At 46.0% G+C, this 72089-nt stretch overlaps 1 protein-coding gene across 1 annotated transcript; it reads right to left on the reverse strand.

The window, feature by feature from the left end:
- Positions 1 to 17083: 17083 nt before the first annotated feature.
- Positions 17084 to 47871, reverse strand: LOC146811410 (cytochrome c oxidase subunit 6A, mitochondrial-like). The gene is made up of 3 exons (XM_085614509.1): positions 47564 to 47871; positions 25163 to 25305; positions 17084 to 17426 (listed from the first exon to the last, which is right to left on the reverse strand). The coding sequence occupies exons 1-3, from the start codon at positions 47646 to 47648 to the stop codon at positions 17331 to 17333; spliced, it is 324 nt and encodes a 107-aa protein (XP_085470635.1). The 5' UTR covers positions 47649 to 47871; the 3' UTR covers positions 17084 to 17330.
- Positions 47872 to 72089: the final 24218 nt, after the last annotated feature.

Genomic DNA, 72089 nt, shown 5'->3' on the forward strand with positions numbered 1-72089 from the left:
GGCTAGATGTGTTAAAATTAAAGGCCAACGCTTCGCAGCCTGCGTTGGATATTGGATGAAATTCCGCTTTAAATGAGCTAGGGTATATTATTGCCAGCCCTGCCCCTTTTTTGCCACCACTCCTATTCAGTGAATGGCAAACAAAGCCTGGCGGGGTTGTTTTTAGCAGATCCGGCCCCGAGGAGTCATCCGTCCAGGACTCTGTTATGAAAGTCAACTGAATGTTGTTATCCTCGATAAGTTGTGTACAGTCAGTGCTGTGTTTGATCAAAGATCTAGCATTTAACAACACACATTTACAGGCCGGGGCATTTTGGCGCCCAGGCCCAGACTCCCTCACCTTGTAAGGAGCTAAATACAAAAGGTCTGGTAAAACAGCATTACAAAAAGCACATTTCCCGATTGGAGAGGTTGTCCTATATTAAAAGACCACAAGTCACAATTAGCGTCTCTTCCTCTCCCCTTTAAACTCAGTAGAACTGATCTTGAGTAAACGATCCGGGAGGGGATACCTGTGATTGGTGGTCCAGGGGCCGTGGCACTCGGCACGGGCCAGGCGCGGACGGGCGCAGACGGGCTTGTCTTTGGCGCACCGCCGGCGCGCTCGTGCCATTTACCCTAGATATAGCGTGGGGAAGCCAGTCACTACACCGCTCCCCTCGCTACTCCCAAGATGGCGGTCGCGCCGGATTTAGCGTCCCAAGCAGGTAAGGCGCCGCTTCCAAGGGTTTGGGTATTAAAAAGGATTAAAAACGTCCTTCTGTGTAATGACTTTGTTAAAAATCCCTAAAACTGCCACCAGAATAAAATTGTACAAAACGAGGCCAAATCACTGTAAATACATTAAAAAGGTTTAAGAAGATAAAATATACCGTTTAAGGTTTAAGAAGATAAAATATACCGTCACACAAGCTCACAAGCAGTAACACTCCGTCTCCCGGCTCAAGCCTCAGGAGAGATTGTACTTCGCATTGGTGTGTGTTAATGCAACTGACTCTGTCTGTATAGGCAGGAGATGTGTGGAATCCTAGGCATGTGCACAAGAACACACATAGATTGTTATGATGTGAATGATGGTTCTGAGATTCTTGTCACGCGTAGCCAAATACCTCTGATTGTAGAGGGCTTGTAAGTGGATGAGGCGTTTGATAAAAATAAACTTGCACTGGACCTATACAATTTTGTGGAGGACCTTCTTATGTGGATAGACATGAGTGTATGAATTTTACACTCTTTGCCTTTGTAAAAAATGTTACTTCAGACTATGTTTCGCTTGCTTCCCATGAATTATGTGTAGGTCAATAAGAGAATGAGCTGCCGTCTGCCTGGCTTTAGACAAATTGGTTGTTCCTAACTAGTCTAATTATGAATATATTTTGAATTCATTCAATAGTCAAAACAAATGCCTCAAGGTTTACAAAGATGGTTTACACCAAGCAGCATTTTGCTTTTCACAGTAAACTTCCAGCTCGCTGCACAGCACGTGTTTGGTAAAGTCTAATCTGTGTGACTTGACAAGCCAGGAGCCCAGAAAGGTACCCTTCCTCTGTAATGTTTAATTTAAAACCTTCCCGGCTTGCTGGCCCTGCTAATTACTGACGGTCTGCCAGGGCCAGACTAGGAACCAAAACCGGCCGTGGCAAAGTAGTCGGCCGGCCCACTCCCCGGGGTGCTGCAAAAACGGCCCTGTAACAAAAACGGCCCCCAGGGGCCCAAAACCGTCTCCCACCCGTGTGGCCCACCAGGGGATTGCCCGGTGCCCGCTATGGCCAGTCCGGCCCTGCGGTCTGCTCACAAAGACCACAATAGATAGAATAACAACAACATTTAACACATAAAAGTGTTTGAGACCAATAGTTTGCTGGCAGCTTTAATGGAAGAAGGACGTTTTAAATCAATTAAATTACTTGATATTCACTGATTGTACATTAAAAACATATGTTGCAAGGATATAGCAGAAGCTGAACAGTCAGAATGGTGTGCGGATTAACTAATGTGGGCTGCTAAAAAGCATACTGTCCATCACAAAGAGATCTCCCATGGATTGTACTTGCTATCACAAGTAGTGCCTATGTTCCAAAGCAAAGCTTTGGTGGGTGCGCTTTCAAGTTCCTTACTTCAGCACTCATGTGACGTGATAATACAAATGAAGCTGGTGCTGATTGCCCTCCTAAAAACAGCAAAAATTGTTATGGTGTCTGAGCCCCCGTACCCCACAGAACTAGGTGTCCATCCTTGGAACAACTGCTATGTTTTTAAAGATTTCAATATGCTCTTTCAGATGAAGTCGAAATGCAAAGTCCTTTTTATTGTGTTATAGAATAGACATTTTGTGAACAGAACACAATGCAGTAAGCCATGTGTCCCCCTAGCGACATTTCTAACCAGAATACACAATTGTTTTTATTTTTGAGCACAGAGCTCACAAATAAAAATAGATAAATGATTAATGCTTTGGGTATCCTTTCTGTATCCACAGCAACAATTATGGGACCCCCTTGAACTCTACTTAAGGTCAGGGAAAAAGGGGAAAAGAAACAATTATATCAAGAAATTTCCCTCACGACCTCTATTAATGAAAATACAATTTAATTGTAATAGGGAAACAGAAGGGCCTAAAAGACAGTGATACACCACACAAAAATTTACAATTTTTTACTTTTTTATTTTTTATCATTTAGCCATTTTATATTTTTCTTAGGAGAATTCAATATATTTCTTTTTCTTATCACAAAAAAAAAAGAAAAAAAAATAAATAAAAAAAAATAACTTAAACTTTTAATTATCACTGACTAAATGCATTACAGTGAATCTGCATCATATTAATTGACAACAAACAGTAGTCCCTGGGACAACCTAATGTAGATCACAAAGGATCTGTATCGTCACACAATCACATCTACACACATACCAAATCGTTCCACATTCATACACATTTCATAAAAACATAGAAAAAGAGGCAACATTTTTATCGTCTATTGAACATTGGAGGTACAAGATACATAATAACCTCCTATGACTAACAAAACAACTGCAAAGGCAGGATAGTAATGTCAGGTCAATGTTTTTATGAAATGTGTATGAATGTGGAACGATTTGGTATGTGTGTAGATGTGATTGTGTGACGATACAGATCCTTTGTGATCTACATTAGGTTGTCCCAGGGACTACTGTTTGTTGTCAATTAATATGATGCAGATTCACTGTAATGCATTTAGTCAGTGATAATTAAAAGTTTAAGTTATTATTTTTTTTTTTTTTGTGATAAGAAAAAGAAATATATTGAATTCTCCTAAGAAAAATATAAAATGGCTAAATGATAAAAAATAAAAAAGTAAAAAATTGTAAATTTTTGTGTGGTGTATCACTGTCTTTTAGGCCCTTCTGTTTCCCTATTACAATTAAATTGTATTTTCATTAATAGAGGTCGTGAGGGAAATTTCTTGATATAATTATCCTTTCTGTATCCTCCGCACCACCACCTCAGCATGACTCAGCAACACCACTACATCACTCAGCACCACCACTGCATCACTCTTTTTTTTAAAATCTTTTTTTTTAATTTGTAAACAGGCTGGCAAGAAAAGCATACATTAATACATGCATTTGTGGGCATATAAAAAAGAAAAAAAATATTTCATGAATTATGGCCTTCTTTCAACACAGGACTGAGATACAGAGCTATGAGGACGGGGAAGGAATGAAAAGAAAAAAAAAAAGGGGGGGGAAGGAAAATGATTAGCAGTGCTAAACAGATGGCAGGAGCCACGTCATTCCATAAAAGTTCCCCAATTCTTTTCATGTTTGCTCAACGAACGTATCCCTCTTAAATTTGCTAATGCTAGCTCCATCGAGTGAATCTCTATTACCAATGCCCACCAATCCCATACCGTAGGTGGATCAGAACAGGTCCAGGCTCTGGCCAAGGTTAATTTAGCACAGGACATAAGGATTGAGGCCAGGGCAGCCTGTGAGAAGGAAATGGGATAGATATCTAACAAAACAGAGGCAGCAGTGAATGATGGTAGCTGAATAAGCTTGACTTTTATGACCTTCTGGATGTCCTCCCAGGCGTATAGTATAGCATACAACTCGTTCTGAACTGTTGGAGCCTTAAACTAGATGATCGGACCTGCTTATTAATATTTGACAGGGAACACTCTATCTCTATCGAAGTGATATTTGAGCCTAATAACCTACCCCACTTATCAGCCAATTTAGAACAACCGTTTGATTTAAAACTAGTTAGGAGGCTGTAGGTGTCACTTATTACTGATTTATTTTTTACAGAGTATAAGCAGGTCCATATATCGTTATCTGAGACCTCCAGGAGTTGTTTTTTGTTGATCAAATAATCGTGCATCTGTAAATGTTTGTACCTCATAGTTTCGGGAAGATCATATAACAATTTAAGAGTGTTAAAGTCTAAGAACCCATGTGTGCCATATAGATCCCCTAAGACACTAATACCCATCCTAGACCAGCTGTGAGCGATGTTGTCATTAAAAATTCCCGGGAGACCCGGGTTGCCCCACAGCGGCAACTTTGAATGGAAAAAAGTAGTTTTGCAGTGGATTAATATGTTGCCCCAGATCTTTATTAAGTCTCTAGCAGTCTTAAATTTGACTCTTTTAAAGTAGTTAGGATCGTTAGCTCGTAGCAAAAACATGTTTGAGTCGTGTTTTAACACAAAGGTGTGAAAGAAAAGTGCTCCTCCTCTGTTTAGTAAAGAACGAATACGCAAAACAAAAGCATGCCAAAAATACAACTTAAAATCAGGAAAGTTAAGCCCTCCCGTGTTCGTATTATTTTTCAGAAGATTCAGCGACCTTCTCGCTTTTTTATAGCCCCAAATAAATCTGCTGAATGCACCATCTAGTTGTTTAAAAAACATAATATTTAAAGCCAATGGAATGGAACGAAATAGATACACAAATTTAGGCAATGTCATCATCTTTATCAGATTAATTCTTCCAATTAAGTTCAGGGGTAATCTATGCCATTTTTTTAGTAGTAAAATAGTGGATTCAGTTAAGTCGTTGTAATTTATGTTATTAATTTCCTGAATTTTGGCCGTTAATTTAACGCCTAAATATGTAGCACTTTTGCAGATCTCGGGGACCACCAAGGCTGGGGTATAGTTAGCAATAACCTGAGTCTTTTGTAAGTTGAGTTTATACCCAGAAACGTTCCCAAATTTACCGGCTTCGGAGACAATGCCTTGTAGTGCCTCCACAATATCTTGTGAGTAGACCGCGATGTCATCGGCATATGCTGTTATTTATAGCTCTTGCGAGCCGGACCTAAAGGGTACGATTTGGGTTTGGGACTGAAGAGCGGACAAGAAAGTTTCCAATGAAAGGGCAAATAAAAGGGGTGATAAAGGGCATCCCTGACGTGTGCCACGAAGTATTGAGAAATCTGGAGAGGTCAGGCCCCCATAACAGGTACAGGCCGTTGGATTATCATACAGAGCCTGTATCCCCCGCAAAAATTGCCCCCCAAACCCCATTTTAGACAGGACACACCAGAGATAGTCCCACCCCACTCGGTCAAAAGCCTTCTCAGCATCTAATAAGATCATGCCGAGTGGGGTGGACTCCATCTCTGCTACGTCAAATGCCGTAATAGCCATATTTACATGCCTTGTAGTGTCTTTTCCTATTATGAACCCGTGTTGCTGTGGGTTAATGATTTTAGGCAAAATAGGAGACAATCTTAATGCCAGAATTTTGGCATATATTTTTGCGTCAGTGTTTATCAGGGATATGGGTCGGTATGACCCTCTCTCCTCATTTGGTTTGTCTTTCTTTAAAAAAAAGATTATTTTCGCCCTGTTCCATGATTTGGGTGCTTTTCCATTGAGCCCAACAGATTGCAGTACCTTCAGGAACAGAGATTCCAATTCAGCCAAACACACTTTATATATCTCCAAGGGTATTGAGTCCTCCCCCGCCGCTTTCCCTGCGGGTAGTAGGGATATAGCCTGATGTAATTCTGCCAGTGTTATATTGTCAGACAATGAGTCCGTTCCTGATATGACCTGCTGGTTGATTATGTATTTATCCACTGCCTCACTCAGCACAACCTCAGCATCAGCACAGCACCACCACAGCCCCACCTCAGCATCAGCACAGCACCATCTCAGCATCAGCACAGCACCACCTCCTCATCAGTGCACCACCACCAGTACAGCACCAACTCTGCTTCAGCATAGCATTAACTCAGCACCAGCACAGCACCAACTCAGCATCACTCACCGCCACCTGAGCACCAGCACAGCACCACCTGAGCACCATCAAAGCATCGCTCAGCACCACCTCAGTATGACTGAGAACAACCTGAGCACCCCCTCTATGTAGAGTTCATTCACCACTTTGAGCACAAACTACCTATCCCTCTGTATCTTCCTTTCTATCTATTGTATGCAGCTCTCGCCACTATCTATTCACCATGTCACCTAATTCCACTACACAAATACACTTCACAATCACACAATTCCAACCCACACACTTCCACAAATAACAATTCCAATTCAACCCACATAACTCCACTCCACACCAAAACACATGGGTAAAAGACAGTCATTACCAACTCCAATAGCTCTAACTCTTGTAAATGCGACACTGTTATAATCTTTCTTCTTTCACCTTGGTATGTTCCGTTCCCCCCTCCCTCTACCCGCCTCTTGGTTTCCTCCACCTGGAGCTCACCTTAGAATGTTGGCACTATTGTCAGTTGCGGAGAATGGATGGCCAATAAAGAAATGCTGCAAACTTATCCTGTGCCTGTCATTCCTTACTTTTAACACTGGCGACGAGTTACTGCGAAGGGGGCAGTGTTGGCCATCTCCCCTCTGTGTACTCTCTCCTAATGCGGACAATTCCAGGAATATACAAGATGAATTGTGTGGGAAGTTCAGAAAACGAGTTGAAGATAAGAACAATGGAGGAATATGCTATGTCCCAAAGGAAGGATTTCGCAGCATAGTGGTAAAACCTTTCAAATGTACATGGTGAATCTAGTCAAAACTGCGTTTTGTGCTAGACTAGTGTGTTTCACCGGGGCAGAGCTGCTGAAGCACTAGTAGAGACTTTATAAAAATATAATAATATAAGAGCAAAGGAATTGTGTCTTCATCATAACTTCCGTCAAGTACACCTGTTTGGCAAGTCGGCAGGTACGTAGTGTACTTGCTACATTCTACATTTATTCCTCAAGTGTATAGTAAAATAAGGAACTTTTGGCTGTTTACTTACCACGTCGAATCCTGTGGATTTAAGCTGTGCGAGTGTTTCGGCTGGTGGTTGGACTGCAGCGTGAACCCTCCAGCCGCCGCTACTTTTCCTGAGGTGATCTCTTGGGCCAATGCAGCAGGGCTGGAGCTGGGTCCGTGTTCATTGGGGTTCCCACAGTGAGGTACACGCCTGCGGGACATCACAGCAGTCGCCGACTGGCAGTTAATGAAGCGACAGCGCAAACCCTCCAACCGCCGCTGCTTTTCCTGAGGAAAAGTTCCGTACCTCAGCGACAAGGCTGGAGCAAATTCTGAAATTTCTTCGGGATCCCTCGGTGAGAGACACCGGTGGAACATCACAGCACATGCCGACGGATCAAGACGAGGCAGCGTGTTCTCCGTCACATCCAAGGAGGAGGAGCCAGCAGATTTAGTCGATTCTGGGCATCTTCACGCTGGGAGTGGCGTCTTCTGTTGCCCCCATTAACGTGACCTTGTCAATATGGAGCAGGCGCCGTGTGGTAGGACAGCGCTATTTGCACCTGCGCACTTCAATTCAGCAAATTAAGCGGAAAGAAACGGGTTTCCTCTGCAGAGGGAGGACTCTAAATTGCCACTTCAAGGGAACAAGTCTGTTAGACAAATATTGTGAGGAGAAATTTTTGTTTTTTCATTGCTTGTTGTCTGCTTCTGTGATGAACTGTAAGTACCATTAAACTCCTATACAAAAAGACTCTGTCTACATTTTGAATCATACTGCAGCTTCATGGTTTTCATCTGATATTCTTATACTGAAGTTATTGTAGGAGCACTGTATTGTAAAGTTGATATCAGGCTCCCTTGGCATTCCCTTCCTTCCACCCCTCACTACTATTTTCTTGCTGACTCTCTTGTCACTCTCTCCACTCTCCACTTTTTCCTTTTCCCACCCTCATGGCGGCAGCAAGCATTTCTTAAATGAAGTGCGAGAACCAGAAATAAGCTGGAAGGAGTGGTTTAAATTGTTTGAATCGTATTTGATAGCAATTGGTGGGGAGCGTTTCAGTTCTGTACGTAAACAACATATCCTCCTCCACAATTTGGGGGTACATGGACGTAAGATTTACGAAACTTTACCAGAACCCGAACATGAAGGGGAAGGAGAATGTGAGGGTTTGGACATATTTGTGAGCACAATGAACAAGTTAGAATTGCACTTTGGTGATAAAATAAATGTAGTCTTAGAGCGGCACAGGTTTTTTAGCAGGTCCCAAGGTAAACAAGAGTCAGTTAAAAATTATGTGGCCGCATTGAGGGGTCTCACCCAATTGTGTGAATTTGGCAATCTCACTGAGTCCTTGATAAGAGATCAACTGGTTCGTTGTACCAACAATGTACGTATCCAGGAGAAGCTTTTAGCCAAGATCCCCAGCCTAAGAGAGGCGGTGGCTATAGCTAAATCAGTAGAACACACGGCTATGTGCATGAGAGAAATGAAGTCAAATGCAGAAGTAGTAGCTAACATTCAGGAGGAGGAGGAAAGGAGTGAGGTATGTAAGCTTAAGAATAGGGAAGGTGTGAACAGCAAGATCACTAATAGTGAAAGGAGTCTAAAATGTTACAGGTGTGGCAGCAGCAATCACCTAGCTAACAACGTGCATTACCCAGCAAGAGGTGTAACTTGCAAAAAGTGCAACAGAAGGGGGCACTTTGCAAGAGTATGTAGAAAAGGTGACTCCCATGCCAAGGAGGGGGGAAGCATAGAAGGGTCGATGGTTAAAGAGGTAAAATGTGTACAGCCTTTTGATACGAAATATGTATTACAGCTTAAAGATTGTTCTAACACTGTCAATGTCATTTACCCAAAGTGTGATGTAATGCTGAACAACAAATGTATAGCAATGTTCGCTGATTCCTGTTCCCCTTTTCCACTTTTGAACAAAAATGATTTTGAATGCTTTAAGGGACAGGTAGAGAACACATTGCAGGTGGCTGACATATTACCCACAGGATACAACAAGGAGCCCATTCCCCTTCTAGGAATGAAGGAGATGCACATTCAGTTCAAGGGTAGGGATACCTATGGTAAAGTATACGTTGTAGAGTCGGTGTCCAACACCAAAAGTAATTAGGTATCATTTTAGATCCCAACAATAAAGAACAGGTCCTTCTTACCACTGAGAACCCAGATGGGGGTGACATTTGTGATGAATTTCCAGCATTGTTTAGGAAAAAGCTGGGCCTTTTGAAAGAGTTCCAACACAAAATCAAACTCAAGGACAATGCCAAACCCGTGGTTCACAAATTAAACCCAGTTCCGCAAATGATTAGAGAGCCTCTAGAAAAAGAACGTAATAAATTGTGCAAAATGGGAATTATTCAACCTGTGGAGTGTTCAGAACGGTTGGCACCAGTTGTGATCGCAGCCAAGGCCAATGGGGAGGGCTTCCATCTATGTGTAGATTTAAGGAGCCTCAACGAGAGCATCTGGGTAGAAAGACACCCACTCCCGAACATCAATGAGATGCTAAGTACCATGGGCCAGGCTAGGTACTTCAGCGTCATCGACCTATCCATGGCTTATCACCAGGTGGATCTACACCCAGAATCGAGACCTCTTACCGCCTTTATAACCCCTCATGGTGCGTACATGTTCACAAGAATGCCGTTTGGGTTAGCGTCCGCTGCTGCGGTTTCCCAGAAGTTCATACAGCAAATCTTGAAGGACGTGGACCGCTCCATGTGCTTCCAGGATGACATCTTGGTGTATGGACGTACTGTGGAGGACCACGACCGCACTCTTCGGACCGTCTTCCAGAAACTCATGGATGCAGGTTTGACAGTTCATAAGTCTAAGTGCAGACTAAGAGTCACATCTGTCGAATTCTTGGGGCATTCTATTTCTCATGAAGGCTTCAAACCTAAAGGAAACCTCCTTAGTGCTGTCAGAGATGCTCCATATCCAAAAAACAAAGACAAACTCAAGTCATTCCTAGGGCTGATGGAATACATGGCCAAGTACATAAAGAACTTTGCACCCAAATGTGAACTAATACGAGAATTACTAAAAATAAATAAGGATTTTGAATGGTGTGAGCTGCTTAAATTGGTGGTGGATGCGCTCAAGGAAGAGATCCTAAGTTCGCCTGCTTTGGGAGTTTTTGATCCTAGGAGGAAAACCATTCTTACCACGGATGCGTCCAATAGAGGATTGGGGGCCACACTATCGCAGAGAGATGGAAAGGAAGAAAGGATCATTGCCTTTGCTTCCCGGTGCCTTACTAATGCAGAGAAGAATTACTCTGTAATCGAAAAGGAGGCCCTTGCGTGTTTCTGGGCTGTGAAGCATTTCAAATTCTTTTTGTGGGGATTGAACTTCACCATCCGCGCGGATCACAAGCCCCTCACCTTCATCTTCACCATGAAAGGTATGGAGAACTGCACTCCGCGCATTGGGAAATGGATTCTGGGCCTGGACAGTTTTTATTTCAGAGTGGAATATGTCTTTGGTGAAGATAACAAAATTGCCGACTTCTTGTCCAGAAGACCCCTAGAAGTGGAACAACCTGAGGAGATGCTAGACAGTTCCATTTTGATAATGGGTGATCCAGCAATTACCAAAGAAGAATGGAAGAAAGGCATGGAAGAAGATCAAGTTCTGGACATGATCAAGAACAAATTGAGAGACGGGTGGCCCAGCAAGTGCAGTGATCTGGAAGATGAAGTCAAGGACTTCTGGGAAGTCGGGAATTAATTAAGTATCATCGATGACAAACTCTACCGACAAAATAGAGTGGTACCGCCTGCAGGTCTCAGGAGGAGGATAATTGAATTTGCGCACGAAGGACATTTGGGACATAGCATTACCAAAAGTAGAGTATGTGCTAACTTCTGGTTCCCCAGGATGGACACCATGGAAGAGCAGATTGTGAAGGACTGCGTCACTTGTGCCAGAAGTGATAATCTAAGTCCCACGCAAGGCACCTTTGTCCCCTGTTACCGTACCCCTTAAGCCATGGAGCAAATTAGCCATGGACATTATTGGACCTATGGATAACCTGAGTATCCAGAAGAGGTTCATGTTGGTGTTGGTTTACTACATGTCCCATTGGGTGATGCAGAAATGTGTAAGTCGCGTACACACCAATGCTGTTCTGGATTTCCTCAAGGACATTTTTTCCAAGGAGGACATACCTTCAACAATAGTCACCGACAATGGTGTACAATTTACATCTCAAACCATGAAGGAATTCTTAAATAAAATGAACATCAAACACGAATTGGCTGCTCTGTATTGCCCTAAAGCTAATGGCCTGGTTGAGAGGACAAATAGAATGATCAAGGAGCACATCCAACTGGCCATAACCAACTCCCATGATCTAGAGTTATCCCTACGTGACTGCTTATGGGCATACCACACCACGCCTAACCTGATAACAGGGGTCTCCCCTTTTGTTGCCATTAGAAGGAGAGAGCTCTGAACGAAACTTAACCCTAGCTGGTTGGGAGGGGGAGGAGCAGTAAACCCTAGCCCAGAGGAAGTTAGCAGGAAGATCGATCTGCACCAGTCTAAGTATAAAGAATGGTATGATGAAAGGACTGGGGTCAAGGTCCCCAGCTGGAGAGTAGGTGATGTGGTGCAGGTCAAGAGAAGCGTGAAAGACCCACACAGTTTTAGGAAATTCTACCCTCCTTGTCACATAGTAAAAGCATTCAACAACGTAGTTCTCCTGGATAATGGACAATGGTGGAGTTGTGACAAAGTTGTAAAATCTAAAGTGTTTACATGAAATGTACCATTTGTTTTCGCTGTTATTTTCGCTTTAAGGGAGGAAGGTTTGTTATAATCTTTCTTCTTTCACCTTGGTATGTTCCGTTCCCCCCTTCCTCTACCCACCTCCTGGTTTCCTCCACCTGGAGCTCACCTGAGAATGTTGGCACTATTGTCAGTTGAGGAGAGTGGATGGCCAATAAAGCAATGCTCGAAACTTATCCTGTGCCTGTCATTCCTTACTTTTAACAGAGACCAATTGCATTGCAAATGCTTGTTTTTTATCAATGGATTGAGCTAAGGTTGAACTAAGGAGAACTGTCAAATTTGTTCCACGCTGCTGTCCTAGATTTAACAAAGGAAGTGGGGTAAGTCTCCTTCCACTACATTGTCTCTTTTTTACCCTGTAATGCCATTGACTACTAAAACTGAAAGTGAAACTTGTCTGGGAGGATGTTCTGAAAAGACAAAAGGATGCCTTATTTAAATGAGAAGGATCAAGTGCCTCTGGGATCTATGAAAAAGCATCAGGCTTGCATGGAGGAGTGAGGACAGCAGTGTAACAAGTAGCAAGACGATTCTCTCTTGTGCTGTGAAGGTAACAACCTACCAAGTGATTCATCTCTCACCCTATTGTGTGCTGGGTGCCAGTCTGGCTAGGGTGTGTGGTATTAACCCGCCTAGGGCTCACTTGACTTGCCCTCCTTTGTCTTTGGGAACCTTCGGGAGCATGAAGGAGACCTTACTCAAAATGCTGTTTTTTTCCGGTCTGGCAGGAGGAGGTGGAATTTGGACCTTTTAAGGATTGTGTAGTTTTGCCTCAGATTTTCCAACCTTGGGCCTCATTTACAAACTTTTGACACACTGCAACAGGCCTTCCTGCTGTGTTGCTGTGCGTCAAAAGAAAAGTGCAGGAATGCACCTTATCTATCCTGTCCTTCTCCCTTGCACCAGCGCACTAACAGCAGCCATGGGCCAATGCAGACACCCTTGCGCGATGTTGCAAGGGTGTCTGAGTTGCGGGGATGATTGTTTTAGTGCAGAAAGGGACACCTTCCTGCACAAAAAACAATAATTGATGGCATTTTCCTCTTTCTATGAGTGCTGCAGAATGCTTCATGTACAAAAAGAGGAACAAATGAGGAGAAATAAAAGTATTTCTCCTCCTTGCACCACTCCTATGCCTTCCCTGGGGAGGCGCAGGAATCTGACGCATTCCCAGGTTTACAATTCCTCATAAATCTGGGTATGAGAATGCTTCAGATTCCATGGGTGTTGCGTGGGAACACTCACAGCAACACCCAGTGTTCTGCATATTTAAAATGCCATGAAAAGCCACTCAAAGTGGCTTTGCGTGGCCTTGTAAATATGCTGTAGCACAGCGGAAGTGCCGCTCAGGCTTCGTAAAAGTGCTGCTAGGGCCTCTTAAATGAGGTCCCTTGATTGCTTTTCCATGTTTTCCTCATTCATGACAGTAGGCAGTATCCCTGCCTTCAAAAGCAGGGCCGGACTGGTAGTAGCGGGCACCGGGCGTTTCCCAGGTGTGGCGCAAGGGTGAGGCTGGTTTTTGGTCCTTGGGGGACGTTCTTGTTACAGGGCCGTTTTTGCAGCACAGCCGCAATATCGGCCTCTGTAACAAAATTGGCCGAAACCGGCCCCGGCAAACAGCTCGGCTATACCGACAGCACCCTGGGGGGCCAGCCGAGCACTTTGCTAGGGCCGGTTTTGGTCCCCAGTCCGGCCCTGTTCAAAAGGGATGCATGGATAATGCTCCCTGCCTATTTGGCCCCAACTTCTTGCCTATTTGGCACCATTTTACTTGTTTGACAGCATCTCTGCACTGTGCATGTTGTTACATGGATTACCAGGCCTTCTCTGATTGCTCTACTTTTTAGTGTACATGCACATACCATTCTGCTGCTGTTCTGGCTATGCTGGTGCTGTGTAGCTGCCTGGATCTATCGATCCTAATTATAATGAAGGCTTCCATTTTTCAGTTTTTACTAATTCTTACAGATAAATACAGACATAAAACAATGTATTTCCTGTCTGTATTTATTGTTTAACGCGGAAAAATACAGAAAATTGAGCTTCTTGTAAGTGACTTTCCTTGCTGCCCTTCATGGATTCCAGACCAACTGCTAAGCAGATAGACACCATGGGGAATTAAAAACAGGATTGGAGTCCCTTAAATACAGGCATATGTTAACATATATGTTTGTATCTAATGGTAATTTTCACCTGTTGGTGTAGTGTTTTTTATATTCAGCTGCTTAATTTGCTAAAACGCATCAGGCATCAAAGTATGGGTGCATATTTATCAGTTAAATGAAATGTGGAAATATACCATTTTACGGCTACATTTATTCTCAAAACATAAAATAATTATGGATAAATGCCAATAAAGTGGCCATAAAATAAATATGGCTAAATACAGACGGAAATGTAAAACAAGCATTGGCATAGCCAATAGGTCTCGCCTTTGGGGCCTTATAAGTGTTTAGCCATGCAGCAGTTGATGTTGTTGCACCAAGGATATTGTGCTGCATAACTAAATACTTATAAGGTCCCAGAAGCGAGACCTATTGGCTATGCCAATGCTTGTTTTATATAGCGCCTCATATCACACTTCTAACATTGCTAAGCGCAGTAAATAACAGGCTTTACTCCCTAGTCAATTAATTGATTTAATTGGATTGAGCATATCAACCTGTGAATGATGCAAGGCCGAGTTGGTCTTACACTTGTGAAAACGCATTATGAAGCACTATGTGAAGAAAAGGTTATTATGATGTGGCCTCCAGCCCTCTTGTGCTTCGCCCTCTGTGACCTCGCTCTGACCATCACTCTCCTCCACCCCACTCGAGTGCAGGGCAGACGGGCACACCAAGGGTGTAGCACTAGGTCAAGTGAATGACAAGTGGGGACAATACTCCATTCAAGTGCAAGAACCAAGCGTAGTATAGCATGGGGTCAAGTGGATGTGTAGTGAGTGCAGTCCGGCGTTCATTCAAACATGACAATCTACAAGGGATGCGGCCACAGCGCTCTAGTCTAGTACCAGGCCTGTGACATCTTTTCTTCTATCGAATAAAAATATACTCCAGCGTGACACTGAGGTCAGTGTCTAGGGCCTACTCAGACTCTAGATAATTCAGTACAAACTGAAGCTAGTGGTCTGTCTTCTCATGCCCACACCTCACTTCTCCATTCTAGCCTCCCTCGTGCCACAGTTTGCGGTCATTTCTATTTCTAGAGCAGCGAGGCTGATTCCATGCGATGCAGCACTACACAGGGAAGAAATTCAACACTAGAGGCCTTTACGCTCACTCCGCCTGACCGATACCCCCGCATCCACGGTGCGGAGTGAGAGGGACTGGGGAGCAGTCATCTGGGCATTAAGGGGAGCACCCTCTGCCTGTCAGCTCGAGGGCAGGGGTACTGCGAGGTGCCCCCTCAGCATTCCTTGCAGGGGGGGCTCCCTAAGGTTGCCTTACGCCACACGATCAGGCAGTCGCTGCATTTGTGCATCTACAGAGCTGCCTTTCCTCAAAGAGCGAGCAGCCGCTGCAAGGGTCCGTGAGTCGTATAGGGCCGGACTCGCCATTCGGGGCCATTCACCAGTTGGCTTCAGGCTAGGAATGCTCATAGAGCAGGGTGGGCTGCCATGACCCGGCCACACCCCAGTGCTCCGATTCTAGTCCCTTCTTCCTGCGGCTGCTTTGAACATTTGTGCTCGGGCTTGTTTTGGTTTTCACTCCCTCCAACCCGGATCACTCCCTCACCCTGCGCCGGTTCATCAGTTTGTCAGAAAGTCCACTGCGGTCACGGCCTTCAAATAATTAAAGTGGAACATAAGTGCAACACATGAGCTCGCTCTGGCGTCGGATGTGAGAAGTGCAAAGCATGCAAGCTGCCCCGCGCGCTCACTCACGGAGGAGAACGGGCATTATGGTGAGTAAGCCCCTGCAGTGCGCGTGCGCCACACTGAGTTAAAGGAGCCATAAGCAGCCACATTTGGAAACCTTTGATGCTAAGTGCGCTAAGCAGCACAGGCTCACACACCCACTGATTCCACCCCGCCCCTGCCTTGATAGCTTTCCCTCATCAGGACTTCAGTTTCCCTACCCATCTAGATGGTTTCGTCCCTAATGCGTGTTTGCCTGGTGCTGTGAATGTGCACTTTCGGTGCCTTTGAAAGCTTGGGCGCACTTGGCTGCCTTTGTGCAGTGCAGCGCACAGCTAACGACAGTCCAAGTTTTAGGAATAAAGCCCCACTCTAAACCTACTGAAATGCGTATGATACTAGATATAGCAAGCGCTCGCCATGACGTTTTTTTTCCCCTTTTTCTGCCGTCCCAGGCCTCGCCTGCTAAAAGGTTTCTTATCTTTATGAAGCCATGTGTTTGGCCCCATAAAGATAAGAAACCATTTACGCCAGCAGTAAGTCAGGGCAGTCAGTCCAAGTGGGACGGCAGAAAGAGAGAAAAGAGTACGTCACACAGAGCTCTTTCCCAATGGCTGGCCACCGTTTAGCATAAACGGTGACGCCAGTCAATGGAAAAGAGGGGCGGGGCTTAATGCCCTTTACTAAAAAATCCCCATATCATTAAATCTCGCCAGCGAGACTGCGCCTGCGCGCATCCTACACCAGGCGAGACCTAAAAAAAATACCATAAAACTGGGAGCCCTAATTATAATTTGCACAGGGATCCCTCACACCTCCTCTTCCAGCACACTGCTAGGGGCTGTGTCTCAAGATAAGGTAAGAGCACCACCTCTGCTCGATCTGGCACGATACCAAAGCACTTTTCAGATAAGAAGACAACAAATACAACACTTGCCCCACACAGTATAGTGGGCTACCAGTGCGAGAATGTGCTTCAGCACCCCACCTAGGGGTATAAAGCGCTGTATGATTAGTACTTTACAGTTGCAAAATTCCTTTCTAAAATATAACATTGTCAAAGCCTGGTAAATAGGACGTAATTAGTAAGAAACTGCCCATTGTTAGGTAAACTCCTAAAGCAGAATTAGTCACCTAGAAGCTCAGGTAGCCCAATATGCTGAGGGACAAAAGATATGACTTTCCCGTCTAAGTCAATATAAAGTTTTATTAATAATAACCACCACACTGAATGTACAATAACACAATTGGATAACACAGTATACATTAGTAGTTTTCATTTAACTGCTCTTTCTTTTGCAGCAAAAGGTCACTAGGTCATTTTGAGGGTTTCTGTGACAGGGTTCTAGGTGCTTCGACATCTTCTGGAGTCTTCAAGGGATCCGCCATGGGCGAGCGTTTTTGGAATCCCGCTGAACCCTGGATGTGGGCCTCACTCACGGGCCGTGGTGCTTCTTTTCGTAGCCCGTCGGGAGAGGGTTAGCATGAGCGTTGTGAAAGTGGCTGTGGTTCCCATCTCCCCAAGGAAACGGCTGAAAAACAGAAGGACGGACCTGAGTAATTGGGGTCCAAGAGTCCACCACTTCAATCCCCCTCATCACAGGCCTGAGCTACTTCCATCAAATGTATACAACCTCCTTTGGTCCCCCATTACAGCCCCATGCTCCTTCCATCCCCCACATTCAAATGCACCTCATTACAGACCATGGCTCCCTCTGTTCAGTCTAAACCTCCTCATATCCACAGACCACAGTCCCTCATTGCAGACTTGCGCCCCTCCAGCTCATACATACCACAGTCCACGATTTCTCATTTGAGACACGTGTTTCCTCCATTCCACGTAGATGATTATCCTGGGGCATAGTTATTATGATATCACGCAGTGCAGCAAGCCACCTTGCTGCACTGCTCTGCGTGATAGGGAAAGGGCAGGAATGCGCCGTACTTAACAATATACAGTGCATTCATGTCATTTCCCAGTCCTGGCACACAATGTGCTGCCTAGCGCCAATGCAGGCACCCTTGCACCATGGCGCACAGGTGCCTGCGTTGTAAGTGTGACATCATACTGGGTTCCATTTGGAACCTTGCTATTGGAATCAGTGACTCAGCAGCAGTTGATGGATGAGGTGAATAAATCAGACTTGAACCTTACCTGATGTATGTCTACTTATTCTTAATGTGGAGAACACCACATTAATCTGGCGACGAGGATGGGATTGGAGCACCCCTTCACCTCAACATCAAGTAAGAGTAGTTTACTTCCTTCTGTAGAGAAGTTTTGTGACCACTCTTGTCCAGCGGCAGATTCAACAAGTGCACGAGAAGTTGTGCGCACACTCTTCTCCAGCGGCTGTTTCGGAGTGGAGGAGTTGTGTGTGCTGCGCAAAAAACTCAGCGGTGAGGAGATCCGCGAGAGGGACGAGAGGTGAAACGCATTTGCATTTCACTGCTACAGCGCGTCTCTTCAGCCTTAGCTCTGAGGTCTCAGAGTCACCAGTGAGAGGAGCAAGAAGAGCTACCCTGTCTCTAAAATGAACATCAAATATGTCTTTGCTAATCATAGTGAGATGTGAACATGAATCAAACTTCATCTCAAGCTCAATCCCTTCAACCATGACTACATGAGAAGGATGCTTTTCCGTCATCTACTTAAAACATGATTTCTTTAACTTGTGGTTGTTCCCTCCTTTTCATTCTGCTCTTACAACATTTTGCAAAGTGGCCTTTCCTCCCACAGGCATTGCAAATGACCTGCAAAGCCAGACAGTATGGAGCATTCGCTCTATGACCTGACCTAGCACTTCTAAAGCAGATAGCCCTGTTGTCTTGCAAACTGGTACCTTCAGCGAGACGGGAAGGCTTTCCACTTTCTACATCAACAGATGTCTGATTTTTAACTTGACAAACAACTTCCACAACTAGTATATGAAAGACTATGGGCCTCATGTAGGTGGCATACACTTTACCGATTCTAAAATACCGAATCATACCGATTCGGTATATTAGAATCGGTAAAGTGTATGTAGGTAAAAATTCGGTAAATGTTACCGAATCGGAGTGAGTCGGTAATTACCGAATCGGTATTTACCGATTCGGTATTGAGGCATACCTTCCCATTGATGGGAAGGTATGCCTCATTACTGAATCGGTAAATACCGATTCGGTAATGGGGGAGCACAAGCAAGGGTGGCAGGGTGTCACATTGACACCCTGTTGCACCCCTGATTCGGACATGTGTGCACATGTGGCACACATACATGCCCTAAGGGCATGTATGTCTGCCACATTGCACACTTCTAAGCGCTATAACATGCGTTTACACATCCATACATTATTTACCACCAACTATTAGTTGGTGGTAAATACCGACTCCAAACAACACCCACACACTCCCCCTACATCTCATTTCTGTATTCGGAATTTACCGAATCGGTAAAATTACCGATTCGGTAATTTTACCGATTCGGTAAATTACCGAATACAGAAATGAGCCCCCTACATGTCACAAGCCTAAATACCGGTCGGTAACGGTAAAATTACCGAAAATCGGCCGTTACCGACCGGTATTCGGCTACGTACATGAGGCCCTATGTTTGTTAATTTTCTTTAAAGCATTGCCATTTTCTTTTCACCACATGGGGCCATATGTATCATTCAAAATTGCGATCGCAAACGCCGAAATTCTGCGAATTTCGACGTTTGCGATCACAATTTAGCTAAGTGGGACGTATTAAGGTAAAACTACCTCGCAAAATAAGGATTCTCAAAATTTGCTATTCCTTATTTTGCGAGTGCATTTAAGGAATCACAAATTTTGCGATTCCTTAAATGCAAGGTAAGAGGCACAGAAAAAGTGCAATTTGGGCTTAAGGAATTGCAAATTACCACCTACTTCAAGTTGGTGGTAATTTGTGATTTCTCTGAAAAATTAACTTTTTTGCATTTTTCAAAGTGCCATGTGACACACATACATGCCCTCAGGGCATGTATGTGTGCCACATGTGCACACATGCACATTTCAGGGATGCAACAGGGTGTCCTTTTGACACCCTGGCACCCTTGAAATTGCATTCTCAATTTGTGATTCTTTGATTGAGAATTGAGGCCCATAGGAATGAATGGGAAGGTATTCCTTAATTGCGAATCGCAATTTGCAATTTGCAATTAAGGAATATGTAGGATTCGCAAAATTAATTGCAAATCCTACATACATAGCGTTTTGCGATTCTCAAATAGCGATTCGCAAAAAAATCGCTATTTGAGAATCGCAAAACCAAACTTTCATACATATGGCCCATGGTTCTTTATTCGCCATGCTTGTAACCCCCACCCTTAGCTTTGACGTTTATATTTTGTTATGTTTCTTTTGTTGTAAAGAAGGAAGATGTGTGACTTCATACTGGGTTCCATGTGGAACCTCTCTATGTAAAGGGGTTCTATTGGAATCAGTGACTCAGCAGCAGTTGATGGATGAGGTGAATAAATCGTACTTGACCCTTACCTGATGTATGTCTACTTATTCTTAATGTGGAGAACACCACAGTAAGCAGGATTGTTTTTGTGTAGGAAGAGACACCAAAGAGGAAGTAACAAAGAGAAATAAAGATATTTCTCCTAGTTTTGCCTCACCTGGGGACTCGCAGCCTTTTGACGCATTCCCAGGTCCACCACCTAAATCTGGTAATGTGCTCAAATCCATGGGTTGATGCATGGGAACACCCACGCTCTACCCATGGAACGCCTCCCTGGTGCAGAGTAATACAATGCAGTGATTTGTGCTGAGTTGAGTTGTTTTGGATTTATCAAGGCCACACAAGCTGGCCTTTTGTGGCTTGATCAATCCGACTTTTGCATCGATCTGGCGCCCCCAAAATCTATAAACCATCAATGCCAACCTGGCCTCACACAGGCTCGCTGGTTTGTGCAGTCCATGGTTCCTTGTTACAAATGTCTGCTACGCCATCACGCACAGACCCACTATTATCCACATTCCCTCATTACAAACCATCGCTAATTCCATCCAGCAGCGATCTGCTTGTATTCATACTATTTGGTCTCATCCCACACAGACCCACAGTTATCCACTGTCAGGGTTGCCAACCTTATTGGAAAAATACAAGCCTTGTTATCACCATAACTGTCAAAAGGTCCCATTTTCCACTCCTCTAACAGTCACCTATGTGCTTCCTGTGAAAAAAAGTAAAAGCAGATTATACGAAGGTGTTATTTTTAAATATCACTCATGTTGGGGACACAAAGTAAGCCAGACTCCATCTCTTCTTTTAAATACAAAATTCTAAAGCGAGTCAGATAAAAATCAGAAAATCAGGAGATCTTATGTAATCTGAGGTAAATCCCACTGGAAAACAAATATGCTTTTCTTTGTTTATGTTGGTGACTGTAAGTTTGAAAATTAGTCTAGCTGAAATCCAGAACGAATGGATGAGTGAAAGTCAAAGGCAGCATATTTTAGCCACGCTCAATTTCGTAAATTAGAAGCGAGGAAGTCTTCAGGTAGGTTTCTTTTCAGGCTTCTATTTTGGTTAACTGCAGTTGCGACCGCCTCCCATGCTGGCCTTGGAAACTGCTGCGCATGGAACGGTCCCCTCAAACAATGGGTGGAATTCCACACGCGCATGAAGTTCCACCATCCTCAATTGAAGCCACATTTCAATATATAACACTAAGGGGCATATTATCAAGTCCATTATCGTCGCTTTAGCGGCCGTTTTCGGCCGAAAAGTGGCAATAATTTCATGGCAGTATTATCAAGGACACGCTAACAGGGTTTAGCGCGTGTTTCCTTGTGCTAGCACCCGTTTTACTAACGCCTTGCATCGCATCGCTAATGAGATGCAAAGTAGGCGTTCCTCACATAACTTCCATGGGAATACATCGGTAACGCAGCATCGCGATATTTACAACGATGCCCCGGACCCGCATAGCGACTATTAAAATCGTGCTAAGCCCCCCTTAACGCTGGAATCTAACGTCTGCAAAATTTGTGACTTAGCTATATTATCAAGAAAAAACAATTGGTTATAGGGTCTCAGGGAATTTTAAAGACCTGCGCAGACAAATCCCCAAATCACTCATTCACATTGTTGCAGTAGTGTTACCTTATGGTCCTGACGAAAGCCACTGTCATTTGGTAGACACAGGTTGGCTGAAACTTGTTGACCCACGAGGACGTGTCTCTATAACGTTTGTGGACGCGTTCCCGTGACGATTTCTGCTGTTTTTAGCTTGATGCCATTGGATACTGAATAAAATAATTTTACAATGCTAATCAATTTTAAATCACTTTCCCGTTTTCACACACTGCATTTAGACTCACCACACTCATGGCAGTCTTTCTTATCCTGAGATAATTTATCCTCCCGACCATAGGAATCAAAACATCCCTGAGCACCTCCTTGTTACAGTAATCTAAGGAGTTGTAGCTCTATAACTACAACAGGTGTGGTTATGGGAGGTCCCAGATGATGAAGCATGCCACTTCGGTGGGTGATGGGACTTGGCCCTCTTTATGAGGACTTTTTCATGTTTGAACGTGCTGTTGTGTCACTTCTGTTCTTTTGATAGACTGGTTAGACCCGTAGACTTTACTTGTTGTGTTACTTAGCTATATTATCCTGTGGGAGGTGGATTAACAGGCTAAGTGCACCATGTCGTATTAGCAAGGATTTACGTATCGCTGACTTTTTATCGCTGGATTACATGCGATATTCCCGCATTTCCCCGCTATCGCTGGATTCATTATCGCGTTGGGGATAAGCGTTGATAAAAACGGCGATTAAATCCAGTGATGGCCGGCGATAAGGAAAAGCGAGCTAAACGCGCTTAGCGATAATCATCGCTGTTTGTCGATAATATGCCCCTAAGCCTTCCAGTAGTTTGACTTTGAGTAGGTAACATGCTGCATAGTGCCTGTCAGCATTCAGGTTGCTCATCCTCGCGGCACTGGAGTGCAGCAGTCGATGCTCATGCTTCCAGACAGCCCACCTAGGCTGCTTCTATGCTGACTGGTGCCTTCTAGTTGCGCATGTGTCATGTCTTTCCGAATCACCAATTTGTGTGCGAGGTAGCAGAGCTGGAGCAGTGCCCGTTGAGCATTCCTAACCCAAAAAACTACAAATTGATGTTGTGCTGTCTGTCGCAGTAAGGGATGCTGGAGGGCAGGTGGATGGTTCCTGGTCACTCCATTTGGGAAGGGCTGGAGCTCGGCGATACCTGGCCATAGAGGTCCAGGTGACACATAAAAATACAGGAAGAGCCAGTTTTTGAAATGGGGGAGCTGAGACCAGGCCCTGGTCGCCAATCTTCAGGGGGCGTAAGGAATGTCTGCATCAAAGTCATGACAACAACAGAGTCCCTGTCACCTGGTTCGAGTCATTTACAATAAGTGCTTTCAGTCATTTTTTAGGTCTCGCCTGACCCAGCGCATGCACTGGTCTGGCGAGACTTATTGAGAGGGCTCCAAAAAGTGCTACCAGGCCAGCCCAGAGCCATAGTGCATGTGCGCGGGCGCGCGCGCCGCGATTTACTTTCACTTTCGCGGCCGCTTGGCATAGCCGATAGGTCTCGCTTTTGGGACCTTATAAGTATTTAGTTATGCAACTGTTGCATGGCTAAACACTTATAAGGTCCCAAAGGCGAGACCTATTGGCTATGCCAATGCTTGTTTAACATGCTGCTATTTTTAACACCCCGTCAGCCTGCTTTTTTCACTGCTCACTCCTGACGCTATTCTCTATTAACCCCCCACCCGCCTGACGAACAATTTGGCACCAGTGCGAGGAGCTAATCAGTAAGCGATTCAGGTGTGCTGGGGGAGGTGCAGAGATGTGTGTATTCAGAGGCCAGTCAAAATGGAGGTGTAATCAGCCAGTGATTGGCTTCTGAACACAAAATTCACCAGCAGCCGGGGCACGCAACATGTATGTCCACCCAGGGCATTATCCTGGCACAGACCGACTTTGCATATAGGCCCTCTGTGCTTAATTTGTGCGGTGTTTGACTGTGCTCAGCACCATCACTTATTTCACAACACAGGCACACGTCTGACAGTCTACTACACGGTGGCAATGCCAGTCTATTTTTTTTAAAGAGCATATGGACAAAGTGTTTGAAAAGTCAATAAATGAGTAGAAAACATAAAATGGGTGTGCTCAGGCCATTATTACAATTTTGGGTCACACAGAATAGTCCACATGGTCACATTTGTAGGACTGCAATGGTAATTAGGTGTTGTTGGTGTTGGTATTTGGCAGCACTGGCAGGAAGTTTAGGTGACAGAAGCTGCATTGGCCTCCTGAGAAATATTTTGTGCCAAACACTTATTATTTTACTAACTAAGCACTGCCAGCCCTCATCATGGTGGCCATGCCATCAACACCAGCCCCAGCCCCAGCAGTTCATTTATCGGTAATGCTGGCTGTGTGGCAACCCTATCAACAGTCCCTTATTACAGATCTGAATTACTGCTATCCCACACAGACCATCTGTTATTCCCAGTCCATGGTCTCACATTACAGACCTGCACTATTTCCATCCTACAGAGACCACTTATCCTCCTCAGAGCATAGTCTCACATTAGACACCTTTGCTTCTATTACCTCACACAGACCATAGCTCATGGTCCCTCCTTACAGACCTGTGCACTCTCCATTATGCAGACATCCACTGTTATCCACAGTCCATATCCAATCGTCACAGACCTGTCCCACACCCATTCAACCCAGACCTGTCTTATCTACAGTCTGTGATCCCTCATTTCAGACCTCTGATTCCCCCATTACAGATAAACCACAATCTATGGTCCCTCACTACAGAGCTGCACATTCAACCACTTCCCACACAGACCATATTTTATCCCAAGGTTCCTGGTCCCAAGATGCAGACACAGGTTACTTCCAACCCACACAGATCTGCTATTACCCACATTCCATGGCCCCCATAACCTAGACTCGAGATGTGTGTCCCTGCCATACCACAGAAACGGCAGCTGTGTAGGGACATGACATTACCTAAAGAAATATTAACCTTGGCAACATTTCAGGAAAACAGGAAAAACCTGTTTCATCTAAGTCCTGTCTGCACTTCCCAGGCCACACATAAACCTGTTTTTCCCACTAACAGTGGTCCCTCATAAGACCACTGTACTGTTCTACCTCTGGCACAGATCTGCCATCATCTGCTGTCTATGGGCTTCCACTTCAGATTGCCCACCTTCAGTTCTTTAACTTGCACTGGCTCCTCATACCTTGGTGCGGATCCGAAGGTGGGTGTACGGCTTGAACTCGGGAGACTCGTGCGGGTGATTCTCCTTCTTGAGCCACGCATTCAGCATGCAGATCGCCACGCCGGGCAGTGCTATCACGAAGGACAGGATCTTCCATGTGCGAGCTGCTCCACAAACACAGAGAATCAAAGGATGATTACATTAGACGTAACAGGTATGTTCTTTACTCTTATATTTCATTCATTCATAGTGGCGACAACTTCTAAATATCTCTCTCTCTATTGTTTACAATGCTGAATAAATTATGCAAAACAGGAAGCATGGAACTCTGGGTAGTTCTCAAGTTTAGGCGGCGAGCAGCTTCATTATATGGAGCACCCTACAACACTAGTGGCACTCTGAATCTGCTTACCCCAACTGTCTGTTTTCCACCATTTTTTGAGCATAGGATTAGCACAGTTGAAAGGGGCCAAAGACGTGTGCCATTTTTCCAGCAAAGTTGTTAGACATAGGATTAGCACAGTGCCATTAATGCCAAGCTGAATAATGACAAAAACCTAGTACCACTCCAGGCACAGTATGACATGGGTCTTGGACCTTTGTAATTTGCACCCATTTGTTTCAAAGCGATGTTCATCTGCAGGAATAAATTATTGAAAATCACCCCACGGGTGCCGTGACTGCCATAGAGGACAAGTTGAATAATATATATATATATATATATATATATATATATATATATATATATATATATATATATATATATTACCTACTGGCGGTTGCCAGTAGGTAGTTATAGTTAGGACCCCTTTTCCATAGGAAATCCGCAACATTCTATTTGGAATAACTTTGGCGCCGGTCGACGAATCCTCGCGAATTTCTCAAAATAGGTGGGGCGCTACGCTCCGCTCCTACCCTGAAAGTCTCGCGGGGATTCGTCAAGCGGGGGCTGAGATAAAAGGGGGGTCCCAAAACGCGTTTTTCCCATGCATTTTTCCATAGGACCTTTAGACAGGGCTACAGCCCGAACGGCTGAACAGAATTACTAGAAATTTGGCAGAGAGGTAGTCCCCAGGTCAAGGAAGTGCCTTTTGTAGGTTTGGTGTAAATCTGTTCAGTAGATTATGAGAAAATAGCCTTTAAATCAATATATATATATCTAAGCGCGCTCCGTGCGCGCTCGGTGCGCGCACCTCGCCGTGCGCGAGCGCAATTCTGATTGGTTGTTAGATCTTAGTAAACATTCGAATCGGTGGAAATCAGGAAGCGGCGGCCGCCATTTTGGGGGGTGTGAGAAGTTGGCCTGGTATATGATGTTCACTAGTTAAAGTGACCACCTTGTACCATGCCAAGAAACCCTTATGGTGTGGTTGTAAGTCAACCTTTTCGGACTAGCTGCCCTAGTGGTAGCGTAGGCTAAGCAGTCTTTGAGGCTAAACTCGTGATGCGTGTTAAGCCAGCTGTTTTACCAAATGCAACCCCCTTTTATACCAATGAAAGGACACCACACAGATATATATTCAAAATATATATGTATTTATTTCTCAAAGTAACCCCTAGTCTCTTTATGAGCACAGGAGCACAAATCGTCAAACAAGATTAGCACAGAATACACAGAAGTTGCACTTTATATGGATAGGCCCTGGTGGCCACTCGAACCATATACTAAAATAGTGGTATAAGTACCACGAACAGAAAGGGGAAAAGGCCTAGGGCCTCTAGAATCGCTGGGCCTACAAGGAGCTAACTTCAGTTAGTGACCAGGAGGTCCACGAGTTGCGTGTGCAGAGCAAATAGTCACACGCGTGCTCCCATAGGTTTCAATGGCTGCGTAAAAAGTACAAAGTTACTGCAAAGAGGATCTTCCGGGTGGGCTAGGAACTCAAGATTTGGAACACAGGCACTAGAGATGTAATACTACACTTGGGCATAGGAGTGCCAGCTTTACCTCACCCACAGGAAGCGGGTGCATAGGCCTCGAAGTGCGTCGGGTTTCTTCTATCTGTTCCGTGGAGCCTGAAGACAAAGATGCTGCAGGCGACCGGCCCGGAGGAGATGCAGTGGATCCAAGGGTGGATCGGAGATGTTGAAGACCTGTAAGCAGAGGGGACAGTGTTCACAGTCACTAGCCAGTGACCAGCGTGGCACCAGGTGGGTACCAGGCGATGTCGGGTGCAAACAGGAAGAAAGGTGTAGCTTGTCTCTGCAGCCACGTGGTCCCTGAAGGTTGACGACGTCCAGGAGTCGAGTCACGAGCTGTCCCACGCAGGCTCTCGCTGTCGGCGGTGTCGGCGACTTGATCGAAGCAAACAAGCCTTGGCAAAAGCAATTGTTGTAGGAAAGGAAATAAGCTGATGGTTCTGACCAGCAAGGTCAGAGGGACTGCTCCTTTGGAGGGGAGCAAGGGCCAGTCTGGAGCAACCAGACCAGCGGTGTTTTTCGTAGAGTTCGTCGCCAAGATGGCCACTAGCCAGCGGGCCAGCAACCGGTTAGGCGCGTCGAGTGGCAAAATGCAGAAGGGCCCCACGCAGATCGTGGAGATGCTGGAGGGCTCACCTTTGGTGCAGATGCTGCTCGAGGGTTGGGCTTCTCAGATCCCAAAGCACAACTTGGAGGGAGCCTCGGTTGTTGCACTTGTCAGCTTGTCGTAGTCGTTCCAAGATGACTGGCTCCACGTGTCTCGGTGCCTCCACGGGTCTCCTCTTTTCAGGAACTGTGGATCGGGCGGTGAGAGGTCTGGAGGTCCAGGTCTTGTCAGTCTCTGGGCTCGGGCTCCGGCGGGAGGCGGCGGCAAAGCAGACGTTGATTCGCTGGATGGTGCTTGCGTTAGCAAGGTGGTCACTCCCTGACCACAGGGGAGATTGGCTTCAGTCCTCTGTGCGGCAGAGCGTCGAAGTTCCCGTCTTCTTCTTAGTTTCAAGTTGATTCCAGGATGTCTGAAGTCTTAGGACACAGCTCCTACCTTTAAGCGGATTCTAGGGGCCGGACTACCTGCTAGGTCCCTCCCTAAGGGTGGGACCAGGAAGGGGGGTGGTTACACCCCCAATCCTTTGTCCAGCTCGCCCCAGGCCCAGGACTGGTGTGCCCCAGGACCGGTTTGAACTGGCATATGCCCCGAGGCTCCTTGTGAGCCACAGGCATGTCTGGTTTCTTTCAAGCCCTACCTGACCAATACACAAAACCCTGTCTGGGGTGGTGCACGCACCTCCCCTGGCAGGAAACCCTTTGTCCACACCTCCCAAGCTGGAAGGACTCCCAGCAGCAGGAGGGCAGACTTGTGTCTGTGGTGGCAGCATCCATTTTGTGGAGCTGAGGCTATGTCTGATTTTACCCGGGTTTCAGGTACTGTACATGTCGTGTCCCTCTAGAAGGGTGGAATGCTAACCCCGTCGCCAGAATTGGCGAGGGGTTAGTATTCCAATTCGTATGACACCTTACTCGACATGTTTTGATAAAGCCAAACCAAAGTTAGCATTTATCCGCGAGGTTCATAATGCACTTAAGAGTATATGGTATGACGATACCTGGAAACAGTAGAAGGAAGTTGTTCCGACCACTGCAGACAGGCTCAGCTCATGCCAGAGCACCATCTCACATGGAACCAAGCACTCTGCCTTCAGGATTGTTAAGGCCTGCCATAGGAGTGACTTATAGGTTACCAGGTGTCCCATGTAAGGTTAGGTATAGGTATACTACACCTAAGTAAGAGGTGGTTACACCAACTTACCCCAGCTGAGTGATCAGCCAGTTGTGTCAGATTTGTTAGGCCAAGCCTGGGGTGGCATAATACATGCTTCAGCCCCGGGCAGGCCTTGGGTACACCAATGCCCTGGGTACCTAGTGTACACTGGTACAGGGGCTGACAGGGTGATCCACTTCCAATTGGTTATGCACCTAGGGTGCATAGTTTTAATTTAGTAGAGAGAACAGCAGGCTGGGGGTCTGATTGGCAGGCCCACAGCCTCAATATGTCAAAAACCAGTGAAGCAAAAAGCAAAAATTTGGGGTGACCATAGGATACCAGACCCTACTCTCCTACAGGGGGTGATAAACAAAGGGGGAGAACTTGAAAAGGGGGCAGAGTTTGTAGACATAGACCCAGTAGGCATTGTAAGGGGGTCAAAGTAGGACCTTGTAGGGCAAAAAAAAAGATTAATATTTTGTTAAAAAATATCGCCGAGTGCGCGCACCCAGCGCGCACCCGAAAAAAAACTTAATAAAACAAATTTTAAAAAAACCGCATATAAGTGTTTAGATATAAGGTGGCTCTAAAAAGAGCCCTTGTGTTTATTGTTTGTTTTTTGGTACCTACTAGTAAGTACCGATGCAGAGTCTGAGGTTCAAGAGGAAGACTCTGTTGCCTTCATCAGTGAAGTGCACACCATCTCTTCTATAAATGTCTTGCATGTCGTAACGCAAGTTGTTGTGGTAAATGGAACCCATACCATAGTCTCTGAGGAAAGCAGAAATAGATTTGTTGACGTGCTTCCTTGCTTTGTCAATCTGCGGACAAAATTGGTTGGACCAGTTCCACTTTTGCCTTTGGCATATGTTAGAATATACAAAGGCAGTTTGTGGAAAAAGCGACATCAATTGCACAAAGGTGTCCTTAATAAGCATTTCCAGACCTACCCCAGTTAAAGTGCCTAGATCATTACCACCACAGTGCACAATAATAAGGTTAGGCTGTGGGAGATGTTGAAAGGTTTTCACCAAAGGCATTAATTGGTGCCACTTTAACCCTCTCTGACCAATCCATTTGATGTCTACATTTGGCAAAGCAAGGTCTCTCACCATACCTCTTTTCTCTGCAAATTTTTCACTCCAGAAGACATAGCTGTGACCTACAATCCACACTGTGAACATCTTCAAAGGAGATCTGGATGCACTCATGTTATCGCATCGAGAAATTGGATCCTACGAATGTTCAGATAGGTTATCTTCTGCAAGTCTCTACTCGAAATCAAGAAGAATAATTTGGGCAAGTTTAGGCCTTGCAGCAATGAGAAATCGGGTACTGAAATCTGTTGGAGAAATTGAATATTTGGCCGAGAATGACCCACAAAGTACAGATATTTTGAAATCAAACATGTTGGACACATATTATCCAAAAAGAAGTCAACATCTGGAGAACATGTGTCTCTATGAAGTGCTGCAGAACTACATTTATTCACGGAAAGCCGCAGAAGACATCAACAATGGAAAATATAAAGTGATTGGTGAGGAAGGATGTTTGGTGAAGCAAACAAAAGGAAGTTTGATAAATCACAGGAAGCTGAGTTGCGACACTACTGACAAAAAGGAATTTTACTACTTGGCTCTTTTACAGCTGTTTAAACCATGGCGTACAGAGGACGAACTACTGGGAGAATTCCAGAGTTATGAAGATTCCTTCAATGCTAGCAAAGACAGCATACAATGCAGTACATTCTCAACTTATCTGCAAATGTTAAATGAAGAAATTGAACAGGAAACTACAATTGCAGCAGAAATAGCTAAAGACAGTTCTCAGGACAGCCAAAGTTCAGGAACACTCAGTCAAGATCCTCTAGGACAACCAATCGTTGAAAATGAAGCATCAATAGCCATGAATGAAGTGGAAACGGCTATGAATCAAGCTCAAGAAGAATTTATAGACTTACAAAATTTGGAAAGACAACTGAACGAAGAGCAGCAACAAATTTATGAAGAGATCAGAAGCAAAATTGATCACGGATTTCAACATGAAAAAAAAGAGTGCTCATGCACATCATTTCAACCAATCAGGATGTATGTAAGCGGACAAGCTGGAACTGGGAAAAGTTTCCTTATAAAAGTCATCAGAAGCTACCTACAGCAAAAAACGGATTCTACTTTGTCTTGTGTGGTTACTGCTCCAACTGGGTTAGCAGCATATAACATAAAAGGAATCACTTTACATCGTTTGCTAATGTTACCAGTGGAGCATGAGAACAAAATACAATACAACAAGCTAACTGGAGAAGCATCCTTGGAAGTTTCAAGAGTATTGAAGAAGATGCAAGTTCTCATTATTGATGAGGTGAGCATGGTATCAAACTTAATGCTTGCCTTTGTGCATTTAAGAATGCAGCAAATTTTGAAGACAGACTATGACATGTTATTTGGTGGAAAACACGTCATAGTTTTTGGAGATCTTTTGCAACTTACTCCAGTTAAAGGACAACCAGTGTTTAATACTGTCACACATGAAGACACGAAGAAGTCATTGGGAAGCATCGGTAATACAAATATTTGGTCCTTCTTTGAGTACAAGGAACTTACTACTAATATGAGGCAAGCAAACGATGAAGAATATGGAAGTATTCTGAAAGATATCAGAATTGGACTACTCACTGAAGCTGGCACAAAAGCATTACAGAGTCGGCTGCTACATAATTTATTTCCAAAGGAAGAAATAGTTGCAGAGAAGATATACAAGAACATTGCAGAAAACAAAAGTGTCATCTGCTTAATGCCAACTCTACGTGAATGCTCAATATTCAATGAGGAGCTTTTGAAATTGGAAAAGGAAGATATCAGGAAATTGGAAGCAGTGGACAAAATTGAGGATGGAAGAATTACTGTCACAGTAACAGGCACACTGAAAAATAAATTGAATTCACTAGAGAAGAACATTTCCAAAACAGCTGGATTAGAAAAAAATCTATATGTTTGCATGAACTGTATTGTTTTATTATGTATAAACCCGAGGTGCGCGCACTGCGCAAGCTCCGAGCGCGCACCCCGTGATGACGTATGCACGAACGCGTAAACGCGCAGGTGCATACGTCATATACGCGTACCTAGCGCGCATACGTTGAACACGCGTATACGCGACCGTTATTGCGCATAATTTTAGCGTATGCGGAAGTAAACAACGTCGAGGGCGTAGGACGCATGCGTACGTACGTATGCATACGTACTGGGTGCGCGCTCCCAGCGCGCACCATTAAGTATATTTGCGTACGTAAATAACGTACGCCGGAATTCATAAAAAACTTACGAAATAGTACTAGGTGCGCGCTCAGAGCGCGCACCCCAAGAATTTATTTAAAAAAAAAAAAAAAGTGGACATAAAATAATTTTAAAAATTAAATAAAAAAAAAATATCCAAATTGAATTTTAAAAAAAAATAATTTATAAAAAAATACAGATAATATATAAATGAATATATAGTAATTTTATTTAAATAAAAAAAAATATCTTTAATTAAAAATACATAACTTAGCATATAAAAAACCATACAAATTCTCTGAAAAAACCAAAGGTTTCAAAAACGTTATAGTTAGGGATTAGCATTTAAAAAACCTTGCAAATTCACTGAAAAAACCATAGGTTTCACACACGTTATAGTTAGGAATTAGCATTTAAAAAACCTTGCAAATTCACTGAAAAAACCATAGGTTTCACACACGTTATAGTTAGGAATTAGCATTTAAAAAACCTTAGAAATTCAGTGAAAAAACCATAGGTTTCACACATGTTATAGTGAGCTGGACATTTTACTCGTAAAAAACCAATGAAATTCCCCCGTTATAGTTAGTTCAGCTAACTATAACTCGCGCGCCCGCAATGCACTGCTGATGACGTCACATATTACATCACTCATGACATGGTCAGTGACATCACTCATGACATCACTGATGACATCTCAAATGACATCACTGATGACATCACTGATGACATCATCCTTGTGATAGAGTGGCAGACCTCCTCTTCCCCTAATATAACCTTTGATACACACATTAAAAAATAGAGACTGAAATTTTCAAAAAAATGGACATACCAATACCAATTACAACAACCTCTTCAGTAATTCTAAGATTCACATACACATCCACTCATTCACCAACAGTCCTATACAGTCACTCATACATGTACTCACTCATCATATGTACTCATACACCTATACACCCTGTTACACAATGCCACTCATCCATAGAGTTACTCACACACATAGTCACTCATGCTAATAAAGAATCAAACATCCATTTACTTGCATATACAGTTATACACACACCACCACACTTACTTTTACGGAAACTTACACATACCTAGGGCCTCATGTAGGTAGCCAAATACCGGTCGGTAACGGCCGATTTTCGGTAAATATGCCGTTACCGACCGGTATTTAGACAAGTGAGATGTAGGAGTGCAAAAACCACTTTTCGGTAAATATGAGGCGGTAAATACCGAATCATATTTACCGAATCCTAAAATACCGATTCATATTTACCGAATACATACTTAACGAATCGGTAAATATGAAGTGGTAAATATGAAGTGGTAACAATGAAAATGACATGTAGGAACACTCGGTAATTAAGAAATCCATGAAAATCGGTAAATAAGAGTCGGTAATTAACACGGATTGAAAGCAGGTGGTAACCATCAACAATGCATATAAGCAATCCCAAAATGCAACAGCGTGGACAACATGGCCGCTCTGTATGTCATTGCAAGGCGCCTACGTCTACAGGCAGCAGGTCTGAGGATTTGGCGACGGGAGGAACGCATCTACAGACAGCGCATCACACTCTTCCAGCTGACTGATGCAGAGATACATGAGAGGTACAGGCTACACCCCGAAACCATCATGGACCTGATAAGGGACCTGCACCCACTCCTGGACCAGCCAATAAGAAGGGCGCACGCCATACCCCCACATGTGCAGGTGCTCTGCAGCCTACATCTACTGGCATCCGGCAGTTATCAGGTGGTGATAGCTGCGGTGGGTGGTGTATCCCAGAGTTGCCTGTCCCGTTTCTTCAGGAAGTTCCTGGATGCCATGATGCAGAGAATGCACCACTACATCAGCTTCCCAAACACACAGGCTGCACTGCAGAAAACCAAAACAGACTTTTATCACATGGCACAGTTCCCCCATGTCATTGGCTGCATTGATGGCACACACATCCCAATCTGCCCACCAGCTGACACAGAGCACATCTACAGGAACAGAAAGTCCACCCACTCCATCAATGTGCAGGTGATCTGTGATGCAGGGAACATCATCACTGATATTGTTGCAAAGTTTCCTGGGAGCACCCACGACTCTTACATCTTCCAGAATAGTGGGATCTACACACGACTGAGTGCCGGAGAATTTGGAGAAGGATACCTGCTAGGTAAGTAACAGTGACGCCCCTTGCAACCTGCAAATCATAGTGTATAGGGGCATGTGACTGATGTTTCCCTTTTACTCATCTAGGCGACAGTGCATATGCATGCCGGTCATTCATCCTCACTCCCTACCTACACCCAACAACCCAGAGTGAGAGACGATACAACGTGGCACACAAAACAACACGCAATGTGGTGGAGCGCACGTTTGGACTACTGAAGAGCAGGTTCCGCTGCCTCCACAAGAGCGGAGGCGCACGCCAGTACACACCCATCAACTGCTGCAAGATCATTGCCACTTGTGCAATGCTGCACAACCTTGCCACGAAAAAAGGTACAGATGTGGAACTAACATATTTTGAGGACAACGAGGATGAGTCAGGCCAGCCAGAGGGCAACGCAGCTAGAGTGCCAACTGCAATCGATGGGAGAGAGAGACGGGCAGAGATCACATGCAACTATTTCTGAGTAAGTAAGGGGACACAGACAGTTGTGATAAGTCATGACGTAGTTTTAATGTGGCACCGCGCCATGAACACATGAACAAGCCAATCTGGCAATATACCATCTATACAAGGAGTAAGTCCAGGGTTACGTCACCCATTGGGAAGTGGCTAAGCAGGGCTACATCAATGTTTGCGCATACGCGCTGCAGTGGTGGATGGCACGGCCTGTGCATCCTCACTAGAGCCAACCCCAAGCCGCCTGCTGCTCCTGCGTCCTTCTGGGACGGGGGGTGTGATGCTGCTCCTGCTGCTGCTGTCGATGCTCTCTGCAGCATCCCCTGCAGCAGTTGTCGACGGCTGACTAGTTAATAGCACCCCTAGTGCACTTGTCACCTGCACCATCCCCCGAGACAGGTCGCTGCAGCAGTGTGTCAGGCCCTCCTGCATCGACACAGAGCGCCGGCAGAGTAGAGAAGTGGCAGTTGCCAGACGGTTGAGTGCCCTGTTGGTAGTGTCCCTCCTCTGCCGTTCCCGGCGCCGTGCTTCGATGTCAGCATCTAATTTGCTGCACAACTGCTGGATTGACTGGGACATGTCCCGAATGCCCGCTGCCATGGCGCTGATGTTATTGTCCATGTTGACTAATGTAGTTTTCATTACCCGCATGTGCCTCTGGACTGACATGACTGCCTTTGTTTGCAGGCGCTGTTATTTCAACATTTGGCCCTCGAGCCCCGAGAAGACACCATGGCTGTCAATGGGTGCTGGTGGACTCTGGACACGCGACCTGCGGCGCCCTCTTGCTCCCGTCTGTGCTGCCTGTGAGGTGTGGGGCACAGTGGCATGGCTCCCTTCCTGGGGCCTGGTGAGTTCTTCAGGGCCCATGCTGTCGTCAGACGAGGTGTCTAAGGCTCGTAGCCTGGCTGCTGGACGCCTCCTCATTCTCACACCTGCAAGCGGAGATGTGGCCGGTGACTCAAACATGAGTGGCGATGCTGGCTCTGGGTGAGGTGATGCTGGCTCTGGGTGAGGTGATGCTGGCTCTGGGTGCGGCGAGGCTGCCTGTGTTGGTGGTGCGGCTGCCAGTGGGCCTGCTCCCTGGTCTGAACTTGTGCTGGCCAGAGGTGATCTGTGTGGCCGGTGTGCCCTCTCTCCTGCAGCATGCCCTGTCCTGCATGATGTCACATCTGTGAACAGAAATACAACATTGGCTCAGTGTCCCCGAAGGGCTGCATTGCAAGCGTCACAATAAATCATTTCACATTCCAAAATGTCCTCTGCCTCCTTGTGCCTCATGTGCGTGACATGCCTTGTTGCCCTGTGCCATTTACTTCATGGTTGGTGTTTCCCTGACTACATCTCCCAGAATGCATTGCCTGTCTGCACTGACACATGTGGACTGCAGTGTGATTCTCGTTTCACAATGGGGGATGTGGGATAGGGGTAGGGGGGGCTACATTGCTGTGCTTTCGTCTTACCTTGTTGTGTGGCGGCTCTGGCAGAGCTGTCGGCGTCCCCAAGACCCACGACGCTCTCTTGCTCGATTGTGGCCCCCACCAGCTCCTCCAGTTCGGTGAGGGCAGGTGCCCTGTTGGTTCCACCTCCAGTCTGGCTGGCCTCCTTCTGGATTTCCCCCATCTTCCTCTTGGTTACAATCCTCAGGTCATACCAGCGCTTCTTTAGGACCTCTATGTCCCTGTGGGTCACTCCCACAGCATTGACCTGCGCCTGGATGGCCAGCCAAATGTTGCGCTTTTCAGCCTCAGGCACTTGCAGGGATTGCCTTCCAAACAGCTTCTGGTGCTGCTTCACCACCTCCTCCACCAGCACCTGGAGTTCCTTGGGGCTGAATTTCAGCTTCCTCCTCCTTTCCCCTCCATCTCTCTGTGTTCTCTGGCTGGACATGATGTTCGTTTTCCCGCTCGCACAGGCACCGGCTCCCTGCCTCTCCTCTGCACTCCAAGCCTCTCCAGGGTCGGCTAATTATGTACACCTGCCTGGGTGTGGCCACTTCCTGGTTGGGTGGGGTGTGGTTGCACAGGATTAGCTATTTCATCAAGTCATGTGATTTTACTTACCGATTCCGTACATACCGATTCGGTATTTACCGATTCGGTAAATACCACCTCGGTATTTACCGATTCGGTGATTTCCGATTCTTGATTACCGAATGTTACCGATTCGGTAACTGTTAGCGAATTTTTACCTACATATAACTTACCGATTCTTAAATACCGATTCGGTACGGCTCGGTATTTAAGAAACGGTAAAATTTATTTACCTACATGAGGCCCCTAGTCTTTTAAACAATCACTTAACGAAACACATACTTATTCATACAGGAACTCTTTCAATCTCTCACTCTCACATATACTTGCTTATATACACCAATAGTCACATATACTAGTTTAAAACATATGTAGTTACTCATAGAGACACTATTGAGACAGTCATTCACTCACTAACACACCCATGCACACACTCATGCACCCATAGAGTCCTGCACACATGCTGTCTTCAACACATACAAAGACTGAGTCATTCATTCATGCACCTATGCACTACGTAATACCCCCCAACAAACCATACAGACATCAGACACTGATACTCAAAAAACCAACAAATAACCTATATAGACACTCATGTAGCTACTCACCAACCCATGCAGCCACTTATACACAAAGAGAGAGACTGATACAGATATTTAAATATTTAAACATTACTCACTAAGCCATGTATTCACTATGATACACTTAATCAGTCAGTTACACAATCAATTTTTCAAAAAAAAATCATCCATTTAGACACTTATATACCCATTTATTCTTCCATCGACCTTGAGATGTACATATATAAAACATATTTAATTTTCAGAAAAACACACATTCACTGGATGATGTCATCAGTGATGTCATTTGAGATGTCATCAGTGATGTCATGAGTGATGTCACTGACCATGTCATGAGTGATGTAATATGTGACGTCATCAGCAGTGCATTGCGGGCGCGTGAGGTATAGTTGCCTGCACTAACTATAACGGGGGAATTTCATTGGTTTTTTACGAGGGAAATGTCCAGCTAACTATAACATGTGTGACACCTATGGTTTTTTAAGTGAATATATATATATATATATATTACCTACTGGCAGTCGTCATTAGGTAGTTATAGTTAGAACCTAGTTTCCATAGGAAAAGCGTTTTTGATTTGACAATATCTTTGGCGCCGTTTGCCGAATCTTTGCGAAATCTTCAAATCCAATGGGGCGCTCCGGTCAGCTCCTGTCTTGAAAGTTTCGGGGCGATTCGTCAAGCGGGGGCCGAGAAAAGAGGGGGGTCCCAAAACACGTATTCCCCAGGTTAATTTTCATAGGAAACTTTAGACATGGCTACAGCCGGAACTGCTGAACGGAATTACACCAAATTTGGCAAAAAGGTAGCTCGTGATTCAGAAAGCGACCTTTTTTTTAAAATGGTGTAAATCCGTTCAGTAGTTACAGAGAGATTCAAGAAATTAAAAATGTATATATCTGAGCACCGAGGAGTCGCGACTCCTCCTGAGCATGAGCTTCATTCTAATTGGCTGACAAGACACAAGAAAACAGAAAAAAGAACATGAAAAATAAGAAAAGGGGGCAGGGTAGAAACACCCTGACCCCATAGGCCTGCACAGGGGGTCCCACAATGACTCCCAGGCTCAAAAAAGCATTTTTTAAAAATAATTTCGGCCGAATTTGCGCTGGGTGCACGAATCCTGCTGAAATTATTTTTTTTAAACGAAGCACGGTCTCCTGCGCTTCGCTTGTTAAAAAGCCCCCTGTGGGCCAGGTCCCGGGGGCAATTCTATATTAAGGTGTGGGGGCCCCCACAGCCCCAGGGACAGCTACCTCCCCGGGGCTTCATAATTTATGCTTGTTAATTTAGCACAATCTACCCTCAGTTGTTGGAATTTTCTAATAGCCTTAAAGCCCTTCTGCCTCAGTCTAGATCGATTGTTAAAGGCCCTCTCCCTCGTTACAGGCCTTCACATACGGCTTGGGTCTATAACTTGGGTTCAGGGCCATTAAAAACGGGTATAGCCCTCAGTAGCAGGTTATAAGGTTATTTTACTGCAGATGGTGCAGTGGCCCTGCTGCCAAGGGATGTGAGGGGTCTACTGCACCCCTGTTTTAAGTAGTTTACTACCCAGGCAAATGATGAGGGCTCATTTTCCTTGCTTGCTTCACAACTTGTGCCACTGATCCCTACAGTGTTTCATAGTGCAATGGGCCTTGTTGCATCAGCCTTCCTGGGCCTCTCTAGCAGCAATACCTCAAACATCCTCCAGAGCTGTGAGCTTCTCTATGTAGGTTTCTAAGAAACAGACAGGACTGGACTGGAAATACACAGACCATGGAACAAGGAAATACAAAACAAGGACTCTGCACACAGATAAGGACAAGACTGGAGCTATGCAAGCAGAACTAGAACTGTGAAATACAAGAATAGGAATGTGGACATAGACAAGCACTGGACTGGAGGTGTGCAGACTGAACAAGTAACACTGGAACACAAGCCAAAGAGTCTACATACAAGCAAGGAGAGGACTCGAAGCATACAGGGTGATCTAACAACATTGACACAGAGGGGATGTAACAACAAGGCAGAGAAACAAAAAAGTTAATGTGGTAATGCAGATAATGGTAAAAACCAAGAATAAAGGATAATTAAAGCACACAGAAACGAGGAGCACGGTTTAAAGCAAAGCAGCAAATTAGCTGTGGTTCTCGCAGAGTCTCCGCAGTGAAGACAGTTGTGAGAACCCTGAGCACTGATCTCACAGGGCAGAAATAGCTGGAAGCTCAGTGGAGGAGTGCAGGTACAGGGAAAGAGGTGGGGGAATTAATTAAAAAGATGCTCACCAATCTGAGAGAAAGACTAGGAAAGCCAGAAGACACAGGGAGGGAAACCAGGGACAGAGTACTAATCAGAATTATGCAAGGAAAAGAGTCCAGAAAGCCCGTATACATGGCTTCAAATATCTGTAGGAACCAGGAACGCTGATACGGAATAGCGCTTCACTTTCAGGACAAGATCTATGCAAGGTTTGGTGACAGAAGGAACTACAGAGACCATAATGCATCAAGATGATGGTATGAAACCCAGATCTGCAGAGTGTGTGGAGCACAGTGAGCAATGGGTCCTGTCATGAATAGGACACAAGACAGTTTCCGATAGTGTGTTCGTGAGTGCTACCTAGCAGCAGAATGGTATAATCCTGACAGAGCTGCAGACATGCTTGGGCCGAGTTGGTTTGATCCTTGTGGTGGTGGGGTCGGGCTCAGAAAGTAAACAGCATCATCACGGCGATTAATGTATGCTAAGAATGAGCTCAAGCTAGAAACTGTTCCCAACTCATGTGGGACTCTGGTGTGCAGGCACCGGAAGCCATCAGAGGTCACACTCAGGCTCCAGTGAAAGGTACCAGCAAGCGACCAGGCCTCCAACCTACAGTGGGTGATAGCTAGTGACATACAACACAGCACAACCCAATGCAGCACCAACCAGACGCATAACCCCATTACAATAATAGGACACAGTGCAGCGGAACGTAACACAAGAAACAACGTAAAAAAGGCACACTACAATGCACAATCACAGCATAAAAACAACACAAAAAGTCACAATGCAAAGCCACAGCACAATAACAACACAATAAAAGAACAGAATGAAGACAAAATAACAATACAACAGCACATCAACAAAACCTCACCACAATGCAACAACATATCAAGACAAGACAATAAAAAAAACACAATGTACGAACATAAAAAGACAACCTTTAAATACAGCAACACTCCAATACTAAACCCAAATACAAAACATCAAGATATCACAGCAACACTGCAATAACCTGCTCAACACAGTATGTTCACATACCACAACACGCCGTTCAGCAGCATAATACAACTATACAGCATTACAATGCCAAAACACAACAAAATTACAGACATAAATGGATATTTGCGTTGTGCTGTTGGGTTATTTTACTGTGTTGTTTTGCATGTGTTGCTGCTGGTGTTTTGTTGCTATTTTTTTAAGGTGGTGTTGTTTTTTCTTTTTGCGTTTGGTAGTGGTTGTTTTGTTGTGTTTTTGTGGTCTTTTATTGTGGTTTGTGTTCTCATTGGATTTGTGTGTCGCAATCCATTGGAGCCCGGATGCATTACATTGGTGTTGTAATGACGTGCAACACATTTCCGCCCTCGGTTTTCTAGAGAACCAGTGGTTGGACAGGAGAGCTGTGTTCTGCGAATGCTGAATGTAATGTTTTATAATTGCGCAGATTTATTTCTACATGCCCCGGATGTAATGCAACCCGTTTCCCTTGCTCGCGTTGCTTGATGACGGTCCTGGTGTTGCCCCACGCTGAGACAATCTGTGCCGCCTTGGAAGTGAGATGCGATGCCAGTCATTCTGTTAGCTGTGTTTGTCCCGAACAAAACCACGAAAATTGCATCAGTTCGTTGAAATCTCACTTCCTGGTCACGCAGATTAACTAAGTATGCGCCCCCTAAACATAATTAAGCTTCTAGTTATCCGGAGAACGTCTGCGCAAACTGGCAGCTGCGGGCACCGCTTTAACGAGTGCTCGTTCAGTTAGACGACTATAGCCTGCCCGGGCACTCTGCTCCAAGCACTGTGCCAGCGGCCTCTTTTGAAAGTGCCACACTACACTTCTCAATTGCGTGCATGTGTGCAAACAGAGGCCTGAGGGGGCTCACCCAACGTTTTTAGGTCTCGCCTGACCAAGCGCATGCGCTGGTCTGGCGAGACTTATTGAGAGGGCTCCAAAAAGTGCTACCAGGCCAGCCTAGAGCGACAGTGCATGTGCGCAGGCGCGCGCCCCGCGCTTTACCGCGATTACTTTCACTTTCGCGGCCGCGCGGCTGCTTTGATGTATGATCGTGATCGCGATCACTTTCACTTTTGCTGCCGCACGGCCGCTTTACATAGCCAATAGGTCTCGCTTTTGGGACCTTATAAGTATTTAGTTATGCAACTGTTGCATGGCTAAACACTTATAAGGTCTCAAAGGCGAGACCTATTGGCTATGCCAATGCTTGTTTTTTTTGCTGCAATTTCACATTGAACCAGCAGCCGGGGGTTGGCATTTCCTTCCTAGCACTAGGGTAAGAATGTATTTTTTCCTAGCAGCTTTGGGTGAGTAAGCTGAGCTCACTCACCTCATAGTTAAAGAAAGAAGGACGAGGTGCTAATAACTCTAAAAATCAGCAAGTACAAAAGTGTAAAAGAAGGTCTTTGCTGGCTCCATGGTTACCCACTGTGCACGAGGCTGATTTCATAAGTGAGTGGGGGATGGTAAACTGATTCTAGACAAAATGTAGGTCCATGTCACTGGCCAGCCTAATAAGCCAGGGCAATGTATGGTATTATATTGTAATTGCATTCATGTAGCGCTCACTACCCCTGACAAGGCATCAAAGCACTTTTTCGGCGAGTAGCACGCTACTCCGGAACCCACAAAGGATTAGTGTTGAATTAGTATAGTGAAATATGAAAGTAGTTTGAGTGGTGGATAGGTTAGTTGGGACGTTAATCAGATATTTGGATTGAGAAGGATAGCGGAGGGATAGAAGAGGAGAAAAGGTTTGCATTTATATAGCGCTTGTTACCCTTGATGGGGTGTTTGATCACATTAGGATTTTTTTTATCAGACTACAGCGCTTGGATATGTACAAGAAAGGCAACAATTTAAACAGCTTAAAGTGCTTTAGGAATATTGGGCCTAGGGCGAGATCTAAAACCTCAAATGTAGCAGGAAGAAGTGGAATAGCAAGGGTGCCAAGAGATCTGATGCAAAAAAATAAACAAGGCCCCAGACCCCACCCAGAACAGGGCCACCCAGAAGCCCTCTCTCATTGTCAGGTTTGGCACCAAAAGCAACTATAATTGGAGTGCAGAAGGCCCCTCAGACCCTGGGTTCCGGTGCCACTGTACCAGCTGCACTCCTGACAGCCACGCCTTTGTAAGGGAGTGTGGTGGCTGTTCAGTTCAGAGGGAACAATTCTTGGAACTGTGGCTATGAACTTGTACCCTTAACTCATTCTGCCCTGCAAGGATGAGAGGGACCTGTTTCACATGTCCTGATGCAATGTGATTGTAATTAGGGCTCCCAGTTTTATGGTATTTTTATTTTTTACATTTCCGTATGTATTTCTCCATATTTATTTTCCGCTTATTTAATCTGTATTTGTTCACATTTATTTTGGGTTTTGTGAAAAAAATGAAGGTGCTACTGGTATATTTCCACATTTACTTAACTAGAAAATATGCACTCATGCATGAATGCCTGCCAGGTGTCAGTGATATAAACACCAGCAGAAGATGAATTAATGCACTTATATGAAAATAAATGCAAATTTAATTATTAACCTTGTGCATATCTACTGCTGTTTAAGCCTCTTTACTAAAATTTCTTTCTTTTTTAACTCCTTACCTATCAATCCATACAGCTATTGGCCTGGCAGTCATGACAGAGGGTATTTAGAATCACTCATAAAGCAACCCAATTTCTGTTTTTATCCACATTCAAAAATAAATACAGAAAAAAAAAATTGTCTGTATTTATCTGTAAAAATCTGTAAAAACGGAAAACAGGGAGCCTTAATTGTAATATATGGGGAGATGGGAAAGGTAGGTGACTGTATTATGGTGAGACAGCAGAAGGGCAATGGGTTCAGGTGATTGTAATGTGAGGTGAGAAAGGAGAGACAATGGAGGCAGGTGTCTGTAATGTGGGGAGAGAGGCCATATAGGCAGGTTTCTGTAAAACCAGGAGGGGAGAGAAAAGCAGTGGAGGCAGGTCACAATAAAAGGGGGAGAGAAAAGAAAGGCAATGCACTGTAAGAGGTGGGAGGGAGAGTGAAATGAGGTATGTCACTGTAATATGAGGAAAACATGGAATGGCCGTGGAGACTAGTGACTATTTCGTAGAGAGGAGACAGGCATTGGAGACAAAAACCTAGATGATGGGCCCCAGGGTAGGACTGTGTGCGTAATAAAGTGTTGCATTGTGTAGGTGGGTGCAACGGTGACTGAAGTATTGAGAGACATTTCCAGGGCTGGAGCCCCACCCATCTCTCTTCCACGTCATCCCCACCTTTTGCAAGAGGGCCCGCTGCTCGGAATGCGTGTAATTGTTGAGAACGTGAAACCTGATAAACACAAAAGCGGTGACTCCTCTTACTCTCTGAGCAGTCAGGCAGGGAGAGAGTATGTGACACACATCCCTGTGAGGGCACGGGGAGGTGCCAGGACAGAGGGTAGAGGTAGGAGGTACCCAGGCCAGCAAAAAGCAGGAGCGGAAATACAAAGTTGCACCTTGTGCCCAGTTACAGCCTCTCTGGAGCCATGATGTGTCTGAGAAGACCAACTTAGCCCATTACTAGTTATTTTACAGTTGAAAAGTATTTAGGCATTAAGAGATGATCCTGTGCCTGTTAAATTGCTGTTGCCGACCGCTCTTCTTCCTGCATCACTGCTCCTGGCTTCTGTTGCTGAGTAGTGGGGGCGAGGAGAGGGGGTGTCGTGTGAGTTGGGGACGCAGCAGTGCTGGAAGGCACAGAGCACGTCCACTACCATGAAAGTGAAAGTGCAGTATGGCGCCCTGTTAAATGTCAGAAATTAATGTTTATAAAGTTTTTGGCAAGCCCCGCATAAGAAATCAAAAGCGCGGCCACCTTTTTACATATTATAGGCGGTCTGCATGGTACTATAAAAGTGAAAGCGCAAGATGGTGCCCTGTAAAAAAGGAAAACAACGAACAAAACAAATTTGCGGCCGCCAGGTGATGCGTGCTGTGCTGGTTAAATACACTTTTTTTTTAAGTGTTGCGGAACTGCATGTCCTGCCTGCAACAGCAGGCAGGAGAAAGATATTTAAGAAAATAGTGCTCCGAGGCAATAATTAAAACATACTGAGTAGCAGTACATGTAAATGGGGGTGTCCTCATTGGAGAATACAAGAAGAGAAAAGGTGGTACTAAAGAGGGACTGCTAAGCCTATTGACCAATGAAAAGCTACCATTTACAAAGGACAAGGACAGGAGCCAATTATAAAGATGGGTGGAAAAGTGGGTGGAGTTTCAAGTCCAAACCTGAATACAGCATGACTTGAAGGAACAGCACAAGCGCTGCCTAGGCGAGACCTAAAAAAGGTAAATTACAAAATAAGTGAGAAACCAGAGTGGGATGGGAAGATGGGAGTAGTGAGGCAAACTATGGTTGTTAGGGAGGAGCAACAAGGAGTGCATGGGGTTGAGTTTAAATTTCAGTGGGGAAGCAGTACAGAAGGAGAGAGTGAGAAAATAGGCACTCACATAGAGTGCTGAAATATTATAAATAATCATTTGCAAAACCAATAGGTCTCTCCTATGCAAGCTATTGGCTTTGTCAATGTTTTTGGTCATTTTGTACAGCCGCGTAGCTGCTATGCAACATGTCTGAACATTTTGAAAAAAAAAACCACTATGATGCAGAGGGAGTGAGCACAGCATGGAGGGTGAGTAGATTCCCTGTGTTCCTGAAAGCAATAAAAAAAAGCTCTAGATGCAGCCAATGATGGACTCGCCCTAGCACTTTATTTAAAAAAAAAAAAAAAAAAAGTTCAGCCATGTTGCAGAGCACCTGCACTGCTGTGCAACATAACTAAAACAAATGTGCAACATTGCTAAAAAGACAATAGGTCTCGTTTAGGCAAGACCCATTGGCTTTGCAGCTGCTTTTTTCCGGTGGGTTGTGAGCGAGGGCTGGAAGCAATGACGGGAGGCTGAGAGAATTGGAAGCAATAATGGGGGGGCCAGAAGCAACATAACACAGGAAGAGAGGGTGGCAAGGTGAAGCAACATAAGGCGGGCGAGCAAGAATGTGGGGTGGGAGTGGCCGAGCAACAATATGGCAGGGGGAAGGACAAAAAAATAGCAAAAAAAATAAATCTGACCTCTTGTAATGTAATCTTTTGCTCATATAAAGCGCTGTAATGCTCTTCGACCGATTCCGCGCTATATAAACAAAATGCAGATCGGAAGGTGGGGAAGAGGAGGGCGACAACAGGAGGGGAGTGGGATGGTAGGAGCGTCGTGCAACAAACACATGCGCTCTTATGGAGTACTTCCACAAAAAGAAAAAACTAGGTCTGCCATGAAAGTGTGAGCAGTGAAAGGACACTTACTTGGGAAGGAAGAATTACTTGGGCTTTGCTCCATGAGATAGACAAAGAAGAAGTGAAACCAGCATGTACTGACCAAATAAAAGCAATGAAATGAGAGTGATGATGAAGCCAACCAATGGTAGGCAATTGGTGGGCTCTAAGCTCCTTGGAAGCTAACAAAAAGTTTTACAAGCGACAGCGAATGTGGTCGCCCAGAAAAGACCTAAAAAGTTAGTTCCCTGAATGTAAGGAGTGGAAGGATGTAAGTCATCCAATCAAGAGGATGGAAAAGAAGCCATGTTTCAGGGGAGGGACAAATACACGAAGAGGAAGGAAAGCCACTGAATAAGAAGCAAGCAAATAAGATTGACAAAAAAACAGACCAATGGAATGCAGCAGTTTCACCAAAAGTCTAATGTAAGCATTGATACTGTCCACAATACGTCTTCAACAATAGGCAGCTAAACGCTGCCTGTAGTCTAGTCCTAAATAAGCAATCCAGCTTCTTTCGAATGGTGAATGATTTGGTTAATTATTTTTTTAAGTCCAAATTCCATGCATCAGGGAAGCTTAGACTGCTCCATGTATCTGTTTTGTGTGAGCAGCTGAGCTTGTACTGCTGAAACTGAGACCGTACCCAATCTGTGTATGTGTGGGTGGGAGAGACAGAGAAATGAAGCTTGGATTGCTGCTCATGCTTCCACAGTGTCAGCCAATGCTGCACTTGTTAAGACTGTTACTTAAGGTTGCATAGCTGCTGCCCATGCTTTAAATGTCTCTGTGAGGGTAGGGTTTGCTCTGCTGTGCTGCACCTGTTGTTGTGTTGGGAGCTATTATCTGCTATTCATGCATGAGCTGTTTAATGTGTGAGCTAAGTTTGTACAGCTCTCAGGGGTGTAACACAGGTCGATGCAGTCCCTGTGGCTCAGGGGGTGGCAACTTTTTTTGGGGGGGGGGGAACTCTTCAGGAGGAGGTCCTTCAAGGGCTCCCTTTCAACCCAAAGCTCATGAATAACGATGAAATATGGGAGACTCAGGCCCCTCATCACATTCTGCAAGGGGGGCCCATCATTATGTGTTACGTCACTGATGGCTCCTGCATGTGTCATGCCCCTGAGTGTAGAGGAAGCTAGCTTTGTTATTACATGTGATGCAGGGCCGGACCGGCCTTTTAGTCCGCTGTGCATTTTCCCGGTGGGCTGGAGCCCTTGGAGGCCGGTTCTGAAAGCCCAGAGCCGCACCCGGTGCCTCTTTCACTTTCTGGCTCCCTGACCCTGAGGTTAATAGCAGAAGGTACTGGGGGGCTTCAAGAGAGAAGAAGAGTGGGGGTAGGTAGAAAGAAAGCGACCAGAGAGGGAGAATAGAGAGAAGGAAAGAGAGAGGAAGTGGGTGGATGGAAAGAGGAGGATTGCCCAAGGAAATGAAGGGAGCAGGCGGGATTTTACCAGAGCATTTTTGCCAGGGCTGCTTTTGGTTACCCAGTCCGGCACTAATGTGATGTTTTTCTGCCTGAGAAAAGCTTGCACTGCTGCTGCCCGTGTTATGCCTGTTCTGTGTGTGAGGTGAGCTTTCACTGCTATTGCATGTGCTTCCTTCGTTCGGGGAAGAGTTCATTCCCCAGGCCCTGTCCCCTCGATACTCCCTCACCTGAGCCCGGTCCCTCGCCGTGCTGTTTAACAGCAGACCCAGTTGCCATATTCCGCAGCCACCCCAGCTTTGCCAGATGCGCCATCCTGGTATTCCCAGGTGAAAGTGGTGCAGGGAGACCGAGAGGTGCAACCGTCGGAGAGGAGGTGCAGTCCGCAGACTGAGCGCCCCCTGGTCACCTTCAGCACTTTTCAGTCTGAGTGAAGGTCACCAAACCTTCCAGAACCGTCCTCCCAAATCTTCCCGAGTGGGGAAGCGAGCCATGGAGAAAGCTGATCGCGAGGTGACATTTCGGATACTTCCTCAGCCCTTCACCCAGCGCTGGACACCCGCTGGCCTGATGTGCCCTCGTGCTCTGTTATTATAGACCTGGCCGGCGTCCACGCGCCTCACATAACAGCAGCAGAAGGGATGAGGCCAGAGCGACCTCTAGTGTGCCCGAGTGGGGTTAAATCAATCAACCTCTGTCTGTCTGCTCGTTATCTATCTATCTATCTTTGGGAGATTAAGGGGGGAGAGGGGGCAGTCCGACACCAAACACTTTATTGTGTGTGAAAAAGGCCGCTTTATTGAAACAGGTGCATATCACAATTTTAACTCCTTGGCCACTGCCTTACAAAACTAACGCCTCGCTATACAATAACCTCCTGACCCCTTGTGTTTTCCCCCCACCCCTACGATCCCCCCATCATTTCCCCCATCCCCCAAAAATACAACATAACATTCCTAGCCAACATATAACCCAATCCTACACCATGTAGCCTTTCCCAACTCCCAAACTCCCCTGACCGTAACCCCTACCTGCCTTTAATGCAACTGTAACTATCAAACCTCTAATCTAAACTTATCCAACCTGTCTACCCTTTACCTGTCCCTGGACCCACATTACCAAACCTCTAACAACAAACTCTAGCCAATCCCGGCCAACTGTCAACCACCCCGCTTGCACCTGCTCCAAGCGACAATACAACCAAACGCCCCTATGTACCTGTTCCAACAAATGCTGCCCCCAAACCCGCAAAAATGCAACCCCCACACCCCCAGAACCCGGCCCCCTAAACCCCTCAAACCATAGGGAGGGAGGGTGGGAAAAAACTTTTACACTAGCGCACCCAGCCACCAGGTCACCAAGTCTAAAATGGTGGCTGGGATATCGCGCGGTTTACTTTTGTACCCCTTGGGCTACTACCCCTGGATTTGGGCTACATTTGGGCTATCCTTCAAATGTAGCCCAAATTACTACAAAATGGCCGTTCGGCCACGCCCCCCTCTCCCCCCTCCCAACCTGCCCGGGCGGCAGACCTCGCGGTGCTCGGCTGCCCCCCAGGCTCCCATTGGGAGATTAAGGGGGGAGAGGGGGCAGTCCGACACCAAACACTTTATTGTGTGTGAAAAAGGCCGCTTTATTGAAACAGGTGCATATCACAATTTTAACTCCTTGGCCACTGCCTTACAAAACTAACGCCTCGCTATACAATAACCTCCTGACCCCTTGTGTTTTCCCCCCACCCCTACGATCCCCCCATCATTTCCCCCATCCCCCAAAAATACAACATAACATTCCTAGCCAACATATAACCCAATCCTACACCATGTAGCCTTTCCCAACTCCCAAACTCCCCTGACCGTAACCCCTACCTGCCTTTAATGCAACTGTAACTATCAAACCTCTAATCTAAACTTATCCAACCTGTCTACCCTTTACCTGTCCCTGGACCCACATTACCAAACCTCTAACAACAAACTCTAGCCAATCCCGGCCAACTGTCAACCACCCCGCCACCCAGGAAAAGGGGGGAAGTGTCGGCGACTGCGCCTCTTCCTCCCCTTTTTCTGCCCCCCCCACGCACCGCGACCCCGCCTGCCCTAACGCCTATAAACTCCCAACAGACGCGCCAACACTTCTCTCAGCTCCAAAAGATACAGATCCATTCCCATTCTGGACAAGTGCACCCCGTCATCCCTGAACATCTCCCGTGCATCGTAGCGAATGTCCCCGTGTGCCACGCGGTCAATCCCCAAATGCCGACAAAACCTCACCATCTCTGTATTAAGTTTTCGCCGCGCCTTATCTACCGCACCTGGGTTCACCGCCCCCCTCCAACTCCTCCGGGGGACGAACTCCGTCCACACTATCGAACAACCCGCCCATCTCTCTTTGATCAAAGCCAGATCCTTCTTCATCGCCCGCATTAGTGCCAAACCAGTCTCCCTTACCATGTCGTTCTCCCCCAAATGAAGAACCAATACATCCGGGCACCGACCTGCCCTTAAGATCCCATTCAACACCGGCACCAGTTCCTTCCAACGCATCCCCCCCCTACCCCTCCACCCCACAGAGAACACATCTTTATTAAAACCCAACTGTTCCCCAAAATAACTCTCCTGCGCCTGCAATTGGGCCCTCCTCACGAACGAGTGCCCCACAATCCAGATAGACATTTCTCGGGCCAGGGGTCCCATAACCGAACCTGAAAAGAAAAACAAGAATGAAAACCTAACCACAACCTCTGAAAAAGCTCCACTGTCCTGTGTAAAATCCCTCTTTTGCCTGTTTTATATTGGCGCCCCGCCCCCCGGCTCGCTGCGCACATAACGCTGGTAGCAATTTGAAGACCATCTTCCCAACTTCATGATTTCGTCCCTGTCCCAGCCCCTCGCATGCGCCTCCGACGCTGCCCCGATGCGAAACGAGTGCGTGCCAAAACCCTTTTCCTCGACCCCTAGAGTCCTAAGTGCTTTCCTCAGTACTGCCAGCAATTGCGAAGCTTTAACGCCTCGCCCCTGCCGATGGGAGAAGACCAGTCCCCCCAGACCCCCCACGCACGCCCTCCACCGCGTACCCCAGCGGAACGGACACACCCCGGGGGATTGCCCTTTCCTCAACGTAACCCACTTCCCCCGACTCTTCTGGTCTGTCTTTGCCTTTCGCAGCCAAATGCTCACTACCCGATCCCCAAATGATACCTCCTCCCAGGCCAAACCCCGGTCCCCTTTCGACCCCAGCAGCTCTGATACCCGAAACGCCCCAAAAAACATCCAAGACATGAGTGTGGCAAACAGCAAGGCCTCCCCACCGTCCCAGCACACCTCTGGCAGAACCCCCATCACCCTACCTAAGAGTTCCCAGGACAGGGGCCTCCGCACCCTGGCCACTCTCCCACATTCCCGCGCCCAGCCTTCCAAAATCCGCGCCCCCAGCTCCCCCGCGGATGGCGCATAACCCCACAACAGTTTGCCGATGAATGCAACCCCCGCCAGCTTGCCCACTATAGTCACCCTTGTCAAACCCTTCTCCACCAAATCCAGAATAAATTGCACCACGTCCTCCCGTCTCTCCGCCTCAGACGCCCGCCATCTCGCCCCTGAGTGAACAAAGTCCTCCCATGCCGCCCTATATGCTATTTTCGTTGACCGCGCCAATGAACCTAGAACCAATTGTAGCATCCGGTATTGCCTACTTCCCATAGTTGGTTCGGCATCCTGGTCGGGTTCACGTCCGCGTCCTTGGCGAGCCCACGGAATCTCCCCCACTGTGAACGAGACAAGGCATCCGCAATGTCATTGTCCACTCCTGGCACATGCACCGCGCGAAACGCAATATCATGCCTCAAACACCCCAGCACAAAAACCCGCAACAGCTTAAGCACCTGCGCATCCCGCGCCGACTGCCTGTTCACCACCTGTACCACTGCCATGTTGTCGATCCGGAACGTGACTTGTTTGTGGGCCAGCAAAACCCCCCACAGTGTGACTGCCACCACTAAGGGAAAGAATTCCAAAAACGCGATGCTCCTGCCTCCCTCCAACCAGTCCTCGGGCCAGGGCTCCGCACACCATCTCCCCTGCCAATACAGACCAAATCCCTTGCTCCCCGCTGCATCCGAGAAAATCTGTACGTCCCATACCATGTCCACTTCCCTCATCAAAGGCACCCCATTGAACTGGTGCAGGAAAAACTGCCACATGCGCAAGTCCTCTCTCACCCCTGCTGACAACCTCACATGATGGTGCGGAGGCCTCTGCCCCTCCAGCGCGCGCCCCAGTCGCCTGCAGAAAGTCCGCCCTACTCTGACCACCCTACAAGCAAAATTGAGATGTCCCAGCAACACCTGTATGTCCCTGACCGTCACCTTCTGTCGTGCCAACACCTCGGTCAGCAAACTCAACATGTTCCGTTTCTTTTCCTCCGGGAGGCGCGCCTCCATGCGTACCGAATCCAATTCAATACCAAGGAATGCCAGTGCCGTACTGGGGCCCTGCGTTTTTTCCGGGGCCAGCGGCACGCCCATGTCCCCCATGATCTCATGGAAGCTGTCCAGACCCTGCTGGCAGTCCGCGGAGTCTGAGGTGCCGACAAAGAAGAAGTCATCCAAGTAATGTGTAACACCTTGGTGACCCGTTCGTTCCGTAAACAACCATTGTAGGAACGTGCTGAAGCGTTCAAAAAGTGCGCAGGACATGGAGCAGCCCATCGGCAATGCCTTGTCCACATACCAGTGACCGCCGAATTGTATACCTAACAGATCCCAGTCATCTGGATGTACTGGCAGCAACCGGAAAGCTGACTTGATGTCGCACTTTGCCATCTGTGCCGCTGCGCCCGCGGACACCACCAGTGCCATGGCCACGTCAACTGATGAATAAGACACAGTGGCCGCGCTGTCCGCAATAAAATCATTCACTGACCCACCCTCTGGCCATGACAAATGCTGGATGAGGCGAAACTGCCCCACCTCCTTTTTAGGTACCACACCAATGGGCGACACAATCAGATTGGGCAAAGGCCACTCGCAAAATGGTCCCGCCATGCGGCCTTCCTGTACCTCCTTGTCTAGTTTTGCCTGTACCACTTGTGGATGCTCTCTCGCTGATCGCAAATTATCTGCCCATCTCCGAACCCTCGGCCCCTCGTACCCCAATCTGAACCCCTCTTGAAACCCCAACCTCAGTGTTTCCGCCGCCGCCCTGTCCGGATAGGCCCCCAGCGCCCCCACCAGCTGCTCTACTCTAACCGGAGTACGAGCCCTTTGCCCCAGCCCCCCTCGCCCCCCTCCCTCCTCCTCCCTGCTGCGACTGCTGCTGAGCTCCAGCCTTAGGGGCTCCCGACTGCCAATGCTGCCCGCTCTGGCCCGGACCTTGCGTCCCCCAACACTTGACCAGCGGATGGCGCTTGCCGCAGCTCGAGCATTCGTGCCGAAACTTACAATATTCTCTCGTGCATAGGCCTTTGTTAAAGTCCCAGCAAGCCCCTCTGTCTCCTGTCGTCCCTCTGCCGGCTCCCCCCACCCCCCCGCGGGTGGGACCCCCTCGAAAGGGCTGGTACACCAGCGGCAGCCCGCTGGCCGTAAATACAGTCTTCCCCGACCCCGCCAGGCCCATGGTATGCTGCCAGAGATCCGTATCCAACTCTCCCCATTTAGCCTCCGTATCCCATGCCATGCGCGCCCGGAATTCCTCATCATACTGAGCCCAGGCATATCCGCCCCCTGTAATCTGTGCCTTCCTGATTACGTCCATGTATTTAAACATGGCCACTGACCTCTCCGGAAACTTCTCGCAATACACGCTGGCATATATCAGAAAAGCCGCTGTCCAATTTTCTATTGTCAGCGGCACCTTAGGCCTTTTCGCGAGCTCGAATTCCTCTTCTTTAGAACCCTCCTTCGCCCTGACCTCTCTGTGCAGGAGTTTAAGCATCTCCACATACTCCCCTTTCCAGATCCGTTCCTTCGTTGCCAACATCAAGTGCGCCCCCAAGGGCTTGGTCACTCCCATATATGGTAACCGTTTTACCTTCAATTCCTTACTTTCCAGTTTCGTTTCCTCTGCCTTTGCGTCCCCCGTCCCCTTCTCGCATGTCCCCTCCTTCTTGGTCTGCCCGCTGTCACCCTGCCCTACTCCGTCCGTGCCCACAGCCACATCAACCACATACGTACCTTTGCGCAATCTTTCCCCAACCCCCCCCTCCGCCCCCGCCCCCCCCACACCTCTCGACACCATCCTTGGCCGCCCGAGCAAATGTGCATTACCTGGCGCCAAGGTCTCCTTCCGTCGCTCCTCCCGACGTCCAGTCCTGGGGGCCGAGCTGCTTTCCCACCTCGATGTCCGACCCGTGGGCTGCGCCTGGCGTCGTGACACCTGTAAGAAACTAGCCACAACATTACTCGGCCCCCCGTCCCTACTGTCCCCCACCTCACGCAACTCTCCCTCCTCCATACTCTCTTCCTCATAGTCCAACTCCTCCTGTCCTGCACCCCCAGCGCTCCCCGCTGGACATGCCACCTGCTGCTTAGGAAAACAAACAATCTTCCTATCGGTGTTCCTCCGTCTCTGCCCCCCGGGGCGCTGTAACCCCGTGGGTGTTGGGGCCGGCGAGCCCGTCTCGGGCCTACTTGTGCCAGCCGCGTCGGGATCCCTCGCCGGTACTGGGCACGCCGCCCGAGGCTCCACCCTCCCTTCTCCTTGGCGTCGCCAGGCCGCTCCCAGCCCTGCCAAGTCCGGTACCCCGCGCTGATCCCGCTGTCGCTCCTCCACCTGCAAGGGAAAGGCATGGTCTGGTGTGCTGGGCCTACCTACTTTCCTCCTGCCATCCCATCCCCGCTTGCCGGCCCCCGACGCCTCCGCGATCCACGCCTTACCCACCGCGCTCATGTCCGCCACTTCATCGTCCTCCCCATCGCCGTCGTCCCCCTCGCTCCACTCCCCCTGCCCGCCCCACCCTGCACCTGGGCCGCTCGGTCCTCCCCCGTCCGTACCACCCCCCACACTCCACTCCCCCCTCCCTTCCGTCTCCCCCGCTCCCAGGCCCCCGCCCCCTACCCCCGACGCCCCCCCCAACCCCTCCGCCCATGACTCAAAAATATCCAGGCCGCCCCAGTCCCTTTCGCTGCCCTCCGACTCGAATAATACAGGGGATGTCCCCCCCGCTGCCTCCCCCCCCACAGCCCCTTCTGCCTGCCCCCACCCGTCGCCACCGTGCCCCGCCAAACCCCTGCCCCCTGCTCTCCTTTCCCAAGCCCTCCCTGCGCCCCCCCCCCCGCCCCTCCCCGGCTCCATCTCATCCCCCTCGTGCCCTGCCGCGAACGCCACCCCCATAAGGGCCGCGCTCCCCTCCTCTACCTGGCTCCCCACCTTCTGACTGGCAAAGCCCGCCCTGTCCAAGCCCGCGCTGCCCGCCCCCCCCCCGCCTCTCTCCCCTCCCCCACTCCTCCACTTGCACCCACGGGGCCGCGCGACTCTGCGCTGTGCCGGCCCCAGATATCCCCCCCAACATTGCTCTCCCCCCGGGCCCGTCCCCATTCCCCTCCCCCTCCTCGACGCCTGCTCTCCTGTCCCGCCCCCGCGCTCCCCGCGAGCCTCCCTGCTGACCTGCCCGGCCCTCCTCAGAGCGTCCCCGCGCTCCCGCCGTCACCGTGGCAACGGCCGCTCCCCGGCTCGAGGAGCGGCCCGCGTACGACCTGGGCCTTGCCGTACAGCCGTCTGGAGCCTTCCCCCGCCGCGCCGCTCGACCCCGCCCCCTCCCCGCCTCCAGCCCCTTCGCGCCCCCCTCCGCCACCCCCGCAGACCCGGAGGCGGCGCTCCTGACATCCGCGCCGCCTCGGTCACTCACCGCTCCTCTCCACGGACTCCCGGGTGGCGAACAAGCCGCGACGGCGGCCGCCACCCCCGCGGACGCGCGCCTCGCCGGGCGCCTCGTCCAATTGGCGTCTTGGACCAGCAGGTCCATTCTCCCCGCTTCGCTCAACAAGCGAATCGCTTCTAAGACCCGAACGTCCCCTACCGACATGCCTCAGGTACGTTCACTTGCTCTACCTCTACACCAGAAACCGACAAAAACTTTTACACTAGCGCACCCAGCCACCAGGTCACCAAGTCTAAAATGGTGGCTGGGATATCGCGCGGTTTACTTTTGTACCCCTTGGGCTACTACCCCTGGATTTGGGCTACATTTGGGCTATCCTTCAAATGTAGCCCAAATTACTACAAAATGGCCGTTCGGCCACGCCCCCCTCTCCCCCCTCCCAACCTGCCCGGGCGGCAGACCTCGCGGTGCTCGGCTGCCCCCCAGGCTCCCAATCTATCTATCTATCTATCTATCTATCTATCTATCTATCTATCTATCTATCTATCTATCTATCTATCTATCTATCTGCTCGTTATCTATCTATCTATCTATCTATCTATCTATCTATCTATCTATCTATCTATCTATCTATCTATCTATCTATCTATCTATCTATCTATCCATCTATGTGTCTATTTATCTATCTGCTTTTTATCTATCTATCTATCTATCTATCTATCTATCTATCTATCTATCTATCTATCTATCTATCTATCTATCTATCATCTATCTGTGTGCCTATCTATTTATCTATCTGTCTATTTTTCTGCTCGTTATCTATCTATCTGCTAGTCTATCTATCTATCTATCTATCTATCTATCTATCTATCTATCTATCTATCTATCTATCTATCTATCTATCTATCTATCTATCTATCTATCTATCTATCTATCTATCTATCTGTCTGTCTGTCTGTCTGTCTGTCTGTCTGTCTGTCTGTCTGTCTGTCTGTCTGTCTGTCTATCGTTCGTTCGTTCGTTCGTTCACTAACCCCCTTCTCTCGTGCATCCATCTCTCGGTCGTTCTTTCATATTTCTCTAGTTCTCGATAAAAGGCGGCTGTAGTGAAATGAAGATCTCTCCTTTTCTGCTGCCTTTCACTTGAAGTGCGTTTGTCCCGGGAAGCGCTTAGAGGAGCCAAACATCTCTGATGTGTAAAGTTCCACAGCCCTGAAAACGAATGGACTCTTAATCAGAGAGTTTGTGAAGGTCACTCAGAAAATGGAGGTATCGAGATTTGGCTTTGAATAGTGCAGCAGGTGCAGTGGCACCGGGGCCCATCTGTATTATGGGCCAATTGCATATGGTTACGTTTTGCTGTTCATCCACCAAACGCGGGCCCATTTGTCGTCTTTGCACCAGGGCCCATCGCAAATGTTCTACGTCACTGCCCATGCACACCCCTGGAAACCCCTGGCACTGCCCTTTTGACCTCTGGCCTCAGGGGTTGCAAACGCAGTGCCGGGAACAGAAGGTACGCGGTGCATTCATGAGCACTGTTTATGACCTGTGGCTTCCCACCTGCGAAATTAGTTAGGATACATGCGTGATAAAATACATACATGTAGCATTGCAATGAATACGCGTCAAAATAGATTAAACAAATGCTGCTTTTCTGCAACCTGAAAGGAATACACTGGCTGCTTGGCTGGCTATCACCAAAAAGGTGGAGCTTTGATTCAAAACACAAGCCATACATCACGTGGTTTCAATATTTAAGAAGAAAGCGAAGATATTACTTACCTATAGCTTTTGCGTTTCTTATTTGCTACTTTTGTTGTTGGGATTCATTACTGGGACTACGTGAGAATTCAAGATAATGAAAAGCGCTTCCTCTGTGCCTCACAGGAGTGATCGATAGTGCTTCAGAAATGATCATGAATTCAAGAGTGTTCATTGATCGATACTATTTAAAGTCAATAACAAAGGTAATATCCGCAACATTAGTTGTGGTCCATATGAAACTACTATTGGTTAAAGAGTGTTTTAGTCTCGCCTGACCCAGCGCATGCGCTGGTCTGGCGAGACTTATTGAGAGGGCTCCAAAAAGTGCTACCAGGCCAGCCTAGAGCTACAGCGCATGTGCGCGGGCGCGCGCGCCGCGCTTTAACCCGATTACTTTCACTTTCGCGGCCGCACAGCGCTTTGCTGTTTGATCGCGATCATTTTCACTTTCGCGGCCGCACAGCCGCTTGGCATAGCCAATAGGTCTCGCTTTTGGGACCTTATAAGTATTTAGTTATGCAACTGTTGCATGACTAAACACTTATAAGGTCCCAAAGGCGAGACCTATTGGCTATGCCATTGCTTGTTTGTGACTGTAGTTTATCTTTACATTTTATCTCTAAATTGTTTACTAACGGAACTATTACATCATGATAGTTTTCGTATAAATACTTTTGGTTTCAAGCGCTGTTGCGTGTTTTTGTAGCAGTAGAGCCTTCCCTTTGGACTAACCCTGGGCGTAGTTTGAGTAGTAGTGCTACGCGTAGCTACGCAAAGTGAACTTCGCACTACGCAAGCTACGTGAGCTGCGTAGTGCGCTAGGGAAAATCCTGTTCGCACTGATTGCACAGTGCCGGATGCTTGTCGACACTGTGCAATCATTGCAAACGGCATCTTGCACAGTGCAAGCTGTCATTTTCTGCCGCTCGAGTAGATTTGTACTCGAGCGGCAATTTTCTCAACGCGGACTGGTAGTTTCTCATTGCGAGCAGTCGCGAGCATATGCGACCACTCACAATGAGAAACCGGACCTCCCTGCGTTGAGAATCTCGCCGGTAGGTTTATTTTCCATGCTCGCGATCGGCAACTTGATGTTACTAATCGCGAACGAGGAAAAAGTCTCACCGGGATGTCATTTTGCTCGCTCGCGGTCACCAACTTGACGTTGAGGACCGCGAGCAAGCAAAAAAGGCCTGCTACGCGGCGCTACGCGTTTTTGCACTGTGCTACGTGCAATTCACGTAGCGCGTAGTTATGCAAACTATGCAAACTACACGAGCGTAGCGTAGTCCTACACCCAGGGTTACTTTGGACAAGCCTCAGTCAGTTTTCACACCATAAAAAGAAAATGCATACCATCATAGTGTCCTCTAGCTAAACTATAGGCGGTATCTATAATAGTCATGCATCTGTTTTGTTAACCGCCGTGCTATTAAATGTGTGTACCGAATTTATGGGTCTCCTATTTTCAGTCGTCAATTATTGGATGTCATTAAGTCGAATGTCATGTGCCATCGCTTCCTGGGAAGAATAAAGGACACATGACATCACTTCCTGTGATGTCATTGAGGTCAGATGATGTGTGATGTCAATTCCTCTACCCCTGACACTTTGGTGAATTAATGTCCATAGATTTACCAACAATTTCGTCCAACTAATCTGACTTGACCAAACACTCCTAGACTCTCATTAGGCCCCCTTGCACCATACTGATCAGCTCCAAACCCGTTGAATCAATGAGGTCGTTCTGCCCCAAATGAAGGAGCAATGAGTCCAGAGTCATCCTGGAGCCATCAAGCCATGCACCAATGAGTCAAACCATCTAATAGTGCTGCCGAGTTTGTCTGGTCATCATTAATAAACAGAGCAGGCTTGCTATAAAATCGTTAAACACAATTGAAGCACAAGTGGACCCTGTCCTGAAAAAGCTCTGGACCCCTCTACTCTGTCTTCTGATGGTCCTGCAAAACATCAGCAATTTTGTTCTAAATGCCCAGAACATGGCGGTCACAATAAGCGCCACTAAATCATAAGCACTCCAGCCCGTCATGGGCATCTGTCTTTGCATCCAGACAGCTTGTGCACCCCACTCTACATGGCAATCATGAAAACAATGTATGTTTTTGGACGTCACTTCAAATAAAATGTCAAGCCAACAATCCTAGGAGGAAACTCAAGGAAGTCACATACTATGCTTTCTCACTGTCCAATCCACAGGCTTATCTGCTGCAGACCCTTCGCCCTACCGAAAAAAGTCCAGAGCCCTCCATCTTTGGAACTGAACTCTGACTGCCACTGCCTCACCCCCTCATTTATCCACAGGCATTTGCCATTAATTTGTCCTGAAAGATGTTCCAAGCACCCAGGTTGTCCCTCACAGCCATTTGTCAGCACATCCTGTGATGTGGTGTCATTCTTCCATACTCCAGCAGTTATCAAAGCAATCCTTTCCCCCATCACAGGATAAGGTGTTTTTATGGCACACTATCTAGTAGTATAAAAACTCATATTTCACCGGAATCTCTGAAATATAGAAAATATTATAAGTCTCTGTACAATGTGGGTATTAACATTAAAATGACATCCACAAGCACTGTGTAGCGCTTTATAATTATGCGCTAATGGAGGACCAAAATATGAAGCAGGGTTACCTAGGTTATGCACTTAGAAAAGGCATGTAATACAGCATTCTGCTGCATATTCTCTGTTAGTGTTGTTTTGATCCATGTGATGTAGGCACACATTTGTATTGAAGTCTGTAAATTAGGCAGCAAAATAAGTAGCATGTGTAGTAAACCAATAATTATGTGGTAAATGCCACAGCCTGGTGAGGAACATGCAAAGCCTCCAAGTCCCCGTCTTAGCACTGTGGTTCGGCAATCAGACCAATCACAATGCTTGGCTAGGGGAGCCTGAGACCCCAGGTGCTTCCTGTTGCTTCCTGCTGCCGGCAGAGACAGGAAGAAGAGGACAGAGGAGAAGCTACGGCCGGCCCAGGTAAGTGCTCTTTTTTTAAAATTCCTTGCCCCTGCCCCAACACTTCCTATCGGTAGCAGCCGCTACTGATATTTAACACTCATAAACTTTTAAAAAACACTCAGTCCCTGGATGATGTCATCAGTGATGACATTTGAGATCTCATCAGTGATGTCACTGACCATGTCATGAGTGATGTAATATGTGAGGTCATAAGCAGTGCATTGCGGGGGTGCGAGTTATGGTTAGCTCAGCTAACTATAACAGCTGAATATCACTAGCTTTGTACGAGTGAAATCTGACCCTAACCATAACGTCCCTGTAATCTTTGTTTTTAAAGTGAATATATATATATATATATATATATATATATATATATATATATATATATATATATATATATCTCCACTTCATTACTCCGACCTTGAGCCCCCGACCTCACCAGAGCAGCCTCGGCGCGCAGGGACCAGTGCACCTCGCTAATATCCAACAGACCTTCCTTGTAAACACCAAAGAAGAGCGCTGCACACCAGACTAATGATGTATGGTGAATAAAGCGCCTGTTTTCTACAAAGTCTGGTGTGCGGTGCTCTTCTTTGGGGTTTACAAGGAAGGTCTGTTGGATATTAGCGAGGTACTCTGGTCCCCGCGCGCCGAGGCCGTCTTGTTGAGGTCAGGGGCTCAAGGACGGAGTAATGAGGTAGATTGATGTTTCTAAGAGCCCGACCCGCCTGCAATTTGCACTACAGTGAAAGGTATGAAATGTGCAACCGAGGATAAGTGCCGCAGAGCAAGGGATATGAATGGACACATGTCTGTTCAGGATGGACTTTGAAAAGCAAATGCTGCAAGATATCGTAATTATGATGGAAGCATAATTTTGAGCCTCTGTGTGCATGGGAAGTGTCAACAATTAATGTACAGTCCGCATTTTCCCCTGAAATTAATATTTTGGAAAACGGAATTGCTGACTTTGAAACACTGAACTACTTTCCCTGTGCAACATGGACATTCAAGTATTCTAGGACTACGAAGTGACGTCGAAGTCTTAGATAAAGAGGGCATCATCAAGGTCACACCCCCAATGGTCCTCATGGTTCACCTGTGATCAAGGCTCCACGAGAGTTGAAACGCGTTAGGATTTACTTGCTGCCATGCTGATGTATCGTGAATAAAGCGTCTATTTTCTACAAAGTCCAGCGCACTTCTTTGGTGTTCACAAGGAAGGTCTGTTGTATTATATATATATATATTTTCTTTGGAATGTGAATATATGCATGATCCTGACAATCATAGCATACATGGTATTCTAAGGCCCTCATAAATAAGTCTTCCATAAATTGGTGAGTACTTCACTCAATAAATCCGCCAACGCTGTCTGGTCACCTGTTTAAGGACCCAAAATAGGAAGTGTTTCCTATGTATACAACAAAACACATAAATAAATAAATAAGAAAATAAATAAAAAAATAACGAATAATATATAAAAAAATAAAATGAATAAATAAATAAACAGACATACATAAAATAATAATAAAAAATTAAGAATGGAAATGTAAAATGGCGCCTAATGTATGTCATCGCTGAGTGTGGGTTAAAATTCTAGTTTACAGATAAACACAAGGTTAATTATTTGTTTTTTGCACTCTGTCACTTTAAAAAGACTGTCTAGATGTTGGGACTCTATGGTCCAGTTGAAGGCATTCGCCGAAATGCGTCGACCGTCCCTATTGTTGTGCACCTGGTGAAGATGAAATAAAACGTTATTGACTGACATTGCTGTGCTGTTGGACTTCCTTGTTGCCGTGGATATCTTGGTGGGGATTGCTACCGAGTTTCTTTTCTAACTATATATATATATATATATATTATCTACTGGCGGTCGCCAGTAGATAGTTATAGTTAGGACCGTGTTTCCATAGGAAATCCGCAACATTCTATTTGGAATAACTTTGACGCCGATTGACGAATCCTTGCGAAATTCTCAAAATAGGTGGGGCGCTCTGCTCCGCTCCTTCCCTGAAAGTCTCGGGGGGATTCGTCAAGCGGGGGCTGAGAAAAAGGGGGGTCCCAAAACGCGTTTTCCCCATGCATTTTTCCATAGGACCTTTAGTCCGAGCTACAGCCCGAACGGCTGAACAGAATTACTTGAAATTTGGCAGAGAGGTAGCCCTCAGGTCAGGGATGTGCCTTTTGAAGGTCTCGTGTAAATCTGTTCAGTATTTCCTGAGAAAATAGCATTTAAATCAATATATATATCTATAGGCGCGCTCCGAGCGCGTACCGTAAGCTTAGCGTACGCGTACGGTGCCAACCGCGAGCTTAATTCTGATTGGTTGTTAGATCTTAGTAAACATTCGAATCGGTCGAAACCAGGAAGTGTCGGCCGCCATTTTGTCTCTCGCAGTCTGAGGGGGTGAAAAACAAAGTTGGAGAATGTGAAAAGGGGGCAAGGTGGACAGTTCCTGACCCCCTAGCCTTTGTCAGGGGGTCCCAGAAGGACCCCCAAGGGCAAACATTAATTAAAAAATTTTTTCGAAAAATCGCGGAATGCGCGTAGCGTACGCGCACGGCGTAAACGGAAATATTCCGCGAACTTCGCGTAACGATTCTGCGATTACGCGTACCGTACGCACACGGCAACATTTTTTTTTCAAAAAGGAGAGATTAAAAAAAAAAATAATAATTGTGAGGTAAGGTTGGCTCTTAAAAGAGCCGTTGTGTTAATACAGGGATAGAGGAAAGAAAGAATGGGAATATTATGAACGTCTACAAACGTGCTGGTCTATCTTATTGTTAATAAGGGAAACACTGGTCTCCCCAAAAACAATAAGACCACAACACGTTGTACACCTCATTGCAACCCTCCCAAATCGAGGGTTAATGTCCAGAGGAGCTGAAGAAGGTGATGCTCCCACCTCAGAGGAAGGGCTCAGCTGAGCTGCCGATGATGTACTCGGCTGAGCTTCTGAGGTTGGGCTCCGGTGTCTTACTGAAGAGTTTTCTTCAGTATGTCGAGCAAAGGTCCTGGGATGTTTATCCCTAAGGTGTCTCATCATAGAGTGATTTCCAAAGGAATACTTCTTCCTTGGATTTCCTCTAGATAAAACACGGTCACAAAGTTTACAAGTGACCAATGGAGCATTGACCTTTTTCTGCCCCTCTGGAAAAGTAAAATACTCCCACACAAAAGAATCCTTTTGTTTCCTCCTTCTCTGTATGATGATGGTGCTGCTAGGCTCACTCTCAGAAGAGGACTGCTGCTCTGCCATTGTATCTCAATGTCAATTCAGCTCCTTCTCCTAGGGGATCTCAAGCAGTAATGAGGGGAATGGGTGTGGTGTTGAAGTTTCTAGAACTGAAAGTAGTTTCAACCAATGAAAAGTGTTCTTTGTGGATCACATGACCAACCGTGCACGCTCCGTAAGCTTACGCTACGCGCTCGTAAACAAGTACACATGCGCAAACGTGACGTTTACGGAGCGCTTACGGAGCGCGTACCTAGGACGCACTCGCGCATGCGCATTACACACACACTCGCGTAACCGCGACGTTGGTTCCGCGCAACGCGCATGCGTGTACGCGTACGTCACGTACGTATCACGTAAGCGCACCGTACTTATGACGTACGGAGCGCGTAGCGTCAGCTTACCGTACCCAGCAAAAAATCCATAAAAAAAAAAAAGTTTCAAGGGTTGTAGAAGATAATAACTGTGATGTACAACTGTATGGAAACATTAATTTTTAAAAAATTAACCATTCCATAATGCAGGATATAGTACATATATTATTTTATACATAGGTTGGATATTATTTTTTAACAAAAATCTAAAAAAAAATTTGCATTTAAAAAACCGTTGAAATTCACTGAAAAAACCATAGGTTTCACACACGTTATAGTTAGGAATTAGCATTTAAAAAATCTTGCAAATTCACTGAAAAAACCATAGGTTTCACACATGTTATAGTTAGCAGGACATTTCACTCGTGAAAAACCAATGAAATTCCCCCTAGTGCAGGCAACTATAACTCACGCGACCGCAATCCTCTGCTGATGACGTCAGATATTACATCACTGATGACATATGTGTTTTTCTGAAAAAAAAATATTTGTAATATATGTATAGCTAAAAATTAATGGAAGAAGACATGGGTAAATAAGTTTCTAAATACAGTGATGTAATATCTGACGTCATCAGCAGAGGATTGCGGTCGCGTGAGTTATAGTTGCCTGCACTAACTATAACGGGGGAATTTCATTGGTTTTTCATGAGTGAAATGTCCTGCTAACTATAACATGTGTGAAACCGATGGTTTTTTCGGTGAATATATATATATATATAATCTACTGGCGGTCGCCAGTAGATAGTTATAGTTACAACCTAGTTTCCATAGGAAATCTCAAAATTCTATTTTGAATAACTTTGGCGCCGGTTGACGAATCCTCTCGAAATTTTCAAAACAAATGGGGCGCTCCGTTCAGCTCCTACCCTGAAAGTCTCAGGGTGATTCGTCAAGCGGGGGCCGAGAAAAAGGGGGGTCCCAAAACACGTTTTCCCCATGCGTTTTTCCATAGGACCTTTAGTCGCAGCTACAGCCCGAACGGTTGAACAGAATTACGTGAAATTTGGCAGAGAGGTAGCCATAAGGTCAAGGAAGTGCCTTTTGCAGGTCTGGTGTAAATCTGTCCAGTATTTCCTGAGAAAATAGCATTTAAATGCATATCAATATCTATACGCGCGCACCGTGCGCGCACCGTGCGCGCACCCTGCCGTGCGTGAGCTCAATTCTGATTGGTTGTTAGATGTCGGTAAACATTCGAATCGGTCGAAACCAGGAAGTGTCGGCCGCCATTTTGTCTCTCGCACTCTGAGGGGGTGAAAAAAAAAGGTGGAGAACGTGAAAAGGGGGCAGAGTGGACAGTTCCTGACCCCCTAGCCTTGGTCAGGGGGTCACAGAAGGACCCCAAGGGAGAAAAAAAAATGTATTTTTTTTTAAAACATCGCGAGGTGCGCGGACCGCGCGCATGGCACGCACTGCGACCCGTGGGTGCTCGGTGTCGCGCACCGAGAGCCCACAGCGCGCGCACGGTGAAAAACCTGAAAATTTTTTTTATAAATACATAACTTAGCATTTACAAAACCGTACAAATTCACTGAAAAAAAACATAGGTTTCACACACGTTATAGTTACGAATTAGCATTTAAAAAACCTTGCAAATTCACTTAAAAAACCATAGGTTTCACACATGTTATAGTTAGCTGGACATTTCACTCGTAAAAAACCAATGAAATTTCCCCGTTATAGTCAGTGCAGGCAACTATAACTCACGCGACCGCAATCCTCTGCTGATGACGTCAGATATTACATCACAGATGACATATGTGTCTTTATGAAAAATAAATATTTGTAATATATGTATAGCTAAAAATTAATGGAAGAAGACATGGGTAAATAAGTTTCTAAATAAAGTGATGTAATATCTGACGTCATCAGCAGAGGATTGCGGTCGCGTGAGTTATAGTTGCCTGCACTAACTATAACGGGGGAATTTCATTGGTTTTTCATGAGTGAAATGTCCTGCTAACTATAACATGTGTGAAACCGATGTTTTTTTCGGTGAATATATATATATATATAATCTACTGGCGGTCGCCAGTAGATAGTTATAGTTACAACCTAGTTTCCATAGGAAATCTCAAAATTCTATTTTGAATAACTTTGGCGCCGGTTGACGAATCCTCTCGAAATTTTCAAAACAAATGGGGCGCTCCGTTCAGCTCCTACCCTGAAAGTCTCGGGGTGATTCGTCAAGCGGGGGCCGAGAAAAAGGGGGGTCCCAAAACGCGTTTTCCCCATGCGTTTTTCCATAGGACCTTTAGTCGCAGCTACAGCCCGAACGGTTGAACAGAATTACGTGAAATTTGGCAGAGAGGTAGCCATAAGGTCAAGGAAGTGCCTTTTGCAGGTCTGGTGTAAATCTGTTCAGTATTTCCTGAGAAAATAGCATTTAAATGCATTTCAATATCTATACGCGCGCACCGTGCGCGCACCCTGCCGTGCGTGAGCTCAATTCTGATTGGTTGTTAGATGTCGGTAAACATTCGAATCGGTCGAAACCAGGAAGTGTCGGCCGCCATTTTGTCTCTCGCAGTCTGAGGGGGTGAAAAAAAAAGGTGGAGAACGTGAAAAGGGGGCAGAGTGGACAGTTCCTGACCCCCTAGCCTTGGTCAGGGGGTCACAGAAGGACCCCAAGGGAGAAAAAAAAATGTATTTTTTTTTAAAACATCGCGAGGTGCGCGGACCGCGCGCGCATGGCACGCACTGCGACCCGTGGGTGCTCGGTGTCGCGCACCGAGAGCCCACAGCGCGCGCACGGTGAAAAACCTGAAATTTTTTTTTATAAATACATAACTTAGCATTTAAAAAACTGTACAAATTCACTGAAAAAAAACATAGGTTTCACACACGTTATAGTTACGAATTAGCATTTAAAAAACCTTGCAAATTCACTTAAAAAACCATAGGTTTCACACATGTTATAGTTAGCTGGACATTTCACTCGTAAAAAACCAATGAAATTTCCCCGTTATAGTCAGTGCAGGCAACTATAACTCACGCGACCGCAATCCTCTGCTGATGACGTCAGATATTACATCACTGATGACATATGTGTCTTTATGAAAAATAAATATTTGTAATATATGTATAGCTAAAGATTAATGGAAGAAGACATGGGTAAATAAGTGTCTAAATACAGTGATGTAATATCTGACGTCATCAGCAGAGGATTGCGGTCGCGTGAGTTATAGTTGCCTGCACTAACTATAACGGGGGAAATTTCATTGGTTTTTTACGAGTGAAATGTCCAGCTAACTATAACATGTGTGAAACCTATGGTTTTTTAAGTGAATTTGCAAGGTTTTTTAAATGCTAATTCGTAACTATAACGTGTGTGAAACCTACGGTTTTTTCAGTGAATATATATATTATCTACTGGCGGTCGCCAGTAGATAGTTATAGTTAGGACCGTGTTTCCATAGGAAATCCGCAACATTCTATTTGGAATAACTTTTGCGTTGATTGACGAATCCTTGCAAAATGTTCAAAATAGGTGGGGCGCTCCGCTCCTTCCCTGAAAGTCTCGGGTGAATTCGTCAAGCGGGGGCTGAGAAAAAGGGGGGGTCCCAAAACACGTTTTCCCCATGCATTTTCCCATAGGACCTTTAGTCCACGCTACAGCCCGAACGGCTGAAAAGAAAACCTTGAAATTTGGCAGAGAGGTAGTCCTCAGGTCAGGGATGTGCCAGGTCTGGTGTAAATCTGTTCAGTATTTTCTGAGAAAATAGCATTCAAAAGCATATATATATCTATAGGCGCGCACCGTGCGCGTACGGTAAGCGCACCCTGCCGTGCGCGAGCGCAATTCTGATTGGTTGTTAGATCTTAGTAAACATTCGAATCTGTCGAAACCAGGAAGTGTCGGCCGCCATTTTGTCTCTCGCAGTCCGAGGGAGGTGAAAAATAAAGGTGGAGAACATGAAAAGGGGGCAGGGTGGACAGTTCCTGACCCCCTAGCCATTGTCAGGGGGTCCCCAAAGGACCCCCAAGGGCCATAAATGTTTTTAAGATTTTTACGAAAAATCGCGGATTGCGCTTACCGTGTGCGCATGGTTGAAACGGGAAAATTACATGAACGGCGTAACGTGGGTGCGCGGTGTGCGAAGTGCACCGCACGCCCACAGAGCGCACACGGTGCGCGAAGGCCGCCGTGCGCGCACGGTACGCGCACGGTGAAAACCCTTAAAAAAATAAAAATAAATAAATAATAAATACATGACTTAGCATTTAAAAAAACGTACAAATTCACTGAAAAAACCATAGGTTTCACACATGTTATAGTTAGGAATTAGCATTTAAAAAACCTTGCAAATTCACTTAAAAAACCATAGGTTTCACACATGTTATAGTTAGCTGGACGTTTCCCTCGTAAAAAACCAATGAAATTCCCCCGTTATAGTTAGTAAAGGGAACTATAACTCACGCGACTGTGAAGAAAATAGATGTGTATTGTTTCTAACTCATTTTCACTATTTTGCTGGACTTTCACAGGATCCTGAGCAGTAAAAAGGAGTAGAAGAGTTCTTCATACACACCATCAGTAGGAATGCATATTGTGGTCATTGTTTTTCAAAGGAAGTCTGTCAGAGATAAGTACTATGAGGAGCAGATGGTTAATTCTTATTTTCAAAAAAAGTTATGGTCTAGTCAGATTCTCGCGGGATTGTGAACAATAGAAAGGAGTAGGTGTTCTTTGAATACACTGTAGTATGCACACTAGCTACTGTTGGAAGGAGTCTTACTGGAGATGGTGTTTATCAGAGTGTACGATTTGTGAGTAGACTATAGTCTCTACCTACACCCTACTATGCACACCCATTTTCAGAGGTAGAGGTGTTAGCAGGGAGGACAGTCCCTGGACAGAGTACACTGTGCACAAATGTAATCCAAGAGAAAGGTCTCAGTGGAGAGGCCAGTCTCTCTCCACACAGCCTACTACGACAATCCATAATCTGAGACAGAGGTCTGAAAGAAGAGGCAAGTCCATGTACACACCCTACTACCCACACCCATCATCTGAGAGAGAGGTCTGAGAGGAGAGGCCATTCCATGTACACATCCTAATACGCACTCCGATCATCTGAGAGAGAGGTCTGACACGAGATGCTAGTTCATGTACACACCTTACTATGGATAGCCGTCATCTGAGAAAGAGGTCTGACAGAAGAGGCCAGTCCATGTACACACCGTAATACATACACATGTCATCTCAGAGAGAGAACTTAGTGGAGAGGCCAGTATCTCTCCATACACCCTACTACGCAAACCTGTAATCTGAGAGGGAGGTCTGATGGAAAGGGCAGTCCATGTACACACCGTACTATGCACCCCTGTTATCTGGAAAAAATAGGGCAGTCTATGCAACCAGCCTACTATGCACACCTCTCATGTAAGAGGGAGGTCTGAGGGAAGAAGCCAGTCTCTTCTCACACCCTACTACCATCAATCAAGAGAGAGGTCTCAGCAGAGAGGCCAGTTAGTCTCTACATTCTATTGCACTGCCATCCTGCCAAGAAAGAGGTCTTTGTAGAGAGTTCACTCCCTCCACATACTCTAGTATGCACACCCACCATACAAGATAGGGGTTTGGATGTAGAGGCCAGGCTCTCTCTACACTCTATTACACTCACCTGTGATCTAAGAGACAAGTCTAAGTGAAGAGACCAATGTTTGCCCATACCCTACTATGCATACTTGTAATCCAAGAGAGAGTTGTCAGCGGAGGGCCAGTCTCTCTCCAAATTTTAATATGCGCACTTATAATCAAAGAGAGAGGTCTTAGCGGAGGCGCCAGTCCCTCCAAACATCATCCAATCGATGGGACTTAGTGGAGAGGCCAGACCCTCCACACTCTACTACACACACATGTCATCTGAGACAGAGGTCTGTGTGGAGAGACCAGTTTATCCCCACACCTTACTACACACACCTGTTTTATAAGAGGCGAAGGTCTCAGTGGAGAGGATACTCCATCCCACATACATTTCCCTACAAATTTTTTGCGATCCCGCACAAGTCTCGCAAGAGTAGCTCACAAGCTTTAGAGAGTGAAACTTGCCGCATGGACACATGCAATCTCGTGAGAGGCTCCCAAGACCTGATTGAAAATTACTGAGCATGGCGCGAGGTGTTTTACGATTCTGCTAGAGTTTCGCAAGATCTTAACGAGGAGAGGTAGAAAAAAAGGCCAAGGCTCAACCAGTAGTTATCATTTTTATTGCATGGGTGGATAAATGCTGTGATATGATTGGGTACAGAACCAGAGATAGTTCACATTGTTCTTGGTGATTTGGAGGAGATGGCAGTTTGTTGGAGTTGTGCTCAACAGAAGTGACTGAATTTGGAACTGAGACAGACTGGTGTCTCTAGTTGCATATGAGAAACTGCTCTAAGTTCAGGTAATTAAAATTATACTTTATGAACTTTGTTGAGAAGTGTCATTAAGTGCACAACTGTTGGTAAACCTATTCTATACAAGGTTTTGTGAGTCAAAAACAGTTTGAAGAGGTGTATGTCTTTTAATATAGGTTATTTAGAGGTAGACGTCAGAATGTAGGGAGGTATCACCAAGTATTTGATGTTGTGTTAAAAAATGAAATTTGCAGTCTGTATTTAGTTGCAAGTAAAAGAGACAGTGTTTTTGAAATTATAAAACAAAGATTCTGCAATCTGTTAATACAAGGTCTAGTGTTTTTATAAACTGTACTGTACTCATATTTTACCCCTATGAGATGTTTGAGTTGAGATATTGCAATTTCTAGAGTAAAACACTATGCTTACTGTTAGGAAAGATGTGTAAAGAGGAATGTGTTAATCTACAGATTGTTATAAAACCATGTTTGAAGGCATGTTATAATTTAAATATGAAAATGCAGTGTTTGAAGATATGGACATTTTTAAGAGAAAGTAATATTACGTTAGTGGTAGAGGACATATAAATATGTGATTGTGGGTGAAAAATATAGAAATCTTCAGAGAATATGGTGATGTATCAGTGTTATCAATTATTGATCAGTATTTTACTTTAAAGTTATTTTGTATTTTTTAAGAGAAAAATTGAAAACAGAAGTAGCATGTCACACACTATAAGGAGGAGGAAAACAAAAATTTAAATTTAGAGGAAAGACGGAGCAGTAACTGTGTGGAAAGTCAGAAAACAAATGTAATTTCACAACTGATGTTGTTCTTACTGCTTACAGTGGCATTTTTACCATTGGTGAAGTTTGTTCTCTGTAGCTCTATTTGTTTTTTATTGACAAAATGATTTGCTTACCTTAACAGCAAAAAAGTGCTTTTTTATATAAGGAGGGTTGTTATCTGCTTGAGCAGTAGGTACCTGGGGAGAGGTTGCATCTACCAGATGAAACTATGTGTAGTCAGCCGAAGAACTGTGTAGTTTGGCTGTACCAGCAAAGTTTGTCTTAGTTATCCTTTCAAAATGACTGCATTTGCAATACTTCTCCATTCATGTGATGATTGTACCACACTGGTTGGTTCTAATTTCCCAACTGAACCCCTTTTGGCAAATTATATTTTATTTGAAGTGACTCTTTTGCCACCATGCCTGCTAGAAAAAGACTATTAAAGGAAACATTGTTTGGCAGGCTAGGGTGGCCGAAACAAAGGAAAAGAAGATCTACATACATCAAAATCCAGTAGGCAAATGAAGTAAAAGGGGTGGAGGTGTTACTGCCTAGTAATGAACGGGAACAGTAAATGTAAAAAATGTGAAACAATTGTTGTTGTTCTTTTCTAGTTATTGTTGTATTTTGTTTAGATAGTTGTTTGTTATCTTGTGTTATTGTTTTAATAAAGTGTTTAAAGTTACTATAGATTTCTTACCTTAATAACTTTTAAAGATTTTAATATTATTACAGTCTTGAAATGTTGACTTAAAGTGGCAGTTCCATCTTCAAGAACTGTAACCATGCAGCTGCATTTATATGTATGTTTTGGGTACTATAGAGAGATTAGGGCTTCTTTGCACTGTAGTACAAAGATGTTTATACAATAGACAGGTTTTGGCACAAAAGTGAATACATTCTCATGGTATACTACGCAGTGCTGTGAGCTGCAAGAGAGGGCAGTTCTTTTGCACATATTAGTATATATCTTTGCCGCTCTAGAGAGAAGTTTCAGAGCAGAGGTCTGTTTCTGTGTACACCTTACTATAAATGCCTGTCCCCAGAAGGAGATGTCTGAGAGAGAGGTGAGTGTATCCTTTCATTCAAATGTGCACACTGGTTGTCCATGACACAGTTGTCAACTGAGAGGATACTCCATTTAATACTATACTAATGACATTAATTATCATGAAGAGAGGTATGAGCAGAGAGAGCAACCACTACCCACAGCCTATTTTGCACATGCGTTACTCTGGGGAGATGTCTGAGCTGACCCGGCAGTCTCTCTATAACCTAGTCTGTATGCTTGTCATCCAAGAGAATCTTCTCAGATAGAGCTCATTTCTCCCCCACACCCTAGTTGTAGATCTATCATTTAACAGAAATGTCTCAGCAGAGAGGGCAGTCCCTCCCAATACTCTACTACACATATCCATCATCCAAGAGAGAGATC

Source organism: Triturus cristatus, chromosome 7 (assembly GCF_964204655.1).
Source record: "Triturus cristatus chromosome 7, aTriCri1.1, whole genome shotgun sequence".
In the NCBI taxonomy this organism is placed as follows: Eukaryota; Metazoa; Chordata; class Amphibia; order Caudata; family Salamandridae; genus Triturus; species Triturus cristatus.

Excerpts from the sequence above, each read along its gene's own strand:
- LOC146811410 (XM_085614509.1), bottom strand. The coding sequence starts at position 47,648 with ATGGCGCATCTGGCAAAGCTGGGGTGGCTGCGGAATATGGCAACTGGG. Across the intron at positions 25,306-47,563 it reads CGGCGAGGGACCGGGCTCAG|CTCGCACATGGAAGATCCTG; the intron begins GTGAGGGAGTAT and ends TTTGTGGAGCAG. Across the intron at positions 17,427-25,162 it reads ACCTTCGGATCCGCACCAAG|CCGTTTCCTTGGGGAGATGG; the intron begins GTATGAGGAGCC and ends TCTGTTTTTCAG.